Genomic DNA, 72,089 nt, shown 5'->3' with positions numbered 1-72,089 from the left:
TTGTTTGGCAAGAGACTCTTTGTTTCTTTACAGGTTGTGTGCTTCAGTTGGAGGATTGTTCCTCTTAAGTATGTTCTATTGTTTTGAGTAAGTTTATTTAATAAATTTTCTGATTAATTCAAAAAAATAATGTGTGATGCTTTAAATAATTAGGATATAATATTACTAAATAAAAAAAATTAAATTATAATTTTTTCTAGTATGAAAAATAGAGACATTCCTATCCGTAGAAAAAGGTACATGCGTCCCCTGTATTTTGTATATATTAACCAGTTTTAATTTTTTTAATTTTTTTTTTCTACACTGAGGTTTTTATTATTTTTTTTAGAAAAAATTTGTTATTATTATAACTTAGAATGTCATTTATAACAACAGAAAAGATGATAATAGAAGAAATATTTTCTAATTAAATACAATCATTATTTAACATTAAATTTATCGTAAAAAAAATATTTGTGCTTATATTATAATCTTATTAAATTTATTTTATTTTATGAGATTTTTTTACAATTTTAATTTATAATTATCAAATTATAAGATATATATTTAATTTTTGTAATTGTAGTACTATTATTTGTTTACCCTAAGACAATAAGTGGGTACGTTCTTGTCATGCCATCTCGCGTGTTGCGAACGGTGTGGCCCATGCACTAGCAAAGTCTACTAGCAAAGTCTGTTACTAGTTCGGTTAGAGTTCAGTTGTGGACAGATACTTGTCCTAAATTTATTAGTGCTCCTATAACAGCTAATTTTCTTTAATTGAATACATGTTTTTCTTCAAAAATAAATAAATAAATAAATAAATAAATAAATAAGTGGGTACGTATGTCCCTGGTCATAATTATCACATTCACAAATTTTTATTTTATTTTATTAAAATAAGAGAAAAGAAAAGAAAAAAGTTAATTAGGAAAGAAATATAATAAAGTGCACTGCAAACTTGGACTTAAATTAATTACAAGAAAAACAATATTTCCTTTATTAATTTTTTCATGAAAATATGATCTTCAGGAAACTACAGTTATGGGTTCCACGTCCAAAAAGAACAACTTTCTTTCTTTGTGACCACCAATGACCAATCGAATAATATCTTAATTTAATAATTAATTAAAAGTTTATTTCTTTAATTCTCTTTTTCTCTTTTTTTAGCTTTCTAATAATCATAATAATAAAATAATAATTAATGACAAATATTCATATAAGAAGAATCGATTGAAAGTTAATTAATCGTGAAATTAACAAATTGTTTTACAATAATAATAATAATACATTGCACAAATAATTTTACTAGCTTTACACAATTAAACTATTATTACTAGTAAAAAAATAATGATATGAATTGGCTAGCTTTGCATGTTGATTAATTAATCTTCTCTCTCTCTAAAACAAGAAAATTTTCTTCTAGATTATAGCTTGATGAGGATGATGATGATGTGGCAACGTACGGTTGAGATCAATCCTTGATCGAGGCTAAATGAAATTATAGCCGTCCGATGAAGAAGTAGTAGTATACAATATTATATATTTTTTTTGTTTGTTAAAAGAGATTAATTAGAAACCAATAATAATTAATGCAATGCAATTTGTTTTTTGAAATGAGGATATAGTACTACTACTACTACTTACTATTCTATATATAATTTGTGGCCAAGAAATTAGACCCCAAATTAATCTCTCTCTAATTTTTTTTTCTTAATATGAAAGAGTAATTAATTATATATATTTATTTATATATCTATATACATGATGAAGTAATATTATTGGCTTAATAAAATGGTCTTCTCATAAAAACTTGGAAGGTCAGCAAATACACAAACATGATCCACAACACCAGGCTTTGATTATCCATTTTAGCTGCCTGTTTCAATAAAAATAATATTCCATATATAGTGGAAAAAAATCCAAATAAGGAAAAATCAAACAAAAAAAAAAACAATTAATCAGATCACTGTCTATATAAAATTCTTCAATAATTAAAAAAAAAAAAATTAAATATTTTATTGATCTTGTAGTACATTTTATTCACTTTAGTCTATTTACACTTTTTTTTGTTGTTGTTGTTACATTTTTTTCTTATAAAAATTAAATTAATTAATTAATTTTTTACCTTATGTGAAGAAGCAGAAGAGGTGAGAGAAATAGAAGCTGAAGAAGGTGTTGATGACGTGGCAGTAGTTGTAGTACTAGCCAATGTAGACAAACCAACGTTATAAGCCATTGTCATATCGGGTTGAAACAACCCATAATTTCTCTCCGATGTGGGACCAGGTTTCATGTCTTCATTAAACAAAGCAAATAAGTAAACCTCAAGTCTCATATTTGGTCTCAATGGAGTCCCTTCATTACCCAATTGTCTTCTCAAAAGGTTTCTATTAAACGTAGCTGCGTTCTCAACCGTTGCCCCGAGTTCATTCGGGTCACCTTTCGAGGGCCAACCCGTTTCCGAAACCCGAACTTCGATGTTACTAAACCCCATTCTCGCCATAGCAAATATGATCGCGTCTACTTGAGCGTACAACATGTTGTCGTAACGTAACTTAGTGTACGGGTCGATCATACCCGTATTTGGATTGAATAGAACGTAGTCTAACGAGACTCGGGTCGGGTCTCCTTTGTAAGCGAAGTATGGGTAGGCATTGATCCAAAACGGTGCGTTTGTTGATTGAAGGAACTTGAGGAGTTGTAAAATTACGGTGTTGACCTCGGTTTTGAATGTTCCTGCTGAAGGTGGGTAGGAATTTTCGAGGACAGCTAAGGAACTTGGTGTTGAGACTTTTATATACGTGTCGAGACCTAATTGGGCTAAAGCTGAGTGAATGCTGACCATAGCTGGGACGAGGTAGGTAACGAAGGAAGATGAATCGTCGTCTGTGAATACTTCGTTCCCCACTGCAATTCCCGTGATCCGCGTCGCAGGGTAGTATGGCTTTATGTGTGTCGTTACCCATTGAAGCGCTTGTTGTGGGTCCATTAATTGAGGTAACATTTGATTCTCTATGGTCACGATTATTTCAACGTTGGAATTAGCGAATGCGGTTAGGACACCTGGACTCGTATCGTAAATTCTTGTTTTTGTTACTTTGAGAGAAGTTAATAGTTCCAACACTTTAGCCGGTGGTGGTAAATTATTAGCCACTTGACCATAATTAATCCCCAAAGACATAACACCTAATTAAACAAAAAAAAAATTAATTAACATTAATAATAATCACAATTAAGAGAAATTAAATAAAACCCAAAATGTAAAATAATAAAAATGTTACCTGAAAAGCTAAGAGATAGAGCAATAACAAGAAGAATATGAAGAACAAAGGTAGTGGCAATTTTGTAAATAAAAGTTCCCATCTTTAAGAAATTAGAGAAAGAGAGAAAATTTATGGTAGTTGTTGTGTTTATTGTGTTTGTACCAAAAAAGGGTGATTATATATATACATATATATAATATATATATATATGTATATATAAGGGGAATAAGAAATTTGAATGATGAATTCCTTTCTTTTCTTGTGTGGAAATATTCTTGGTCTCTCTGCTTATTAATTAGCTAGCTTGCCTTGGAGAAGAAGGTGTTTGTTGTAGTAGTCTTTGGCTTTGGCTCTTGTTAACCTCTTCACTGGTTTTTATATATATGTATATATATATGTATATGTATATGTGTATATATGGGGTTTTGTCAAATTGGGTTGAAGTGGATTCTTTTGTACTGGCCTTGTCTCTTTCCAACGCTAAGCCAACTCTGTTCTATATAGAGCAAAATTAAAGTGTGAAAAGACTAAAATATCCAAAGCTGCTTTCTTCACATAAAAGTAAAGGGGTAATCTCATTTGGTTGGTTTTAGTTTTATGTGATAAATTAAAGGAAAAAAAAAAAGAAAAGAAGCAATTTGGGGATCCTAAAATTGAGAAAAAGGAAAAAAAATATAGCTTTACATTTATATAATATGATTTATATATAGAAATTATAATAAGGGTAAATCTAATAACTAAATTTATAAGAGATTCTTTAGTTATAGGGAGAGCACTATTGACCTTTCAAGAATATTATTGTACACTAAAATATTGAAATTGAAGACTAAAATTCTAGGCTTGTTGACCTATATTTGTATATTTAACCCCTAAAGATTCATCTATCGAATATTATTTATTTAAAGGTGAAAATTAATGGCATTTTTTACTTTAATTAATAACTTTTATTATAATAAAATCTAAATTGGCGCCCAGTTGATATATATGATTAAAAGAATAAAATTAATTAACCATAGGTAGCTAATTAATCACACTCACAAGTTGATCTTAATTACATTTTTAATCATTTTTTTATATGCATAGTACTACTAATTAATAACTGTTATACTTTAGTTTTTTTTTTTCTTTTTCTTTTTCTCTTTTGATATAGTTATATTGATCTGTCTAGCACTATAATTCACAATTCTTATTCATTAATTATTAAATATTAATATATTCACTATAATTATTAAATATATATATATGCACATTCTTCTCTAAATATATAATTAATACTTTTCAAATATTTATATATTTATGGAGCTAATTTGTCATGTTAGACTTGAACTATGACTCCAGGCTATGAATGTATGAGACTAAAAAAAAAATTATTAGCAAAATTCATATATAAATATATATAAATGAATTGAAATCAACAAATAAAAAAAGCACCATGGTTGAAATCTGGTTTGTTTTGTTTTTAGATTCGAAACAGATCGAATATATAAATGAAATAATTATTTTAATAATTAAGGTCACACATAATTAATAATAATAATAAAAACACAATCATTTTACATGTATATGATATACTTTAAAGAATATTTATATAATTTATATATAAAATTAAAAAAAAATTATAATTATTTAGAAGGGGGTCGGTACTACACTATTTGAAAAAGGTGTACATAAAATATTGGTATATAGATTTGCACAGTATCTCAATCATTCAGTCTTTAGAATGAAGCAAATATAATTTATAATAATTAAAATTATATATATAATTAAAGTATATATATAATATAGTCTGATTAATTAGCTAGGACGGTTTGTGTGGTGACTTGAAATTAAGGTAAGTGTTTGTGCGTTATTTACTATTTTAGTTTTCATCTAATAATTAAATAAAAGCTTCTTTCTTCATGATAAGAGTAAGTGATTATATACCGTACGTAATATGTTTATCATATATATATATATATATAAATCATGATCATCATATATACATTGACCTTCCATATTTGTAAGGAATATATATTTAGAGAAGATCTCTACTTATAGAACTCTCCAAACAAAAATTGAATATACCTAACCTAGGAAGACATATATAGAATCAAACCTTCTCAAAACAACAATATATATATCTTTATATATTAAAAGTGCCTATCTAACGGCAATTGTTGGTTTAACAGAATATACTAAGAATATTCTGTTAAATTTAACGATTAGCTTTCATCTCCCGTTAACAAATAAACCCAATAATTAAACCCAAAAAATTAAACAATCTTTTAAATATTAATAATCTCTTTTTAAATTAAAAAAATCATCTTATCCACATATCTCTCTAACAAACCTATCTTGGGAGAATATTAATATATTTTTTTATTTATTTTTTAAAAAAGAAAAATCTTTATATATTAAAGTTAACCATTATCTAATGTTTTCTCTGGATAAGCATAGGAAGCAGAAATATCACTTCTATCTTTGTGTGATTGCAGATATACCACTTCTGTCATTGACCCACTTTTTAGCTTTATAAATGGAGATGTTCATATAATATTAACACTTTACAGAATATTTATAGATATAAACTTACATTACATGCTAGGTTAAAAAAAGAACTAAATAGAAATATAATCTACTACTCCAATAATAAATTTATTTACAATTTTATAATTATACTAATATTATTTTTAATACATTATTAAATAATATTTCAAATATAAATATTTAATTTTTTCAAACAAAAAATTTGTAATCTTTAAAAATAAAATACATTCAAAATCTTAAAAAGACCAAAATTTTAAATAAAACTAGTGTTAGAGATTTTATTACAATGGAAGAAAATCAAGATATTACAACTCTATTGTAATACAATACAAGGATCAACAAAGAGATTAAATAAATGTTACAACAACATATATAATATACAATATATATACACTATATATATTATATATAAGAAATGTAGAAGAAGATAAGAACACTACATGCAATATAAAATATGTGTATATAATAAGAGAATAATATATATGTATAAACACTCACTCAAAACCTTGAGTGTAGATTAGTGGGGATCACCATGACTTGAACAAGGTATTACACCTTTGTCCAAAAGCTTATTTCCCCCTATCTCTAAGCACTAAGGGAACTCTCTAGGAAATAGCTTTGGGAATTATCAAGCCTTTTAGGGTTTTCTAGCAAAGTGCTTTCTTGATAGAAAACTTGACATCTCTTACCCCAAATGAGCACCATAGACCTCCTTTATATAGTGTTTAGGATATCACCATTTGAAATTCAAAATTCATAAGTCATAACCTCCATGGTTGTTATGGACTCAATAAAGAGATGTAACTCATGCACACCATAACTCCTATAGAGATGTAACTCATGCACACCATAACTCCTATACCATTAAGAATTTCAAATAAAGATGTGTAACACCTTTTACACTCTTAAAGTTGGTGATAATGGTGGAAGTTACTCATAGTAACAACTCCTCCAAATATTACAAAAATAAAGATGTGTAACACCTTTTACACTCTTAAAGTTGGTGATAATGGTGGAAGTTACTCATAGTAACAACTCCTCCAAATATTACAAAATGATGACACATAATATATAATGTCATATGTTACATATTAGTTTGTTACATGTATTTAATCTACACATTATATTATTGATAAATAATATAACAATCCCCCACTAGATTAAATGTTATCTCTTTAGTAACAAATTTGTAACTTTTGTAACATTTATTTAATCAATCAAAAATATTATATCAAAATATAACATTCCCCCACTTTGATTGACTAAATACACACTTATAAGAAGTCTTGCTTAGGTGCATTAGATAAAATGTCTTTCGACTTGAATTTTATCTTAGTGTAATTACCACAAAGTTTGATGAAATTTTGGTTGCCGTAGCATTGAACCATTATTCCTTTAATACAAACCGGTGATAACACACACACCCTTGCTAATGCTCACTTGAGACCGCATGTCTCGCTCTTGCACCGTTAATGGCCATGTGCAAAATTCCAATTCATGGACTCTCTAGAGAATACTCCCAATTCTCATAAGAGGCGGCACCACCTCTAGTCCATATAGGTGGAGTTTTAATGTCTCACCACTCGTTAGACACTTCTTAAGCTTAAGTGAGTTTTCTTAAGCTTAAGCTCCATTAAAAAACCTTTTGGTTTTAACCCTCAATTTTACAACATGTACTCATCCATAGATGGGACAATTGAGTACCACATTCACTCTATTGACTTGTTATTACCTATTGAACTTAAGACTAGATTTTTACTAGTGTTAAGATAGGTTACCATCAATGAGCAAAACGCTAAGGGAGTTTAGGTCCCATCCCTCGAAAATTCATGCTTTAATCTTGTACGGAGATTAAGCGATTTGTTATAGGGATTTTTTCATATATAACTATATTTAGGTCAGAATTTACTTTTTTATTACCATATGACCAAATAAACAAAATTAAGAAAACTAAAGTTTTTTTTTTTTTTTTCAAATATACGACACAGAGACTTCTTCTTCTCCAAAAGAACTTCTCCTTCTTGCAGAGCAAAATAGTGAGTTTCTCTCCATCGTCAACAACGCTTATTAAGGGGTGGAGATCTGAAATCATCAACCACAGATGATGTAGAAACTATTTTGCGATCTCCATGAACGCCGGCGAAGAACTTTGGGCTGATCTCCATTAACGCCGGCAAGAAGTTTTGCTTAGATGTTCAACCATGGCAACGAGATCACTGTAGAGAGATATCCATGAAGCCAATGAGAAAGAATCAACAATCTAGGAGGAGATCTAGTGGAATCAACGAATATCATGCGATTGAGAGGTCTTCTTGAATTTTTATACCCACACGTTTTGGGTTTTCTTTCAAAAAGAAGATCTAATTTTTATGTAGTTTTTGAAAAAAAAAATTGATGTTGTTTAGTGTATTTTTTTCAATTATTTTGTTAATTATTTGTTGTTGTTTGGTTGATTTACATATATTTTCAGTATTTTTATAATTTTCGAAAATCTGGAAGGAAACTACTACATTGAATTTCTGGAAAATATAATAAGAACAATGAGTATGTGTTAAAATTTTAATACAAAAATATGTTGCTTTCACGTTGTTTTTAAGTTTTATTTACGTTGTTTTTTTACCATTCTAAAAATAAAAGTAAAATGTACAAGCGACAGAATAACAACACAAATATAACAATGAATGTGGCAGGAAGATATTGCAAATATATGAAGAAAATTTACAAATACTCGTGCAATAACAACACCACTAGTTGATTTTGAGTTGTTTTGTGTGTTTGCTATAATTATTTGTTCATCAATTGATATTATTCTGGTTGAAAACAACAAAAATAAAAACTACACAATATCTGCAAAAGAATAATTAAATTATTTTCATGTTATTGTGAAGTTTCTTTGTTTTTGCAACATCTTATTTCAACTTGAAAATATTATATAATATCAAGTTGTTTTCATGTTGTTGTAAAGTTTGTTATGAATTGTTCATACACTACACTAGTTGTTTAACAATTAAAAGAATATGGTTTTACATGTTAAAACAAAAACTTATCTTTATCTCTTACATCCAAACATGAAAAATAATAAGAGAACATTATGTTGATTTTGAATCAAGCATGTGTATTGATAGAAAGAGATTGTAAATATGAAAAAAAAATTACTTATATTTAGTTGTAACATTGTTTGTTGTTTTACGGTTGTTTTAAAGTTGTAAACACGTTGTTTAATTTCATTATTTTTTGAACATGTTACTTTCACGTTGTTTGTACTCTTTTAATTTCAGTTGTTAAAATTTGTAGATTTCTTATATTATCAGTTGTTTTTATGGTTTTTTATATCGTTATTAAATAGTTGTTAATAGTTAAAAACAATTACTATCAACTATTGTCTTTTTTTTTTTAAAAAAAATATAATTATACAAATACTTGATGTATAAATTAAAAATATAATAATTGTTGTTTCTTAATGTAGTAAAAGATATAAACAATTAAAAAGAAATTATAATATTCAATATCTCGTACAAGATATATATAAAGTTAACTAGAGAAAATTTAAAAAAAATATATAAAAGTAAAGTTTCTTAAAAAAAAAAATGTCGCTCTTCAGCATATACAACCAAAACGAAACACACTTCCTTCTCAATCGTTAATTCATGCACAGTAACTCCAACCTTCTTGAAAGACTTTGGAACATTTTCTTGTACACTTTTGATGTATGCCACTAACTTCATTCTGATCAATTTTGAAGTTTATCATCACTAAAAATCAAGTCTTGTAGCAAGTAAAACAGCATCAAAACAACATTAAACAAACTATAAAACAACTTGCTACTATAAAATATATATATTTTTTTCAAATGAATGAACTATAGCCAGAGAACATTTCAAACAATACAAATAAAAAAAAAACAAATTATAAACCTTGACAATATTTTTCTTTGGAAGCTTCAACTTATCAACAACATCAGATGTCTTATATCACCCACCTGAAAATATAATGATGACAAAATTAATAAAGCAATGAACTAATAAAAAACGATTAATAGCTATACAAAAATGTAAATATATCATGTACTGAACAATATAAAAATAACAATGTAACAACTAAAAAATAATAAAAAAATGTAAAACTTAATAAATATGCAACTAAAATAACTCTAAATTAAAATTCAAATACAACTGATAAATGTAAGACCTAACCCAATGATCTAATTTTTTTTTAAAAAAAAAAAATTAAGAACCCTAGAATAAGAACCGTATAATAACTACATTAAAACTAAAAAACAACTAATTAGAAACTGAAAAAGTGATAGACATAAACTATTTAAGGTTGAAAAATTCTTCTAACTTAATACATAAAAAAAATAAATAAAACATAACAAAACATGTCTTTGAACCCAAAAAAAGATAACCAAAACTAATACATTAATCTTTTAATTTGCAATCTCGTCATCATTATCTCGCTTTTTGCTCTGAAAGCCTCTTCAATGGATAACTTGGTGAAATAACAACAACAAAATAAATTAAAAGATGAAACAACTATAAAACAACTTATACACAACGTTAAATCACCTTAGTTATTTAAAGTCTTTAGATAAATCTCTGATTCATAAAATTATAAAACTTAGAAAAATAACTTTGCCAGCTTGTGAGATAAATGGACAACAATAAGCATTAAATTTTGAAGTTGAGATCATTTGAAAAAAAAATTTAAAATCAAATCCAAAGAAAATTATTGAATAATAAAACTCTAAATTTGAGTTTTATACCTAACATTTAGATTTGAGCTTCGCCAATAAAAATAAATTAACTGAAAATGCAGCAACAACAACAACAATTAACAGCAATAACAATAGCAGCAATATAAATAAAAAGATGAAAGCAACTATAAAACAACTTATAAACAACAATAAATCAACATATTTATTTAAGATCTGAAGATAAAATTACTAATTCATTAAATTCAGTTCTACAAAATAAAAACAATAATAATATCATGAAGAAACTTAACTTAAAGATGAAAAAAAATAGCACAATTGAAGATGCCCTATTTCTTTAGGCTAATAAAAAATATTAACTATGTTAGGCATTTTGTCAAACACATGGAAGGTATGACCTTATATACATATAAATAAAAAACTCAACTTACAGAAGAAGAAAAAATTTCACAAAATTTGTGGGCAAATGGGTAGAATCAACAATAAAGAATCACACTACAACAATATTCTTATAAAACTTTTAAATTAAAATTTTTATATTGATGTAATTTGAAAAGAAAAAAGAAGAAGAAGAAGGAGAAGAAGAAGAAAAGAATAACTTACAAATCAGAGCTTGAAACTATATCAATAGTAGCAAAAAGAAGTTTGAAAGAGATGGAGATGATTTGACCAAGAGATGAAGAAACTCAGAGAGTGTTTCTTTCTCCTTAGACTGCGCCATAGGAAGGTTAAGAAGAAGTTTTGCATGGCAAGAAGGGATGTAGATGGGAGGAATGGAGACGGGAGGAATGGAGACAAGAGGGGCTGAAAGTGAGATGGAAGGATAGAGATGGCTACCACTCTAAATAAATATATGTGAATAGAGGAAGAAGAAAGAAAAATAACACTTTTCGTATAATTGTAATTAGTAAACTTTATAATAGTATTAGAGAAAATTTTAAAATGTAAAAATGTAAAAAAAAGAGAAAGCAAATATAAATGTTAAATATTGGTAAAAAAAGTCACTTAGTGTAAAAATTCCTTTGTTATAACCTCTCACTATTGATTCCATGTGAATCATGCATGCCAAAAAATATAGTGTTCACTTTGTGACCACTTTTCTCCTTAAGTACTTAAGCTTTGAAAATTCAATCATAAAAGATTAATTTTCACTCAACTCAAATTCTCAATAATTTTGATACCAAGCATATCAAAAATACACTAATTTAGACACCAAATATGTCTAAATTCTCACATTTTAATTTTAGACACCAAGTATGTCTAAACTTTCTCATATTGGATTGGAGTATGCACCCCCACATTTTCACATTTCATTATCAAGACAATATCTTGATTTTAAAATATAGAAGACTACTTTGTCTCTATAATTTTTTTTTTTTTAAATTTTTTTTTCCTTCTTGAAATTATTTTTACCAAAACTTTGACACTAAATATGTCAATATTTTCACTTATGCACATAGCCAAACTTGATTTAGAATTTGAATTCAAAATCAAATAAATTAATCAATAATGTCTCAACACATTTTGATTAAATTTGTGGCTCACCCCCACATTTCTAGCATAAAGTGTATATAAAATATTACTTTTGTGTATTTCCTCTTGAAATGACTTTTTAAGGTCACCTTAAAAAATATCATTTGATATTTTTAGTTTTCTCAATAAATCTAAAATGTCAAACTCACATTACTACTCATAAAATAATGTGATTATTTTTACCATAATTTTAAAGCTATCTCCTCATTGAGATTAGCCCAAAATTATACCAAAGTTAACAAAATTCTCATCAATTTTGTTCACAACTTTGATTATTTAAGATTCCAAATTGCTTCACTATTTTTTTTTTTTTTTTTTTTTTTTTTTTTTTGAATCCACATTGATTCATTTACTTTTGAGTCCAAAATTGCTCTTCTAATTTATGGCTCATTTCACAAGTTTGGATCCCCTTTTAATCTATTGTTCTTGCTATGACAAGACAATTCTCATAAGTGTAACTCTCATATAGTTCACTTTTCTTATCTCATAATATGAGATGATTATCTCTTATAATCCAATAAAAGATGTAACTTCTCAAAAACCATCTTTTATTATCTCATAAAGTGAGATGTTCACCACCAAATTGAAAAAGAATTTAAAATATTCTTTATTCACAAAATAGATGATAATAATTCTCACAATAATAATAAACATTATTTTATTACTATCAACATTATTATCATTCTATGTAATTCATATATTAAGATAATATATATGTTACTAATCAACATCTCATATGTAACATACACATAATATCAATATTAAATTCACAATACATATGTTACACATCTTATATATATATAACATATATACTATAATATACATATATATCATATATACATAATATATATTAATTACACAACTATAGATGTTACATACCTCACACATATATAACATATATATACACATTAATATACATGATATATATTATATACTCACAATATATATTATACATGCATGTCTCATATAAATACATAGAAATAATTATTTCTACATATTTAATCTCACTAATATATATTATATCACATGCTCTACATATATATAATATATATTACTCATATATATACATGTTATATATTATATATCTCACATATATACATATAATAACATATAAAATTCAAATATCATATTATATACTACTATATATATTAATATGATACAAACACATAATCACATATATGTCACATATATATAACTCATATATATATATATATATATTATATATTACTATCATATAAAATAGTAAATCACATAATATTCACCATCATGCTCACCCATGAATGGCTTTCACATAAAATCTCTTATCCTTGTATTCTCACAATCTTGATTTATCACCTCTTCCATTGAAAAGGGATAAGCTTTTGATTGTTAGAGATTTTATTACAATGGAAGAAAATCAAGATATTACAACTCTATTGTAATACAATACAAGGATCAACAAAGAGATTAAATAAATGTTACAACAACATATATAATATACAATATATATACACTATATATATTATATATAAGAAATGTAGAAGAAGATAAGAACACTACATGCAATATAAAATATGTGTATATAATAAGAGAATAATATATATGTATAAACACTCACTCAAAACCTTGAGTGTAGATTAGTGGGGATCACCATGACTTGAACAAGGTATTACACCTTTGTCCAAAAGCTTATTTCCCCCTATCTCTAAGCACTAAGGGAACTCTCTAGGAAATAGCTTTGGGAATTATCAAGCCTTTTAGGGTTTTCTAGCAAAGTGCTTTCTTGATAGAAAACTTGACATCTCTTACCCCAAATGAGCACCATAGACCTCCTTTATATAGTGTTTAGGATATCACCATTTGAAATTCAAAATTCATAAGTCATAACCTCCATGGTTGTTATGGACTCAATAAAGAGATGTAACTCATGCACACCATAACTCCTATAGAGATGTAACTCATGCACACCATAACTCCTATACCATTAAGAATTTCAAATAAAGATGTGTAACACCTTTTACACTCTTAAAGTTGGTGATAATGGTGGAAGTTACTCATAGTAACAACTCCTCCAAATATTACAAAAATAAAGATGTGTAACACCTTTTACACTCTTAAAGTTGGTGATAATGGTGGAAGTTACTCATAGTAACAACTCCTCCAAATATTACAAAATGATGACACATAATATATAATGTCATATGTTACATATTAGTTTGTTACATGTATTTAATCTACACATTATATTATTGATAAATAATATAACAATGTTGAATGTTATATTTTGATATAATATTTTTGATTGATTAAATAAATGTTACAAAAGTTACAAATTTGTTACTAAAGAGATAACATTTAATCTAGTGGGGGATTGTTATATTATTTATCAATAATATAATGTGTAGATTAAATACATGTAACAAACTAATATGTAACATATGACATTATATATTATGTGTCATCATTTTGTAATATTTGGAGGAGTTGTTACTATGAGTAACTTCCACCATTATCACCAACTTTAAGAGTGTAAAAGGTGTTACACATCTTTATTTTTGTAATATTTGGAGGAGTTGTTACTATGAGTAACTTCCACCATTATCACCAACTTTAAGAGTGTAAAAGGTGTTACACATCTTTATTTGAAATTCTTAATGGTATAGGAGTTATGGTGTGCATGAGTTACATCTCTATAGGAGTTATGGTGTGCATGAGTTACATCTCTTTATTGAGTCCATAACAACCATGGAGGTTATGACTTATGAATTTTGAATTTCAAATGGTGATATCCTAAACACTATATAAAGGAGGTCTATGGTGCTCATTTGGGGTAAGAGATGTCAAGTTTTCTATCAAGAAAGCACTTTGCTAGAAAACCCTAAAAGGCTTGATAATTCCCAAAGCTATTTCCTAGAGAGTTCCCTTAGTGCTTAGAGATAGGGGGAAATAAGCTTTTGGACAAAGGTGTAATACCTTGTTCAAGTCATGGTGATCCCCACTAATCTACACTCAAGGTTTTGAGTGAGTGTTTATACATATATATTATTCTCTTATTATATACACATATTTTATATTGCATGTAGTGTTCTTATCTTCTTCTACATTTCTTATATATAATATATATAGTGTATATATATTGTATATTATATATGTTGTTGTAACATTTATTTAATCTCTTTGTTGATCCTTGTATTGTATTACAATAGAGTTGTAATATCTTGATTTTCTTCCATTGTAATAAAATCTCTAACAACTAGCAATACGTGGCTCGACACGTACATTCACCTAGTATATATATATAAATAAAAATTATACGGTAATTATTTCATATAATATTTTTTTTTTAATTTATAAACAGTTTTGGTTGTATTTGGTAGTTGTTTCTATAGTTTTTATGTAGCTTATAGATTTTGATTGTAATTTAAGTTGTTCCTATCGGTTTCTATGTTGCTATATATGAATTTCTGTAAAATATATATAAAAAGTTTGTTTTGAAGTGTAAAAATGAAAACACCCCATATACTATTTTTAATTTTTTTTTTTTAAATTTGCTGTTTGGGTTGCTCCAGTAATTTTTATGTGAGTTGTTATATGAATTTTGATTGCGATTTAAGTTGCTATGTGAGTTTCTAATTAGATTTTCGTAAAAATGTAAAAAACAAAATTATTTTAAAGTATAAAAATATATAAAAAAAACCATTATATTTATATAAAAAAAATTACGATTAATATATAATTAATAAGTTATTTAACGCTAAGCTACTAAGAGTAGTTTAGTAGTGAGGGAGAGATAGAAAAAAGGAGAGGTTATGAGTTCGAACCCAAGACCTTTAAGATATAAGTAATTAGTTGATTGTAAAATACTATTACGCTACACTCAAAAATAACTTATTTAACGCTTTCTTTCAAATATTGAAAACATGAGCTACGTATATATAATTATGATTAATTATATTGCATTCACTACAAGAAAGATCACTTTTACCAGCACAGTTCGCTACTGTGCTGGTAAAAGTTACTTTTACCAGCGCATCTCGCAAACTGCACTGGTAAAGAGGTCAAAGTTTTACCTGCGTATATTTGCAGTGGCTAAAATCTAACTTTTACCAGCATATTTACGCGCTGGGAAAAGTCATTATTGCCATTGCTTTTTATTTTATGCTGGCAAAAGTTCTAATACCAACATTGATTTGTCAACTCCTTTTGCCAACACATCACAAAGTAAATTCTATTTTATCAGCGCAATACCAACTTTTGCCAACACAAAAATGTGCTGACAAAAGTGATATTTGATTATTTATATATGATAATGTAATTAATAAAATTAGTTAAAATTGTGACAATATGATAATGTGAGAAGTCGATTTCTATTCTGACTTTTAGAAACACCTATAGGATCGTTGTCTTTACTTTATCCAATAATAAAAATAAATAAATAAATAAAACAGTAAAAATTAAGAGCAAAAGGCAAATGATGATGAAAAAGAAAATCAAAATATGTAATAATTAATTAACAAAAAAGAAGCTAATATTGGTGGAAATAGCTAATCGCAATTGGTTTAGTACGTATTATACTTCAAATTGTCTAGTGCTTCCACCTTAATAAATTAATGTCAAAAAGAGAAAAAAATAAAAACGTTGATATAATATTAAAATTAGAATATATAAAAAGTAGCTAAATTAAGGCTTTTATTTAATTAATTATTAGTTTTGATAAAAAAAAAATATAAGATAAGAGCGACAATCTCAACTACAAAAGAATGATACGTAGTAATGACATGTATATGGTGTAAATATATTTATATTATTTATATTTATGTTATTATATTAAAGTGTGGTTATATAAGTGTTTTTTTTAAAAAAAAATATTACAATTTAAATTTAAATTTATTATACATATTTTTTGTCTTTTATTTTATTTTATATTAAATGTGGTTATATTTAATATTACAATTAAATTTAAACTTATTACACTAATTTAAAAAATTATTTTTCTATTATTATTTTTTTTACCAAAAAAAAAAAAATAGAAAAATTGTATAATATTAAAATTATTATAGTTAAATCTAAATTATAATTAACAATAAATTTTAAATATGTTATCATGTTTTTTTTATAAATAGTACTAGAATTACATATTCTTTATTAAAAATAATATAATTTATAGAATAACATCCAAAATAAAATAAATTATATAATTAAAATAAAAATAATAAAAATGTAAGTTAATATAATATTAACTTATAAATTACGTCATAATTTTTTTTTTCTAAATTAATTAGATAATAATTATAAATTAAGAAAAAGAAAGTAGGGCATGCAATTAAGGATAAAGTTAGTCAGTGTTTGGTACGTAAGTGGATAAGAAAATTGAAACCAATACGTGGGAATGATAAGACTTGCTATGAAAAAGGTCTAATTCTCTATATAAAGATATTCAATATTTTCATCCCTTTTTCTTTTCTTTCTTTTTAATTTTTTTTTTATATTTTAATAATAAGGGTCACACACACACACACACTCGAAAAACACAAATATATATAGCCACCAATTTTTACATAAATATATATATATATGTAGAGAAATTAAGAACATTCATGTTTATTTCCATGGGGACCCACAAATTCATTTTTATGTGTATTGTTTTGTTACAGTCAAATAAAGTTTCTAGCTAATTATATATTACATCACATGCATAATAATAATAATATAATATATATATTATATATATATATTTATATATTTGTAATTGTAATGAATAATGTTTGGCCACATGGTAAGAAAATAAGAGCTAGGGTTGCAGTTATAATTCATCTCTTATTCATGACCATCTTAAACCATATGAATATATATAGATGTATTAGGTAATATTGTTAATTCATATATATATATATATACTTTTTTTTTTTATTTTTTGAGAAATTTCACTGTTATTAAAACTGCATATCGTTTACAACAACAGAGAAAATAGGATTTGGGATTTCACCCATCCAACTGACATCTTCATCCAACTCAAGAGCATACTGAGCTAAACCATGAGCAGCTTGGTTAGCACTTCTCTTAACATGAGAAATAGTTACTCCTGAGAAAAAGGATAAAAGACAATTAACATCCATAATTAAATCATTAAAACTAGAGAGGTTCGGAGATGGGGAATTTAGAGCTGATGAAACACGTAATGCATCTGTCTCAACATGTGTAATATGTAATTGCAATTGCATAGCCCAATTGAGACAATGAAATAATGCTTTGGCCTCCATCTCATCCGACCTAAAACAACCTTGGACTGGCTTGGAAATAGCAGCAATAACACTGCCATGGTGGTCTCTAATAATAGCACCTACTCCCAATATTTTTTTCTCTTGGTTAACAGCGACATCAACATTTACTTTCAGACCTGAAATGCCAGGAGGTGACCAAGAGGTATCAGTATTAGAACGCTGTAGTGGAGCTGATGCAGAAGTATGGCCTGGTGCAGAAGCACTGCTGCTGGTGTGGGCATTGCAGTTGTTAAACTGCTGCTGGTTTTTAGTTCGAGCCCGTTGATATTGATGCAGATGTGTACTAGCAAAGGATGCAATATCATGACTAGATTTGGACACACCACCATGAATAACCTTATTCCTTTCATGCCATATAGCCCACATTGTACATATAATTAATTCAAGATCTTGCTTAGAATGTAGAGAGGATAGATGTATCAAATAATCACCATTATACATATTATGAGTATGTGTGTGATCAATGGTGAATTTAGTGTCTCTCCACACCTTTCTTGCTGTAGTACAGTTAAACAAGGCATGACCAACCGATTCCCATGCATTATTACACAATGAGCAAGTTGCAGAATCTATTACCTTTCTTCGGACTAAACCAGTAGCTACAGGAAGTGCATTTTGCATCACTCTCCAAGCAAATATTTTTACCTTAGATGGTAGTTCCAAATTCCAAAACGTTTTCCACCAGATGCTATGAGAAGAGGAGGCATGTGTTTGCTGGTTTTCTGCCAAGTTCTCAGCAAGATGAAATCCCGAATTGACAGTATAACAACCTGTAGTAGTATGGTGCCAAATCAACCGATCATTGGTTGGAAAAAAACTAAGAGGAATGGTAACAATTTTGTCAACATCTATGGATTGAAAATATTGATTAAGAAGAGGTATGTTCCATTCTCTTTGGTCTGTTATAAAGTGTGACACTGTCATTGTATCTGCCCCATTAAAGCTAACCGGTTTAAAATCTGTGAAACCTGGAATCCATCTGTCAAAACCAGCAGAAACAGTAACTCCATTACCAATCTTGTATCGCAAACCTTCAATAAGTAATTCCCTTCCCCAATGTATGCCTTGCCAAGTGAGTGAGGGTGAATGACCAAGTCGTGATATATATATATACTTAGTTATATATTGATGTGTATTTTCAGTTGTATATATATTTTTTTGAAAAAAAATAATTTTTTTTGGGGTAACTACAATAGATAAGGGAGTTATGTATCATAAATATTTATCTATGTTATATTGTTCTTTTTTAAAAAAATATTGATATATATAGAAAAATATATATTTAAATATGTGCAATCATTTTTTTTAAAAAAATAATATAAATATTCTTTTTAAATATGTACGTCAAGAAAACAATAATAAAAATATATTTTAACTATATCAAGTGAAATTTTAAAAAAAATAACAATAGAAATTATATTTTTTTAGATATGTCTAGTAAATTTAAATAAATTCGAATTATAATGTTTAAAAAAATTACAATTTTTAATTTATAATCACATTTAATATAAGATAATAGGAAAAAATTGGTAATGTTATTGTAATTTTATTTGCTTAATTTATTTACGGTTCCAATTATATAATTAAAGAAATGTTAAAAGATATTATTTTTATGTGTCGATATCGTTATTGGTCTAAGTATTTAATTTCATATAATTTATAATATAATAACTTATAAGAAATATCGCTAGTTAATATCATAATGTGCATGTCTATAAATGTTAAGCAATAACAATGGTGATCAATTATATATATGGTTATGAAAATTGAATAGAAATTAATTTATAAAGTTTCTTAGGAGCTCAGTAATCTATATTTTTGAACTGTATATATATATATATTAAAAAAATTATTATAATTAAGTACGTGTAATATGGATTAAATGCATGAACCCTAAAAAGTTATAATATTAATTAGAGAAGTCACAATCTATGAATTATATATGGATATATAGCCGGCAAAGAATAATTCTCAAATATTTTTGTTTTTTGTTTTGTTGACAATGAATAAGAAAAGTTCTCTATGTACGTGTAAATCTAATAATATTATTTAGAGACACCTATATATATAGCTACTTCGTAGAAATATAATGAGTTCAAACAAAAGTGTTTTCTAGTCATAAAAGGATTTGGGATTGTAATTAATTAACTTTCTCTATAATTGTTTGACTAATACTAATATGCATACATGGATGGATTATATATTATATCCATAATATTATTAGTGCAAAAGTGAGTGATCCATATAATTTGTGTATCATATAAATTTTCCACTATCGCCGCTAGCTCCTTAAAATAAATAAATATCTATATCATAATTAATTAGAAAACATAAAAAACGTGTAATACTTAATATTTACTATTAGTACTACACGTATGCTCCACGTATTACATATAAACCACACTTTTTCTTGGTAAGCATATGTATACATTTTTAAATTAGCTAGCTATATGTATATAGATTACTAAAACCAACAACTATTCTATATTATCAATTCTTTCTTTTCACCAAAAACATTAATTTAATTTAGTTTAATTAATGGGTCACAAAACATATATATATATATATATATATATATATATATATGATGATCATCACTGATCATGATGAATACTACTAGGTTAACCCTGAAATATAGTGGACATAAGAAAAATAATTTTTTTTGAAACCCTTATTTGAAAAAGTTGTTGTATTTTTTTAAAAAATAAGTAAATATATATAATTTTAAAAGGGAAATTTTTATATTTGGCCCTAAACTATTAGTTTAGGTGGGTCTTAAATACAGGCTTAATAACTAGTTTATGCCTATTGTCGGGTCTAATTAGTAGTTATTATTAAATAAAGCTAAAGATTATCAGTCTTCTGCATCATAAATAAGTATGTGTGTTATATTATTATTGGCCCTAAACCCTAAACCCTAAACCCTAAACCCTAAACCCTAAACCCTAAGCCCTAAACTATTAGTTTAGATGGGTCTTAAATACAGGCTTAATAACTAGTTTATGCCTATTGTCGGGTCTAATTAGTAGTTATTATTAAATAAAGCTAAAGATTATCAGTCTTCTGCATCATAAATAAGTATGTGTGTTATATTATTATTGGTACGACTAAATATTAGTAAGATATTAAGTTCTACATTTGTGGTATTTAGGCATTCCGATTTGTTTAGGGTGCATGTCTTTCAACTATTGAATGTGATGGATTGATTGAAAATTAAATGACTCAAAGGATTAGAATTTGGAGCACAAAGAATTTATCTTACATGCTGGAATAACAACAATTAATAATCAATTGGGTACTGCAGACAATTCATTCATATTGAGCTTAAATTATGATTTTACCCAAAAAAAAGTGTTAAAAAAGGTGGATGTAATTTGCAAGAACTTTCTTTGGAAAGGAATTGCAAGTAAATTGTGCTGGCTATGTAGCTTAGAAAGACATGTGTAAATCAAAGAGGGAAGGTGGTAATGGTATAGGCTTTTCAGAATATGTTTGGGCTAGGCTACAAAACAAGATAACCTATGGGTGAAATGGGTGCATGCGGTTTATTTAGGTAATAAAGATTGGTGGACTTATAAAGCTCAAAGCAACATGCTGGTATAGGAGGTAGGTGGTTCGAGTTAAAGATCAATTTAAGAGCATACTTATGATTCACCAAGTATGGAATATAGATTATCAATAGTAAAACATAGATTTATTGTTTGGTTTGCAGTTATGGACAGGTTATACAATTGAAATATTTACATTTCCTATCTGTCTTGGTGATGATTGCTTACTATGTGGGAATAATAGAGAGACAAGGGATCATTTGTTGTTTAAATGTCATTTGAGTGAACAATGTTTGGAGGAAATTAAGAGTTGGTTAGGATGGAGGACTTCGGCCCACTCACTCCCTTCTATTCTGAAATGGAAATTATATTTGGAAATGTCGAAATGAAGCATATTTGAATCTTAAAGACTAAAGAGTTTCAATCATTGTTAGGAACATTGAGAAGGACATTAGAGGAATATTTAACTAAGAAAGCAACAAGTATAGATATAGATTGGTTTGAAACATGTAGAATTTCCATAATAATTACTGCTTAAATACCTAAGGCTCAACAATGGGCCTAATTGAAATAACTAGGTCGGATCCATAAATCATGAGCCCTTTCGGACTAAGAATGAGCAACTTGTCCAGGTGAGATCTCATCTAGTATGGTTAGAATCCATAAGACATGAAATCGTGTAGCCAGAAGAAGTCTTTACCGTGTATTCAGAAGTCCAGTACAATTTACTATTTACTATCAGATCGCATAAGATCAATGATTTCCTTCCAATAAGATTATATCTTTTTAAATAATGAAATATGATAACTGGCAATCAAGTAATTAATGTGTCATTAATTCTATGTAGATTTCTATGTGGATTTTGGTTACAATTTAAGTTGCTCTGTTAGTTGCTATGTGAGTTTTTATGTGAAATTCTGTAAAAATATAAAAAAAATATATATATTTTGAAGTGTAAAATTGAAAAAAAAAAAAAAAAGCTCCTTATTTTATCCCAAAAAAATTATATTTTCCATTAATTATATAAAAGTTATATTTTTCATTAATCCTCAGCCACCATTAATTGATAGGCCTAATAGTAATACTTAGAGAAATTATGCAATGCGAGCAACGTACTCTTGCTTGCTCCAAATCAAATTATTTGAACCCACTGAAAGCATTATTATTAAGTATCTTAAAGTATCCAACACTATCGATGTAATATATTGTAGGTGGTATAGCATCAATAACATTATACCAATCTTTAGTGATGCTTGATACCTTAAGGTGTGCCTTATCGTTTCTCCTTATAGGGACGAGTATTGAGATTCGACACCAGTAGTGCCCAGTGTTAGAAAATTAATAATAAATTCAAGATCAATTTTGTATATAACATAGAACACAATAATAATATATAATAATTAGGTATGCGTATCTAATTAATCCATAGCAATTATCACAATTTGATAGTGCAATACTATCAACTAATTAAGTCTTCCTCCTTAGATCTCTAAATCAAAAACAGTTTATTTATTTGATTATCAAAAGTATACAATTGTGATGAGATAATATTATAGAGTTAGGGAGGGGACTAATAATTAGCTACATAATCCTAGTTGGACTAGGTCTGCTCATCAAAGGTTTCAGTTAGCTTCACCAAGACTTTACACACACAGATGCTAAGCCCATTAACTATTGATCACCAATAATATGGGCTAACACAGCAAAGAACTATCCGATCAATCCAAATTTTAATAAAACTAATAAAAGTTAATGTAAGCTCAAATAAAAAGTCTAACATTCTTCTACTTGGGCTACATTAATTTTAATACATATATATTATATATCAAAATAGTTTTATTTAAAAACGACTCATGGATTGAACACCAGGAAAATATTTGTGGCCACTTTAAAAATGATAGTTCTCTGATAGCATCTCAACATACCAGTCTAATTTAACCTTTGATAATGAACTACGGCAGTTATATTGTTTTTATCTCAACAATTCATAATCACAAATACCAAAGTATTAAATCGACATGGTCAATAAATCTAATAGTGTGGTAAGAAATTATGTTCAACATGTGATCAATTTAAAATAACATAATATCCTTATCAGTCCTCAATTTCACTGACACTGTGATGCTTAATAAATGAACCAATGAAATTAATCATACACTACTTAAAATAAGTTAGTGTCACTAAATATGCTTAATAATAAGCCAACAAAATATCATTGTCATTAAGCAATTAAACTTGAAAGACAATAATCACAGTATATGAACTACATACTTTCAATTCAATCATTCTCGAGATTATAACAAAGCATAATTGAAAGCAAAAATATCCAATAAAAATTAATACTTAGAGAAAATGCAGTGCGAGCAACGTATTGTTGCTTGCTCCAAATCAAATTATTTGAACCCACTGAAAGTATTATTATTAAGCATTATCCAACACTATCGATGTAATATATTGTAGGTGGTATAGCATCAATAACAGTATACCAATCTTTTGTGATGCTTGATAACTTAAGGTGTGCCTTATCGTTTCTCCTTATAAGGACGAGTATTGCGTCAGCACCAGTAGTGTCCAGTATTTTCTATACGTAGTACCCTAAGATTGGTTATCGATATTGCCTAAAAGTTATTTTTTTTTTATTTATATAGGATCCAATATTTAATTATACCAATAACAGTGTGACACCAAGAAAAGTGTTAAGAACCAATAATACCTTTTAACAATTCTCATGAGAAAGCCATACACAATTACTTCAATTAACGGTTGGGGTAACACTTACCGAAATTGCTCTTTTAAGTTTGTTTTTTGGTCCTTGAATTGCTCTTTTTAAGGGTTTTTGTTTATAGTGCTACATACACACACAGAAACAGAATCACTCCTCGATGTTCCAAAAAAGTAGATAGATACCACCATGGCAGAAGAGATTCTTAACAGTTTTTCTTTTTTTATTTCTGGCTCCAAATTAAAGAGAAGATTCTCAAACAGTTTGTTGACATTAATTTTTATCTATATATAATGAATAAATAACTTCCCTAAAAGTTTAAGAAGGCTTATTTATTTACTTGGTTGTTCCTAGGCAAACATTATTTGTATTTTTAATATATATTTACACCAAAAAGCTAGCAATGTCTAAATCTGGTAATCTGACATATATATTAAATCCAGGGCAGTTACTTATGAGACATAAAAAAACCCTATTACAAAACAAAAAGAAATAGCATTATTATTGATCTAGCTCAGATTCAGATACCAAAATTCCTTCTTAGTTAAGTTTTTGTATAAATAAATTAATAAACTCACACAAAAATCCAAAAGGATCTTGAGAAAAGTAGATCGAATCAACCATGCATGTGGAATATATTTATATAATTGTGTGTACATATATATTTGAGAGGTGAGTGAGAGAGAGAGAGTTTGGAATTGTAAACACAATAATAGAAATTAATAAGTGTTGATCAATAGGTCAACAGCAATGGGGTTGCTTCTACTTATATGTGGGACCTTAGGCATATAATTTTAGGGCCAATAGTGCCTAATTAAGAGCATCTCCAATTTGAAGTGGTCTTAATTTCTTATATGTGTATTTTCATCAATATTTTCAAAATTAGCAATAGCCATGTCATATTATTTAATTTTTTTTTTAAAAAAAGTTACTCTATCACCAACTAATTTTTTGAGAATATATATTATAAAATTTAATTAAAAAGTGGTATGTGAGATCATAGTGAGCAGCTTTTGAGATTATCCACCATTAGAGTAATTTTTGTAAGAAAATATATTAAATCTTATTTGGATGAGAGGAAAATAAAAAAATATATATTTATTCTATCTCTTCTGGAATAGTGGGAACTTGCTCCTTAGATAGACGCACTCCATGTCTAGAAAGAAAATGAGCTCCTTTGGAGTTTTTAATAGAGAAGAGCTCTAGCAATTTTTCAACGTAAATTGCTTACGAGAAAACAGGTGATCTGTTTTTCAGTCTCTAACAATTTAGATACCGATAACATAGCTAACTTCACCCAAATCATTTAGTTCAAATTGAGTGCTTAGTCATTCCTTTATATCTGATGTCTTCTTGATATTGTTTCAAATGATCAATATGTCATCCACATCAGTTATGAAATTTATTTTTTTGAAAAGGAAACTGAGAAATTCCATTAAAAGGCATCAAACCAAAAGATCGAGATACAGAAGATAGGCAATTTCAATAGCTAAATCAGCGAGCAAGCTCGGCCACCACACCCGAACCTCATCTAAATCTAATGCTCGTTTTGCTAAAGAATGAGCAACATAGTTTTTTGACCAATTACAATGCAACAAGGATGTGCTACTGAAAGAATTCCTAACATGATTAATATCATTGAGAACAATACCAAACTCGTTGAGATTAGGGACCTTGCTATTGACAGCAAGAACTACCCGCTGACAATCAGAGAAGGCAGTAATCACCGTATACCCCATCTGCATGCAGCAAGAAAGCCCATAGAGCAGAGCTTTGGCTTTGGCAACGTGAGGTTCCAATTAACAATCCCGCGCAAGGAGCCGCACTCGAGAATAAGACATGTCCCATACGATTGGAAACCAAAGCCCCATCCCTATTTTTTCGATTCTCAACACACACCTTAGCATCCACAAAAAGATTGAACTCACCAAGAACCAAATCAGTCTCAGTTGAGGCCAGTCGATTACTTGCATTGCCAGAGACCGGACCCATAGAAGCTGGCTCAACATTATAATTAGCATCTCGATATTTCCATAAATAATCCATGGCCCAGGCACTAACCATGTTATCATATTGGAGTTTGTGATCATACAGAAAGGTATTTCTCCTATTCCAAATACGCCTGCCAAGGGTTATAAACTGCTCAAGTTCCTGTCTTTTCAAGATATCCATACACCCCAGTAACAACTCATAATAGCAAGAAGCGTCCTTCAAGGAGTCAAGGCCACTCAACAACCAATCCGAACGAATAGACTTAAGAGAAGGACAGAGTCACAAAGCATGAATAGTAGTCTTGTTATTCTAAGAGTAAATTGGGCATATTATCAAAACCTTCATACCATGGCGAGATAAGTTGGCATAAGCTGGGATAAAATTCAGACATGCCTTCCACACAAATTTTTTTATCTTAGGCGGGAGATTCAGTTCCTAAAGAATTTTTCACCACCGAGAAGAACCAGAGGAGCCCGAAGCTTGGCCCCACCCCAACCTGGACATAGTGCTCCAATATCCACTATTTACAGAGAAAGAACCATTATCAGAGAAATGCCAAATAAGCCTATCCTGATATCAAACAAGGAGCACGGGATAGACAAAATGGCAGTAGCCTCCCCTACGTCAAAAAACTCCTCCACAAGATCAGAATTCCATCTTCCAGAATTAATTTTGAGGTCACTAACCCTCTGTAAGTGCGGCCCACCCGAGAAGGAGTACGTTTGCCACACATGATCCTTAGGGATCCACACGTCTTCACGAATTCTAATTGACTCAACGAAGCCAACACGCCAACGACAGCCATCCTTCCAGAGATCACGACCCCATAAGATACTTTTCCAAAGAAAAGAAGAGCGCTGTAAAGCCCGCTTAGCTAATTTGGAAATTATCAGTTAATTGGGATTAATTATGAAATTATTTATAGCTATTTAAATAATTTATTACTGTTATTTATGGAATTCAGAAATGCATGATTATGCCATCAGTAGTTTTATTTTGCATTTCCGGTGTCCGGTATTTTGGAACTCGGCGTTTGGCTCAGTAGAAATCACAACTTAGTATGTTAGTAATTTGGGGACGGGTTTTAGACATTGGGAATGTCGGGAATGGCCGGGAATTTAGAATGTCCCAAAAATACCCCTTTAGTGATTTTTATGTGATTTTAGAATGGAGGGGCAAAATGGTCTTTTTGCCCCAATGACTGTTTGTCTTTTAGTGACTTGTTTATTTGAAAAATAAATGTTATTTGTTTATTTTATTGGCTGAAGTAAATGAGATAAGTGGCTTTAGTTTATTTTCCAATTTTTACAAATTATGCTAAGTGTAGAAAAGAAAGAAAATTTCAAAAGAAACTCTCTCAAGCCTCTCTCTTTTCGGCCATCTTTGAGCAGCAAGGAGGAGGAATTTTTCTTGGTGATTCAAGTCTTTCTTGTGTAGATTTTGTGATCCTTAGTTGCTTGTAAGTGGTTCTCAACCTTTCTTTGTGTTCTTGATGTTTTTAATGTGAAAATGGTAGGTTGCATGTTAGATTGTATGGCTGTTTGTTGCTGGGCTTAATTGTTGTTTGCAGTAGCTTAATTAGGTTTTAAATGGATGGATTATATAGGTTTTAATGCATGCTAGTGGTGTTGTTTAAAGCTTTGAATTTCCTATGCAAAATATGTGATTTTTGAGAGAAAATGTTATATTTTGTTGCTGTGTTGTTGAGGATGTTTGCTTGAGTTTCCAGAGGTTATTTTGAGCTTGATTATGTAGAATTAAGTTGGTTTGATTGCATGTTTAGGTGTTTTTGCTCAAGTTTGAGTTTAGAACTCAAGCTTGAGCTCCAATGGCATTTTTCATGTTTGAGGTTTCTGGGTGGTTTTGATGCCTTGGATTTGTTCTAGGGATAGTTTAGAACAGGTCTGGAAAGTTTGGGACCAATTGGGGTTGAATTAGTCGAGTTATGAGAATTTTAGTTGGCTGCCTGCGAGGAACCGAATTCCGGTTGTGCATCCGAATTCGGATGAGGGTTCGATAATTCCAGAACCGGAATTCCGGTTGGGCAACTGGTCTGCCGGTTGGGGAATTTTTCCGAACCCTAGTTTTCCTCGTTTTTATGTTTTTAGGGGTATTGCCATGCTTTTTATCGATAGGGAAACTTTTAGTTCCTAGTTTTAGTCCCCGAAGTGATTTAGCGTGTCACTTATAGCGTTGTGATTTTTATGGTTTAGGAGCCAGTAATCCGCCGCTCGGCTTCGGTTTCGGTCGGGTTGACGGCACACACTGAATTCGGAATCCGGGTAAGATTAGTATAACGGTATGCATATGTAGATTACATGTTTAGCGAGCATGTAGGAAGCCCGTTAGATTACATTAGTTGTATGTTGGCTTCGAACCATCCAACCCCGTCACGTCGGTACAGTGGAGTATGACCAAGAATGGCGGAGTATGACCAGGTTTGACCGATCAGTGACACTTGGTTGGTGGTTCCGTGCTATTGACGTATCCCGTCGGTACAGCCGGAGTATGACCAGCGGCCGGAGTATGACCGGTTCGACCGATCGGGAGGATATAGTAACACGTCGGTACAGCCGGAGTATGACCAAGCGGCGGAGTATGACCGGTTCGACCGATCAGGTTGTTACGTGTCAATAGTACCGTCCCTATGAACGTTCGTAACTCGGTACCATGTTGGACATGGCGGTAGTGGCTCGGTACCATGTTGGACATGGCGATGGCGGGACTCGGTATCGTGTTGGACACGGCGGTTAGTATTATGTATGAGTATTATTATGCTTTTCTTGCGAGTCTTGTCGACTCACGGTTTACGTTTATGTGTAGGTAAAGGCAAGGCTATAGGCGATGGACCGTGAGCGAGCTTATGAGATTGTACATGTCGGGGCGGTTAGGCCTGGAGCGTACGATCCTCGGGACAGCAAGGCTGAGTTTTTTGTAACTGGTCGTTAGACGACTTTATTTTGATGTAAAAGTTAAACAGTTAAAACTTTTGTAAATGATTTTATAAATCGGGATCCCGAGACTTTTATAATATGGTTTATAAGTTTAATCAAAAAGCAAAATTTTAATTAATCACGTTTTTCCATAAACCTCGTTGATTAGCAACGAGCTGCACAGTACGTTTAAAAATCACGTAATACGCCTAAGATAGTTAGGGTGTTACAATTTGGTATCGTAGCCGCTGGGTTGTCTTCCGAAGATCGTCACGACATGTACAATCATCATCAGCAGTTAGCTCGGTTCACGGTTCAGTAAGCCTTTATTGCTTTAGTAGTTTATTTTATTCAGTTATGAAAAAAGAAAAGCCTGTTAGGAAGCATGTTAGTAGCCTGATAGTAGAATAGGCGCATGTGTCGTTTTTAATTTCCAAATTAAGCGGCATTAGTAAGCTCTCGATGATCGTGACCTGAAGTGCCAACTCGGGATTTCGAGGCGGTTCAGACTAGATGGACGCCAGACGAAATATTAGGAGTCAGGGCATCTCAGTCGGGTCAGATCAAGGTCGAGGAGCTCAGTTCCCCTCAAGTGTTTTGGGCCGAGGTAGAGGTCCCGGGGGGCGGTGGTTCGCGGTTGGAGTGATGTTAACTCGCCGCGGGCGCCCAAGTCAATCGGGAAGCCCGAACTTGGGAAGTTCGGTTTGCGGAAATGCAAGCCCGGATAGAAGAGCAAGACCTCGAGATTCGCAGGTTGAGACGGCGGGGTGCTCTTGCGGTTCCGAGTGCCGTAGTTCCGGTGGCACCGCCCCTGCGCCGCCTGTGCCGAGATAGTGGTGGCGGCCCATAGATTGGAACCATTGTATGAGCGGTTCCGGAAGCAAGCACCTCCGGTATTCCTGGGAGGTCCGGACGTGATGAAAGCCGAACAGTGGCTGACGGTGATCACGAAGATTCTGAATTTTATGGGTGTCACCGGGAACGACAGAGTGGTGAGTGCCACTTTTCAGTTTTAAGAAGACGCTTTGGTTTGGTGGGACATGGTGTCTCAGATCCATGACGTCGTCACTATGACCTGGGTAAGGTTTTAGGAACTCTTCAGCGTTAAATGATATAACAAGGCGGTCAGAAGCGCCAAGAGGAAAGAGTTCGCCCACCTGACCCAGCGAGTGAATATGAGCATGACGGAATATATTACTCAGTTCAGCTGGTTGGCGAGGTTAGCCTCGGGATTTGCGCCAACCGATTTCAGTAAGAAAGAAAATATCTCGATGGACTTAATGTGAAGATCAAGTATGACCTTATGATCACTACCGGCGATAAGACCATCTAAGCTGAGATGGCGAAGAAAGCATGGTGAGCTGAGGGCGCAACTAGAGGTATGTGGAATCAGTTAGGACTTCGGAATGTGGCGGGGCTCCTACCCCTTCTGCGTCAGGTTTCAGCAGGGGAGGTAGTGGTTCGGCCATGGACTGGAGGAAGAAATCATCCACTGCATCCGGTGGCTCGAGGCAGAACAAGAGGTTCCGAGGGAACCAGAATCAAGACGATCGTCAGGGTAGTGTTAAGACCCGTTATTCCTACTGGAGTGTCTTATTAGTAAGAGGCATTCTCCGGGTGAGTGCTTGGGTCAAGGTTGTTTTGTGTGGCTGCTAGAATCTCTAGTAAATTGGATAGACCGGGTGATAGATATGAATCAGGGTTTGGAACCCTATTACCTGGCGGAGAATTGGTTATCTCCGATAGGTGGGTTAGGTCTATGCCGATCAGGATAGATGGTAGAGAGTTAAGCGCTGATCTGATAGAGATGAGCTTAGTCGAATTTGATATTATTTTAGGAATGGATTTCCTATCTAAATATTCGGCGAGCATTGACTGTAAGAGGAAGATGGTGGTCTTCCAACCGGAAAGTGAAGAATCGTTTGTATTTTTGGGTTCAGTTCAGGGATCTCGGATCCCGGTGATCTCGGCTATGTCAGCGAGAGAATTGTTGCACGGCGGGTGCTTAGGGTTTCTGGCCGTGGTGGTGGACACCACTCGGCCAGACACCGTTCGGCCAGAGGACATCAGAGTGGTTCGGGAATTTTTGGACGTTTTTCCCGAAGAACTTCTAGGGTTACCACCTCAGCGGGAGATTGACTTCGTGATTGACTTGGCACCAGGGGTGGATCCGGTTTCCAAAGCCCCGTATAGGATGGCTCCAGCTGAACTTAAGGAATTAAAGATTCAGCTCCAAGGGTTGCTTGACATAGGGTTCATTCGGCCCAGTGTGTCACCCTGGGGAGCCCCGGTTTTGTTCGTCAAGAAGAAGGATGGATCTATGAGGATGTGCATCGACTACAGAGAGTTGAACAAGCTGACGGTGAAGGATAAATATCCATTACCTAGGATCGATGACTTGTTCGATCAGCTTCAGGGGAAGACGGTCTTTTCTAAGATTGATCTCCGTTCGGGTTATCATCAGTTGAGAATCCGAGAGGAGGACATTCCGAAGACGGCTTTCCGCACTAGGTATGGACACTACGAGTTTCTGGTTATGTCATTCAGACTAACCAATGCTCCTGCAGCATTCATGGACCTGATGAATAGAGTATTCAAGGATTTCCTCGATATCTGTGTGATTGTGTTTATCGACGACATCCTCGTGTACTCTCAGTCAGAAGAGGAGCATGAGTTACATCTTCAGATGGTACTGCAACGACTTCGAGAACATAAGCTCTACGCCAAGTTCAAGAAATGTGAGTTCTGGTTGTCTCGGTGTGTCCTTCCTAGGGCACATTGTGAGTAAAGATGGGATCAAGGTGGATCCCGGGAAGATTGAATCCGTCAGGGATTGGCCGAGACCGAAGACAGTGACAGAGATCAGAAGCTTCTTGGGATTAGCTGGGTACTACCGTAGGTTCGTGGAGGGGTTCTCCAAAATCTCTATGCCCCTAACCGAGCTTACAAAGAAGAATCAGCGATTTATCTGGTCAGATAAATGTGAAGCTAGCTTTCAGGAGCTGAAGCAGAGATTGATTACTGCTCCGGTACTAGCTTTGCCTTCGGACAAAGAGAAGTTCGTAGTCTACTGTGACGCATCCAAACAGGGTTTGGGGTGTGTATTGATGCAAGCCGATCGGGTTATCGCTTATGCCTCCCGTCAGTTAAAGGATTATGAACAGCGATACCCGACTCATGATTTAGAATTGGCCGCAGTGGTCTTTGCACTGAAGATTTGGAGGCATTACCTTTATGGGGAGAAGTGTGAGATCTATACCGACCATAAAAGTCTCAAGTATTTCTTTACTCAGAAAGATTTGAACATGAGACAAAGGCGTTGGTTGGAATTAGTGAAGAATTACGATTGTGAGATCCTCTATCATCCCGGAAAAGCCAATGTAGTGGCCGATGCCCTGAGCAGAAAGGGTCCCGGGCAAGTAGCTAGCATAGTTCAGATCTCACCTCAGCTAGCAGAGGATATGGTTAGATCCAGCATTGAGTTTGTGGTAGGTCAGCTTCACAACTTAACGCTGCAATCTGATCTGTTGGAAAGAATAAAGGTCGCTCAGATGACAGATCCGGAGTTAGTGAAGATCCGAGATGAGGTATTGGCGGGTCAAGCCAAAGACTTTTCGATGTCAGATAATGGGATGCTTTTGTATAAAGCCAGGGTTTGTGTTCCGAACAGTGTGGAATTGAGAAACGAGATCTTTGAGGAGGCTCATTCTACCCCGTATTCTCTGCATCCCGGCACCACCAAGATGTACCAAGAATTGAAACTGTACTTCTGGTGGAGCGGTATGAAGAAGAATTTGGTAGAATTCGTATCGAGATGCCTCACTTGTCAGCAGATCAAGGCTGAACATCAGAGACCAGCAGGGTTGTTGCAGCCTCTAACCCTACCAGAGTGGAAATGGGAAGATATTACGATGGATTTTGTGGTCGGGTTACCTAGGACCACGGGTTTATTTGATTCCATCTGGGTAGTAGTGGATCGATTTACGAAATCTGCTCATTTTCTGCCGGTCAGAACAACATTTACAGTGGATCAGTTGGCAGAGTTATATGTCAGGGAGATAGTGAGACTTCACGGGGTACCGAAGTCTATAGTTTCGGACAGGGATCCGAAATTCACCTCCAAATTTTGGCAAAGTTTGCAACGGACAATGGGTACGAAGCTAAAATTCAGTACAGCATTCCATCCTCAGACAGATGGTCAGTCCGAAAGGACGATTCAGATATTGGAGGATATGTTGAGAGCCTGTGTTATGGACTATGAGAGCTCAATATCCAGAGTTATTCAGGTTAGATTTCGGGGACGAAATCCTTTTAAGGGGGGGATAGTTGTAAAGCCCGCTTAGCTAATTTGGAAATTATCAGTTAATTGGGATTAATTATGAAATTATTTATAGCTATTTAAATAATTTATTACTGTTATTTATGGAATTCAGAAATGCATGATTATGCCATCAGTAGTTTTATTTTGCATTTCCGGTGTCCGGTATTTTGGAACTCGGCGTTTGGCTCAGTAGAAATCACAACTTAGTATGTTAGTAATTTGGGGACGGGTTTTAGACATTGGGAATGTCGGGAATGGCCGGGAATTTAGAATGTCCCAAAAATACCCCTTTAGTGATTTTTATGTGATTTTAGAATGGAGGGGCAAAATGGTCTTTTTGCCCCAATGACTGTTTGTCTTTTAGTGACTTGTTTATTTGAAAAATAAATGTTATTTGTTTATTTTATTGGCTGAAGTAAATGAGATAAGTGGCTTTAGTTTATTTTCCAATTTTTACAAATTATGCTAAGTGTAGAAAAGAAAGAAAATTTCAAAAGAAACTCTCTCAAGCCTCTCTCTTTTCGGCCATCTTTGAGCAGCAAGGAGGAGGAATTTTTCTTAGTGATTCAAGTCTTTCTTGTGTAGATTTTGTGATCCTTAGTTGCTTGTAAGTGGTTCTCAACCTTTCTTTGTGTTCTTGATGTTTTTAATGTGAAAATGGTAGGTTGCATGTTAGATTGTATGGCTGTTTGTTGCTGGGCTTAATTGTTGTTTGCAGTAGCTTAATTAGGTTTTAAATGGATGGATTATATAGGTTTTAATGCATGCTAGTGGTGTTGTTTAAAGCTTTGAATTTCCTATGCAAAATATGTGATTTTTGAGAGAAAATGTTATATTTTGTTGCTGTATTGTTGAGGATGTTTGCTTGAGTTTCCAGAGGTTATTTTGAGCTTGATTATGTAGAATTAAGTTGGTTTGATTGCATGTTTAGGTGTTTTTGCTCAAGTTTGAGTTTAGAACTCAAGCTTGAGCTCCAATGGCATTTTTCATGTTTGAGGTTTCTGGGTGGTTTTGATGCCTTGGATTTGTTCTAGGGATAGTTTAGAACAGGTCTGGAAAGTTTGGGACCAATTGGGGTTGAATTAGTCGAGTTATGAGAATTTTAGTTGGCTGCCTGCGAGGAACCGGAATTCCGGATGAGGGTTCAGTAATTCCCAGAACCGGAATTCCGGTTGGGCAACCGGTCTGCCGGTTGGGGAATTTTTCCGAACCCTAGTTTTCCTCGTTTTTATGTTTTTAGGGGTATTGCCATGCTTTTTATCGATAGGGAAACTTTTAGTTCCTAGTTTTAGTCCCCGGGAAGTGATTTAGCGTGTCACTTATAGCGTTGTGATTTTTATGGTTTAGGAGCCGATGTCCGCCGCTCGGCTTCGATTTCGGATCGGGTTGGCCACACACTCGAATTCGGAATCCAGGTAAGATTAGTATAACAGTATGCATATGTAGATTACATGTTTAGCGAGCATGTAGGAAGCCTGTTAGATTACATTAGTTGTATGTTGGCTTCGAACCATCCAACCCTGTCACGTCGGTACGAGTGGAGTATGACCAAGACGGCGGAGTATGACCGGTTTGACCGATCAGTCGACACTTGGTTGGTGGTTCCGTGCTATTGACGTATCCCGTCGGTACGAGTGGAGTATGACCGGCGGCGGAGTATGACCGGTTCGACCGATCGGGAGGATATAGTAACACGTCGGTACGGACAGCCGGAGTATGACCAAGCGGCGGAGTATGACCGGTTCGACCGATCGGGTTGTTACGTGTCAATAGTACCGTCCCTATGAACGTTCGTAACTCGGTACCATGTTGGACATGGCAGTAGTGGCTCAGTACCATGTTGGACATGGCAGTAGCGGGACTCAGTATCGTGTTGGACACGGCAGTTAGTATTATGTATGAGTATTATTATGCTTTTCTTACTGAGTCTGTCGACTCACAGTTTACGTTTATGTGTAGGTAAAGGCAAGGCTATAGCTGATGGACCGTGAGCGAGCTTATGAGATTGTACATGTCGGGGCGGTTAGGCCTGGAGCGTACGATCCTCGGGACAGCAAGGCTGAGTTTTTTGTAACTGGTCGTTAGACGACTTTATTTTGATGTAAAAGTTAAACAGTTAAAACTTTTGTAAATGATTTTATAAATCGGGATCCCGAGACTTTTATAATATGGTTTATAAGTTTAATCAAAAAGCAAAATTTTAATTAATCACGTTTTTCCATAAACCTCGTTGATTAGCAACGAGCTGCACAGTACGTTTAAAAATCACGTAATACGCCTAAGATAGTTAGGGTGTTACAAGCGCTTTGTCACTTCAACAGTTAACAGGGAGCCATTACCGAAGTAAAACCTTTTCATTACCCTAGCAGCCAGGGAGTCAGGCGAGTTATATAACTGAGCAGCCTGTTTAGCCAGAAGCGACTGATTAAACAGAAACATGTCCCGAAAGCACATACCACCATCATTTTTATGCCAACAGAGACGAGGCCATGTACACCAATGCATCTTTTTCTTATCATCGTCCCCACCACACCAGAAAGTGGCACACATACGGTGAATCTCATTAATAATACCAATCGATAAACGAAATAAGCTCATAGCATAAGTAGGAATGGCCTGGATAACCGATTTTAGCAACACTTCACGCCCACCAGGGGAGAAGAGCTTTGACTTCCAGCCAAAAAGTTTATTCCAAATCCTATATTTAATTGGCTGAAACAGACCACTTTTACTTTTACCCGCAAAACAAGGAAACCCAAGAAATTTATCATGACAAGGAACAAGCGGGATGGGCCAAATACTCACGAAAATCAAGAGGAATACTAGATGAGAAGCATACCACTGATTTACGCAAGTTCACAAGTTGTCCCGAAGCATTCTCGTACTGATGTAGACTTTCTCTTAAGCGAACACAACTAGCCACTGAGGCTTCCAGAAAGAAGAAGCTGTCATCTGCAAACAAAAGATGTGAAATCACATCAGTTATGAAAATTAATAGGCAACAATATCTACTCAAATTTTGAACTAATTAAAGAACTCAATCTCTTGCACAATTTTAATATTATCTACTCCTCGCTTGAAGCTCCTCCTTGTGCTCACTACATTTAGTTGAACATTAGTAAGATGAAGTTTCTAGGTGAAGTATGATAGCATACATCATTCTTAATTGATGATATACTTACTTGATATGCAGCTCAACCTCTGTGCATTTATTCAATATGTATCAATTTGCCTTACGCTTGAAGAGCATTAGTAAGGTGTCAACTCTCTTCTGACCTAATGGTGGTTTGACATGCGTGAACACAAAAAATTGTTGATCTGACATGTTTGGAATGACGTCGACGTTGTTTCATTCAGGATGGTGGAATCTAGTTTCCACTTTTCAAAAGTATATATAACAAAACGTTAATGCACTGTTAATCACATAAGATTCAACAATAGATCTTCTCGACGGGTATGATTCCTGACATATTATTTATACTCATACATTAATTAATTGTTCGATGAGATACATTTACATGTAATGTACCGGTCTACTTATATGACTTATGTAGGAAAATGCATAACTACATGGTCATGGACTATTATGCCAAAATAAAGCTGGTGGATATTAATAAGTGTCATCTAGTACTACACTTTCCATATATAATTTGAGAAACCTCTAAAATTTGCATCTTACTATTAGTAGTTGTGTTGAATATTTGGAAACATTTTATTTGTTGTTTCTAATTTATAATTAGTTACTTCAGGATTTTAGTTGTATTAAGATAGTAAGATTGATAACTTTATTAGTTTGTAATCTAATTAAGTAATTTGTAATATTTAATTTTATGTGATCATTGTATATGCTAAAGCTAAAATCGCATTCTATAAATTAAAATCTAATTATTTAAAAAAACGAATATTAGCAATCTAGTTGGATTAGATCAAATTATTACAAAAAGATTAATGAATTATAAAATTAGATTGGATGATCACTTCTACTTAATATGATAATAAATTTGAGAGAAGATTAGAATTTTAACTAATTGTACCTATATTATAATAAGTTTGTAACTTTGTTTTATTTTTTTCTTTTCCTTTCTTATATGTAAATTATAAGTGTATGTGTATGGGGGGTTATTGTGGAGTTGGCAAAAAATACACTCTAAGTATGGAATGAATTTAATTAAGATAAATGACAATGTTTATTGTAACTATAGCAGAAATTAAAAAAAAAAATCAAAAATTTTAATAATTTGTTACACACATAATTTTTTTATTATTATTGTAACTAAGAATTAGGCATTATAAATTTATTTAAATTTCTTAAAATTTGTAGAAAATAATACCCACTTTGGCTTCTATCAATAATTAAAAAAAAAAAAACTATATTAGTTCTTTCAATGCAATTTTACTAGGGAGGGACCTCATATTATGAGGCCATGATTGGTTTTGTAAAAAGATGATTTTTTTTCGCTTTTGGCAAGCAGATTGGATGATAATATATATATAGTTATAAATATGTAATAATTAAATGCATGGTTGTTATTAATTTATATGCAACCACATATAGATTCTCATCGATATTTTACAAAGATTTTAATCAAAACAATATGTATATATGGAAAGATTGGCATAAAAATTCCATGGTCTAGCTTGCTTCTTTCTGTTAAAGTAACAATAAAAATGATTGGTTTCAGACGCTCTAATCTCCATCATATATAAATATATATATATATATATATATGTATATATACATGTCTGAAAAAGAGAAACTCTGTTAATAAGTCTCTTAAGAATGATGTTTAATAGAGGATATGGCAAACATGGCATGCTTTCAATTTAATCTATATGATCTTCCACTCTATTCTATATATCTCCAATTTGATCTCATTCACATGCATATATATCTTCTCATTCATCTCTCTCTCTCAATATATATATATATATATATAGCTTTAAGGGGTCCTAATATATACTTTTTTTTCATTTATTTATTTATACAATGACGAATTAATAATGTTTCAATTATCTAGCATTGAAAATTGAGGTCGGTAGTATTAATACATATATAGGAAAAAAAAAATTGGTAGGGGCATATATATATAATATATATATATATATATATTTAAAAAAAAGCATGTTAAAAATGTGATTTAAAGTGAGGTACATGCTATATAAATGTAGGAGATTCTATTTTAAAATTAATTGGTAGGCATCATATATATGTATTAAATTTTTATACATTATCAGTATTTTTTGGTAAGTTAGTCACTTTTATTACTCCATCAAACTGTACAGCTTTGAAACTTATACCAATTGGTCATTTATATACAATTAAATGTCCCAATCAAGTTTTCAATCCACAATCTATCACTTATCACTATACTTTTTTGTCCCAAACTCATATTTCTAATTCATTAAAAAAACTTGTTACTGTTGAGACACATTTTGATTCCATATAGTTCTATTTTTTAGCTTTCCATATCATGTACACAAAGTATTAGAATCTTTATTGATTAAATCTAAAGCTTGCCCAGTTCCACACCTGTTTAGAACATTGCAAACTAAAATCACATTGAAAAAATAGGTGATTGTGAGTCTCTTGTTCTTTCCCACATATATAGTAGTTTGTAGGCTCTATTATCCCCATTTTGTGAAATTTATCTCTAGTTTTGAGCCTATTTCAAGCTGCAATTCATGTGATGTATCTATGCTTTGAAACACTTTATCGCATCCAGATCTTACTCGGATACCATGTCTTCCCTTTTGAAGTCTCAAAAAGTCTTTTACAAAATTCTTTTATTGAATAAGACACAGTCTCCGTCTGCTTTTTAAAATAAACACCTTTGAGTGTATCCCGCACCGGCAACACCTTCTTCCAACACCACCCATTGGCATGGTGAGGTTGATAATCCCACCAATTTTCCTTCTTCATATAAATTTTATGAACTCACTTAATCCAAAGATTATCTTTTTCGTGGGCTATGTGACCTCTGTCCATAAAAAAGCTCTACATATAGAGTCAATATAGCTTTTAACACTTTCTTCGGAAGTATCATTACTTGAGCCCAATAGATGTTAATAGCTACAAGAACAAAATTCACTAAAATCGCTAGATCTTCCCGCATATGATAAGTGTTTTGAACTCCAAGTTCTAATTCAACTATTATTTTCTCAATAATAAAGTCATATTTAATACTAGAAATTCTTTTTGAACAAATAAGAACACTCGAATAGTGAAAGGGGAGCTTATTACTTTGTTGAAACCCGAAAGCATCGAGGATTTGTTGGATCGTAATTTTAGTATAAGTATGTAAGAAAATTATAAATCAAAAACAAATGCTTAATTATATTAAAATAATTTATAATTTTATAAAAATTGTCCTCAAAATAATTTATTATACATGTGTATAAATACTTAAAAACAATCTAACTATTTTCAAATTTTTAGGCACATGGATGAGTATAAATACATTTTTTATGTGATCGTTTATATATAGTATAGTTATTTAATTAGAAATTTTCCCAAATTTTTCAGAAATTTCAAATATTTAAGGTGCCAAAAATACGAAGCAAGTTGTGTTGAAGCATATATGTTTTATACATGACAAATTGGTTTAAAACTTATATTAAACTATGTAAAATTCTAATTTTATAAAAACTTACTTTCATAGTTAAAAATGTAAGTTAAATGTAAATTATTATCCACATGTTATTTTTTTATTAGTATATTTAATTTAATTTTTTTAAAAAAATAAATAAAATGATTAATAACATAAACCAATTAAGAATTGTCACGTGACAATTTACTCTTAACAACCTACAAAAGTTCTAGAATGATAATTTAGTTATTATTATCGCTAAAATTAAACTTAAATATTTATAATTTGCAACCGAAAATTAAACTTAAGTATTTATACCGCAAATTACTCTTTTTTTTTTCTATCGATCTAATAAGTACAATCTCATATATGAGAGACGCATGGACCCATACTTAAGAGACTAAGGATGGCTTGCCGAAGGGATAAAGCCCAATAAAAATAAGGGTTATCCTTGTATGATATGGACATGTGAGAAGATCAGTGACTGAGATATAATCTAGTCACGTACTATATGTCGCGTAAGATATAAATAAAAAAAAAAGCATAAAAATAGAGAGAAATGAGCATTATAGTGTGACATCAAAAATATGTGTAGAGAAAGTCTTTCTCTCCCACACCTTATACTTGAACCCACAAATTTGATGTTGTGAGTACATTTATTATTTGCAATTTTTGATGTTGTTTATTTTCCTCCCACAATAATAATAAAGTTAACTTTAAATATATACAAATATAAATATATAAATGGGATTAGAGATGAGAATTATGCAAGTTGCAAATGAGAGGGTTTTCTTTTTACTATTAACATCTACCTTATTGTAATAAGAAAAAAACAACATCACATGTGACCTCATTACTAGCAAATTAGATAAAAAGAGAGGACCCAAAAGTTTTGCATATAATATATATGATGGATAATATATCTCAAAAAAGTCCCTTTGATTTAAAGTATATATTACTACTACTTCTTGTCATCATCAACCCATTTGGATATGCTAAGATATTAAATCACTACCAATCACATATTTTCTTTCCACCTTTTAAATACTTATATAAATATATCTCTTACATGCAATATATCAACTAGTATATTTTAATAAACTACAATTAATTAATCCTATTATTTTTATTCTTTATATGACCGCATGGATAAAACATATATCCACTTGTTTTGTTTTATTATTTTTTTTTTTTATGAATTAGCGGTATATTTATTATCATTAAAATATTTACATTACATCTTAATAGCATTTTCACAAAAAAAAAAAAAAAAAATTAAATTTCACTTCCTCTATACATAAAATATTCGCTATTTACAAAAAAAAGAATACCATTTTGTATCGCTATGTTTAACTTTCTTTAGGCCAAACACAAGAAATTCTAGTTTTAACATCCGATTTTATTCTAATTCCTTCGATACACAATGAAACATCAAACTAAATTTCTTCATATCGCTCGCCAAATATGATATACCAAAGATACTAACGCAGTTAAGAAATTGAGAGCTAGCTTTCCACCCGAGCCAAAACTTCAATACCTAGCTAGACAATGTTGGCTAAACGAACAAGTAGATTAGAATGTTTTAATTTTAAATATAAATATATTTTAAGTCTTAATTAATAATATACTAGTTGATATATTGTATATACATAATGAACTTGGTAGGCAAAATTCATTGATGTATCATGTTCATTGACTTTCACACACATTACGTGATGGGCAACATATCTATTAAAGAGAATATATATATATATATATATATATATATTTATATATATATATATATATATGCATGTCAAAAAAAAAAGTAGTTGTCTGAAATTAAAGTCGAAAAAAGTGAATAAGAGATGAAGGTTTTCATTAGTGGCACCGGCGGCTAAATAGAGAAAAACAAAAATATATAAATAGGCCTTTGCTTTTATATATTATACTAGGTGATTGTTACGTGTCAAGCCACGTAGTGTTAGTTTTATTTAATATTTTAGTTTTTTATTTTAATTAATAATTAAAATAGTATAATTATTTGAACGATTTGTTTTATAAAAATAAAATATGTGTCAGTATATTTAGTAAGTAAAACATAGTTGTGTTATAATAATGTATGTTATTAATAGTAAAATGTACATTAATCTTCTAATTGAAAAAAGTTCTATTATCTCATTTCATATTTAATAATAGCTACACAACTATATATTTATAGACTTTCACATTCTTTGCAAATTACTAATAAGCACCAATAATATTTTCATATTCTAATATTTTTCAACCTTCTCCTCTTGGTGGTAAAATTAAAAATAAAACTAAAAATAAGCTCAAACATATAAGGTAAATACTAATTACAGCCCATTTCATCTTTTTTTTTTTTAATTATTTTTTTAAGCCCAAGCCCAAAAATCTCTAAGCCAACACAATCAATCTTTTTTTATATTATCTTTTCTAGATATTTTATCTATATTTTTCTTTTTTAAAAAATAAATAAAAAAATTATTAATATTCTCCCAAGATAGGCTTGTTAGAGAGATATGTGGCTAAGATGATTTTTTTAATTTAAAAAGAGATTATTAATATTTAAAAGATTGTTTATTTAAAAGATTATTTAATTTTTTTGGGTTTAATTATTGGGTTTATTTTTTAACGGGAGATCAAACCTAATCGTTAAATTTAACAGAATATTCTTTTATTTTTAAGTATATTCTGTTAAACCAAGAATGTTAAACCAATAAATGCCGTTAGATAGACACTTTTAATATATAAAGATATAAGAGTATTTCATGTTTTCAATAGAAATTATAAATTATATTATAATTGTATGAAAATTTTATTGACCACAAATAGTGCTGTACGTAATTAATATACATTATTATAATTGATTGTATATTAATAATTAATTAATGAAGAACAAAGATAGTTAAAGGTTAATAATTAAAAGACCGCACTCCATAAAAATTAGCTGGTCAATATTTATTATTGAATTATAATGCAAAATCTTTTCCTCTTTTTGTTTTTCACCTTAATGGATTTTTTGATTGTGTATGTGTATGCATGCATGCATGTGAACATATGGAAACAAAATTTCCAAAAAAAAATTCATAAAGAACTACTTACTACATGCTTTTTTGCAAAGACACACATATATATATATATATATATATGTATATATTTGTCGTGAAGAAATGAGAAAAAAGGGAGTTACATATAGCCAAAGAAAGTGAAAGTAATATATAGGCCTAGTTTGACAATAATGCACGTGTATGATTGCCCCAACCCACAATCACAATCACACACATATATATATAAAAATGCTAAAAAAGTATGATGATTGAAAAAAAAATTATATCCGTAATTAAATATCATATTCTATATATAATTTAATGTAATAATTTTTATCAAATATTATTAACTATTCACAAGATACTACTTTACAACAGTGCATCACTTACCCTGATATCTTACTGCTACTTTTAGTGATAACTTTTTAGTCACAACATAATTTTTTTGTGACCAAATATAACTTTGAGTCACAACAAAATGTTACTTGTGACTAAAACATAGTATTTAGTTACAAGTTATCACTAATTTAGTTTTAATCACAACAAGTATTGTGACAAAAAATACATTTAGTCACAATAAATTGTAATTTTTGTGACTAATACTTTTAGTCACGGACATTTTAGTCACAACATAGGAATCATAATTTATAATTAGTTATAATTTTTTCACTTTTAGTCATAAATTTTGTTGTGATTAATAGTAAAAAATTTTGTAGTGCCTAATAACAATTCTATGTAATTTATATATTAATATATATTATCCATTTGTAGGTGAAGTGCTTTAGTGTTTCTCTTCTAAAGGGTTCTAGATATATATCCTCAATTGGCTTAATTTGCAAAATGTAAGAATCATAATTGGCCCATACAAAAAGCAATCCATGTTGGAATGCAATTAGGTGATGATATAATATATATTTGACTAATTATATAATATAATTTTGAAATATTATTCCTATGTGTGTGTGGGGCCAAAAAACTAGCTAGCATTTGCTATATCTAACTCCTCTTGCTTTATTTGCACCAAAGCTTATCATGATAAGAGATAAGCCATATTAGAGAAAAGCAATATACATAATTTTATCTTCAATGTTCAAATTGCATTGAATCTACTAATAACAAGCCTTGACTTACCACCTTGTACTTTTTTTTGGGTGTTGTAGTCATGTCGATTGTGTCAAAGTTATTTATGAAGCTATCTCATGATAATTAAAAAAAAAAAAAAAAAAAAAAGAAAAGATTATCTCTTGCCATAATTTGAAGAGGGAAATGCTATTAATGAAAACATCATTTGCTTAGCTAAGTGTTATAGCTGTCTCACAATCATTATTCCATAAAGTTTGTGAGTAACATAAACATATAATATGTGTGTATAGTTATCAATTCCAATTATAAAGACACATGTTTGATGTTTCACACTTTTAATTTTTTATTGAATCAATAAGAGAATCTGTTTAATTTTATGTCCCAAGTCTAACAAATGATCAATCATGAGCCACACTAATTGTTTAAAATACTTCAATAAAAAAAAAAAGTCAATTTAATAATTACTAATTTTACATGATTGTAGCATATGTAGTTGGAAACCATATCTCTTGTAAGAGTTAGAATTTGGCAAAAGAAAAAATGAGTAAGTTATGCAATTTTATGTTCTTTGAAGAAATTTAATTGTGATAATTTATTAAGATTATAAGGTATGAGACTACACAATTGAAGGTATAAATTATAATGCAATACAAAATTATTTTACATATTTACTATTACTAATCAATTTTTTAAAAAGGCATAAATTAGTAATTATAATTTGTACAATTCTTTAGTTTTCTTACTATTTGATAGCTAAACTTAACTACTAAATATATATGTAGTCTTAACTCTTTAGTTGTAATATAAGAAAAATGTAATGCAAGATGGAAAGATAGAACTTTAAGAGTTGAGAAATTAAAATTGTTGTACTTTGAGAGTTAATTATAACAAAAAGAGATAGAGAAAGAACAAGGGATTAGAGAATTTGTTTCAAAGGGAGAATTGATTCTTATTGTAATATTTGATTGTGCTAAAAGTGATTAGTAGTGCTTTGTACATTACAAAATATTTTATTAAATATTAAGACTCGCATAATTTAATTTAATAATTATTATAAAATATCGTTAATCATTCGTAAGACGTTACTAATTGTACTAAGAAAAAAATTTATAGATATGCATTATAGCAATGATTTATTATTATATTGATACAGAAGAGACTAAATTGCTAAGTGAAATTCAAAGAGGATGTGATGATTGAGTTAAGCATGGAGCATTTTTATTTTTATTTTTGAAAATAGCAATCATAAATAAAAGATAAACTTAAAGCACTTGGTCAATTTTATGTCTATTTTTTTGGGTTAATTTCTTCAAAAAAAATTCTTCTTTTTTTGTTCTAATTTGTTTTGTACATAAAACAGGGTTTGTGCATAACATAGTACAATAATATCAATTCATTTTCTAACTTCATTAGATGAATCAACAGTGTTGCCTATAGTACATTGGAAGTGTCATATTGGTACCCTTGTTATGAAAATAATGGACCTACGTACCTACCCACACAACATGAAGTCAATGATTATTTTACTCATTCAATAACAGACAAGAAATTCCACACACAAATGTGTTTGGAATGATTATGGTGTTCAGTGGTTCTTCCTTGGAAATTAGCCTGATGAATACATAAGCAGAAGTAACATTTAACACAATCCAGATTTTCTCTTCTCCATCAAATGCGTTTGGAATGATTATGGTGTTTAGTGGTTCTTCCTTAGAGATTGGCCTGAACAATACATAAGCATATCTCTATTTGAAACTTACCAAGCTACTCGAGATGTTTGCAGACGCAACAACACAGTCCCTTCTTTTCTCACTTCATTTCCTCAGTACAACAACATCCAACAAATCACATTTTCAATATAAACTGCTCTAAAGGTGTTTCTAGCACTACAAGAAATATCACTTTTACCAACACAGTTCGTTATTACGTTGGTAAAAATAATTTTTACCAGCACATTTCGCAAACTGCACTGGCGAAGAGGTTAAAGTTTTACCAGCCTACATTTGCAGTAGCTAAAATCTAATTTTTACCAGCACATTTACGCACTGGGAAAAGTCATTTTTGCCAGCGCTTTTCATTTTATGCTAGCAAAAGTTCTAATACCAACATTAATTTGCCAACCCCTTTTTGCTAACACATCACAACTAAATTTTATTTTACTAGCACAATACCAACTTTTGCCAGCACATTTCAAATGACATTTCTTGTAATGTAGACTACTAAAATATCAATACACACAACCTTCTTTGAAAAAGAAGAATCAATCCAAATAGTAATACTGTTATGATTTTTTTATTTTCAATTTCATGATGTTACTAATATTATTTTTAATATATTTTCTTAATAAGTTGTGTTTAATTTTTATTCTTTGAAATTTTATACAATATTTTATATAAATTTTCTTTTTTAAATTACTTTAATGTTTACTTTTCCTCTTACCATTATGTATTAAACAGTGTTTATTTTTAACTTATAATATAACATTTATAAATTAAAATATACATAATTTAAAATAAAACTAAGCATATATATTTTGCTCATAACATTTATATAAACTAAAACTTAAAAGCTTAAAAAAAAATATATTTATAAACCTAGCAATAACAAAAACTACATATGAGATCTATTAGACCAAGATGAGTTCAAGACAAAAAAGAGGCATAGTGATAGCCATGGCTACCAATTAATTAACTAATAATCATATAGCACCAAAAGGAACTCCACCCATGTTGTAAGGAACTGGTGCTGGTAGTATGCCTTCAAGAGCAGGGCTCGTTTGGAATGCCGTATTAAGTCGTATTGTACTGTATTATATTTTTATGGACACCTAAATATATAATATTTTAGTATATATTAAAGTTTAACATAGTATTATATAAAAATATGATATATAATCTAATTCAATACAATACAATACGACCTAATACGGTGTTCCAAACAAACCATCAATAGAAAGATCGGCCAGGCATGTTACGACCAGGTGGGAAACGGTGGAAACCACGCCCCCTAGGAAGCATCTGCGGCTGCACAAATGAAGGGTGTGGTTGGACAATGGGCATATAAAAGTTTGGCCTCACCCCAGGAAGTAACTGTTGTTGGTACCCAAACCCGAGTTGGGGAGGAATCATAGGCATACAGGGGTTAACTGGTGGCACCATTGTTGGTGGACGCATTTGAGAGAATTGTGCCTGCAACCTTGCTCTTCTATCCTCTTTGCGTTGTGCAAGTGCTACATACAGTGGTTTGCTAACGACCATTTTACAGTTCATCTCCACAAGAGCTCGGGATGCTTCCTCAACAGTCGATAAAGCAACAAATCCAAATCCCATGCTAACACCATTAGGTTTACGCATGACCTTGCATGAAGTAATTGTACCAAACTCAAAGAACAATTCTTTCAATTTTTCATCAGTAACACTATCATCTAGATTTTTAACATATAGATTCATTCCTTTGTTTTTGTCAACATTCTGCTCAGCACCCAATTTTCTTTTCTCTTTGCGAATAAAGGGTCCAACAAAAACTTGTTTGTCATTAAGTAGCATGCCATTGAGCTTCTCAATTGCACTTTGAGCAGCCTCTTTACTATCAAATTGAACAAAACCATATCCTTTAGATTGACCCGAAACATCATCAGTTGCAATTTTGCAAGATAAAATGTTACCAAATATTGAAAATGTTTCGTGTAAAGCTTTGCTGTCAATTCCTTTATCCAAGTTTTTAACAAATATATTTGCAATTCCACTCTTTCGAATATTCGGGTCCCGATAAGAATACATTATCCTAATTGACTTACCATTAACAGTAGAAAAATTCATCAAATTCAATGCCCGAGAAGCTTCTTGAGGATTACTGAAATTCACATAACCATAACCAAGGGACAGATGTGAGATCAGATCCCTGCAGACCCGGACTGAAACGACGTAACCCATTGGGCTAAATATCTCAAAAAGATCGGCTTCGTTGATGGAGGCATCAAGATCGCCGACATATAAAGATGTCATTGTCACACCATTTTGGGTAGGAACCTCAACCTGATCAACCTGAGCCATTTTGAGGATATATAGAAAGATGAGAATGATGAGTTTTGACTATACACCAAAGAAGACAGATTAAGAGAGATATGGTGGAGAATAAATTCGACTGATACTAAAATGAGAATGAGATTGAAAACGTTATTGTATACTTATATATATAGTAATAATATCCCTTTTCTTATAATCACACTAGGATTAGATGTAATCTTTTTTATGCAAAATTTTTGTAAAAGATATAACTAACTCATTAACTGTAATTAATAATAATAATAATCGTATTAGGATATATAAGATATAATTTTTGTATTTTAATAATATATACTAGGGCACGTGGCAAACGAGTTAAGAAATTAATTAAAATCTAAATGTTTTTTTTTTAATTTGATAATTGCAAACTAAATATAATTGATTGGAAGTAGAAAAGACATGAAAAGAAACCGTCCAGAACGAGACTTCCGATGGGTACATATGGACGGTTGAGATCAGTTCCGCATTCGTGGCAATTGTAGATTAAAGCCAATATTGATTAGTGTGTTTGGTTACTGAGAAAATAAAAATAGTTTTTTAGTTTCGAGATCATTGTAAATCTTATATCATAATATATTTTTGCAAATGGTATATATATTTTTGTTTATATATCTTAATATATCTTATATCATTGTAGGTGTGAAAATGAACAATTTCACTTTATTGATCTAAAAAATTCAGATATTATTTATGTTTGAATATATATAAAATGCATGACATGGCATGTATTTTTTTTTTAGATAATAAAGGCTATTATATTAAAACAAGAGTTATAATACAATAGATATAAGTGGAGGGGGAAATTCCTCCAACCATGAGCAATCAGCATTCACCGAAAGAGCATACTTAGCTAGCTTATGAGCAGCAGTATTCACAGATCTATTAAAATGAGATATTTGCACTCCTGAGAAATTGGACACTAACTGTGAAATGTTTGGTAACAAATAATGAAAATTAGAGACAGCAGTTTGATGTGACTTCAATTCGTTAAAAAAAATAATTTAGAGAATAATGCAATATGAAAAAAAAAAAAATTGTTAAAAAAAAAAAAAAGTTAGTATTTTTCATTTTTTATAACATAAAATAGTACATATATATTAGAAAAAAGAATTTAAAAAAATGCATAGTCGTCCATATTATTTAGTAATAAAAAATTAATAATAAAATAGTCTAAAAATAAATAAAATAAACAAGTAAATGAGATGACGCATTTTAATTATTAATAAAAACTAAAAAGGATATAATTATAACTATATTTAAACATACCTTAAAAAGTTACATGTCACTCATTTATAAAGAGAGTGCAATATAGAGTGCCCTTAACATTCCTCTTTTAATCAATTGTCTTTATTTCACATGGGTCCCGAAGTGTGTATCATATTTGTGTGTGATTTATATGTACACGTATTATTATTTATTGCACAAAATATGTTAACTTTAGAGAAAAAAAAAATTAACAATGGAAAAAAAAAACCCATATATAAATAAAGTTAACAAGATTTCTAAGAAAAAATATCGCTGAAATAGTTACCAGAGTAGACATCGTCACCAAAAAAATCGATGGAGCATACATCATCCCTGAAATTTGTTAATGTCGCTGAATTTTTTTTCAAAAATACTGTGTACTGTGTTAAGTTTTCACTATTATTTTACGGTTATTTTTTAGTTATTCCACTGTTGTTTTTAGTTATTCTGTTTTGTGTTCCACTTTTGTTTTTATAAAAACACAGTATTTTCGAAAAAAAATTCCGTGTGACGGTATTTTTATAAAAATTAACCAAAATTTTAGTAATTTTTGTAAGTTTTTCTTTTATTTTTAAATCCTTACCGATAGAGTATTTTTTGAAATCCCCACAATAGAAGAGTCCAAAATGTATATTACATTAAAAAAAATAAATAAATATATATTGTTAAGAGTTCCTGAAGTGTTCATGCTTGACCTTAATTTCATTTTAATATTTAGGTTTACAATGGTTTTTTTTCTTCTTATTATTACCTTTAGTTAGTTATTTATTTATTTTTATATTAATTATTATTTGTACTTTAGTTAATTTTTTAACCATGTTATTTATTTTTTTAAGGGCCCCACGTATTTTTTAAATTGAAATTAATTTGTTAAAAGACATTATTTAAATTTAAAACTTTTGAAACACGTAATAATTTTTAAAAAGATTATATAATCCTAATATTTTTAGAACTTAAAATAGATATTTATTGTTTATATAGAACATTTTCATTTTCATTTTCTATACCTAATCATATAATAGTGATCACAACACCTCATCTTTACAAAATTTTGCAAATGGTATTTTATTTCCTTATTCCTTCTTTAATTAATTATTATTATTATTATTATTATTATTATTATTATTATTATTATTTCCATTAATTTCGTTAGTTTGTTTTTTGATTTTATATTACTTGTTATTAGTTTTATCCATGTGCGCTTAGTTGTAAGTTATTATTTATTTTTTTAAAATATCTAATAATATCCTAATCCTAATAGTATAACTTTAAAGTTTATAAATATGTAAGTAATCAATTTCATTTTCACACTCAAAAAATTAATTACTCTCTCTTACTCTTAATCTCTTCTCTTTTTCGGCATATACTAACAATTCATCATCTTAGTCCATTACAAGATTTGCAAATGGTATATATATATTTTTCCAAATTAATTATTATTTCTGTTTTCTTTTTTGAAAAATTATTTCTGTTTATTAATATCCTAATTTAATTTGGATTTTAGATGGATAAAGACATGATACATAGCTTAACTTCCATATTTAATGGAATTGAGGAGAGTGATGACAATGATATCATGGGACTTCCAACTCCCTCAATGGACGAAGAATATTTAACACAATATAATCAATGTGTGTTAGATCAACATTTCAAGATATATTATGAAGATGAAAATGAAAATATAATCAAAGTTGGTGGTAGATTGAGTGACAAAAATTTCGAACAAGAACTCTACACTCCTAAGCTTTCTGATTATTTGCCTAAGCAAAATAAAATCGAAGAGGTATATACATTTACACTTATAAAATAAACACATAAAAGTTATAATTTATTGCATTGATGTTCTTACTTTATAATTATAATATGCATGAAACAGCAATATGTTGATATTGAAGCGAAATTAGAGTCTACAAAACGAAAAATCCACAACAATTACCAAAAAATGGAGCAAAAGAAACATACAACGATAAAACTTTCTGAAGAAAAAGATTTTTCTAAAAAAATCAAGGCACTAGAAAACAACAAGGCCGATGATCACTTGTGTGACAAAAAGTCCCAAACAGTAGAATCAAACACCCAAAAGATTCTTGACCATCTCCCTAAGAACAAACTCGAAAAGGTATATTATATTTATACATTAGACAAACACATAAATTATAATTTGGTGCATTTAAATCTCTTTTTTTTTTTATATTGATGTTCTTACTTTATAATTATAATATGAATGAAGCAGCAAAGTGTTGACTTTGAAGCAAAACTTGAGTCTACAAAACGAAAACTCCACAACAGTTACCAAAAAATAGAGCAAAAGAAGCATAAATCGATAAAACTTTCTGAGGTAAATGATTTTTCCAAAAAAATCAAGGTACCAGAAAGTAACAAGGCTCGTGAGCACTTGTGTGACAAAAGGTCCCAAGCAATAGAACCAAACACCCAAAAGTTTCTTGATCATCTCCCTAAGAACAAACCCGAAAAGGTATATTATATTTACACTAATTAGACAAACACATAAATTATAATTTACTGGATTCATATTTTTTTTACATTAATGTTCTTACTCTATAATTATAATATGCACGGAACAGCAACAAAGTATTAATCTTGAAGCGAAACTAGAGTCTACAAAACAAAAACTCCACGACAGTTATCAAAAAATTGAAAAAAAGAAACACCAATCGATCTTACTTTCTGAGGTGAAAGATTACTCCAAAAAGATTGAGGTACCAAAGATTATCAGAAGTTCCTTGCAAGTAAAACAAAAGACTCTCAAACTTCCTAATTACGTGCCTAAGCAAGATAAATCCGAAAAGGTACATATATTTATATTTATTAGCCAAAGAATTGAAAGTTATAAGTTATTCCATTAATGTTCTCACTATATGATTATAATTTGCATGAAACAGCAAAGTGTTGAGGATGAGACAAAACTAGAGTCCACAAAAAGGAAACAAATGGAGCAAAAGAAGCATGTAATATGCATGAAACAACAAAATATTGACCTTGAAACAAAATTAGAGTCTACAAAACAGAAACTCCACAACAGTTACCAAAAAATAGAGCAAAAGAAGCATAAGATAATTCAACTTCTTGAGGTAAAAGATTTGCCCAGGACAACAGAGGTACAAATTTTATTCAACTTGTACAATTTCATTACTAATGCTTTCTTACTTGATAAAATCAATACATTAATACTTATTATTATTTTTTTGATTCAGACTAAGAGGCGATGCTCGTGGCATAGACGTTAAATGAACAAAGTGATAATTTTGCAAATGATTGGTGGTTTGAGTGGGTGCCAACCTAGTTGGTATGTACTCAAATCATCCAACAAAATCAAAGGATGGTACAATTTCATATATATAATTATTTCACAAATGAAGACTCTATAATTCTTACTTCATGTATGTATCCAATTTCAAAATATGTTTATATCATAGACAGAAGAACAATTATTCTTATAATGCAATACAAAATTATTTGACATATTTACTATTACTAATCAATTTACCTTTAAATTTTCAAGGCCTAAATTATTTAGAAACTAAGATATTCTTGGAAATGTGGATGTGGATCATAAGTATTATTATGTTTTTATATTTGTGCTTCAAATTAATGGATAGAGTCATAAAATATGTATTGACAAAGAATATAAAAGTATCAAAGCTAACCTTAATTAGCCAATGATAATGACTAAATCCCATAACAAGAAGCTTTTGACATTAATTGCTAAACAAAAGTAAAAAAACAAACACCAAAACAAATTTGATAATTTTGGTATTGTATGTAGCCAAGTTGATGACACCAACAAATAGTTAGCACCTAAAACAAAAACTACTATCTTTTATCTTTCTTAAGAGTCAGAAATCTTCTATCCTAACACCATTACTGGCAACTAGATAAGCATCCTTGGACCTAGATTTCTTGACTCCTGCGGTTGAACCATACCTTATCGGATTTGGAACTTTCAACTGCCACACAAGTGACCTTAACCCAAACTAGCACCTTTGTTTTCATTCCCTCAATTCCTGTTAGCTTTCCCCTTAGCAGTATCGCTTTCACTCGGTTTGCATACCTTATTACAGATGAATCCTTGAAGCTAACTTCGCACGGTGATGGCAAATACACGATCAGCCTTGCCTTTGTTTCATCAAATTCGTAACAGGTTATGTTCTGAGGAAAGAGTCCCGGTGGTAAGTTGTACTCTCGGAGGAGATCTGGCAAGGTTTTTGGTGGTGACCCTACAACAATATCATCAATGTGAATTATAGGGTATGATCTAGACACCATTACCATTTTCAAGATTTCATTTCAGAGAGATTAATTAACATAAAAAAAACCTTTGAGTTTGTTGAAAATCCACTTTGCTTTCTCCTCAACTGTACTTGACAAAGTCTGCAGGTGGACGGTTGAGATCAGTTCCGCATTCGTGGCAATTGTAGATTAAAGCCAATATTGATTAGTGTGTTTGGTTACTGAGAAAATAAAAATAGTTTCTTTAGTTTTGAATAAGAAGAAAAGCTAAGTGAAGACTCTTATATCATTGTAAATCTTATATCATAATATATTTTTGCAAATGGTATATATATTTTTGTTTATATATCTTGTAAAGTCCTTTTTTTGGCAAGTTAGGTGACAAAATAATTTTTCCTTTTTATGGTAAGATTGCTATGCATTCATTTTCGAAATCTTACTTCTTTTATTCGGATATTAGTTTCCATTTTCCTTGTTTGGAAAGTTGCACTTTCAGCTGAACTTTCCTTTGTTGAAAACTTCTCAAAAGAGAAGGAATTCTCTTTTGGAAAGTTGTCTTTTTTAGGGAAACTTTGATTATTGCCTTTTCCTTATTAATTTCGATTGTATCTTGATACAATCAGAATATCTAATTTGTTTTTGGCAGGAATCAAGCTTCGAAAGAAGATCGGACCCGATTTGAGTAAGTTTCCCGTTTCGCGCGTATCCGCTTCGTCGGCATCCGAATCCGATGTAGCATCGTGTTTGTTTTTGGAAAGTTTTTGTACCGTTTGCTAATTCGAAATTGTGGTTGCCTCTTTTGTTTCTATGATCTATAAATAGAGCCTAGAGAGCAACCATTCGAATTACCTCTTCCATTATTCATTTTTTGCATTTATCTTTTGTGAGAAGAGAGTGTTTCTTTGTTTTGTGAGAGCCTAGTTGTTCATCTAGGTTCTAGTTGTTCTATTTCTGTTCTTACTCTATCCTAGAGGTTGTGAAGAACTACTTGACTGAACAAGAGATTGGTCTTCGGGAGAAGACTTGATAAAGCCTTACTTCGGGAGGAAGTAAGCACTTGGTCTTCGGGAGAAGACTTGTTGAAGCCTTACTTCGGGAGGAAGTAAGCACTCACACTTCAAAGACGAAGGGAGTTCGGGCTTGAAGGTGTTTCAAGAAGTCAGATTCATAAAGTGGATTACAAAGGATTGCGGCAATACTTTAGAGGGAGTCTAAACTTGTTTAAGTCAATTGTCTTTGTAATTTTGATACTTTATTAATTGATTTCATTCTCTGGGCGTGGCCCCGTGGACTAGGAGTGTTCGTGAGAACACTGATACCACGTATAAATCTCTTGTGTCAAGTTATTTATTTTTCTGCAAATATTTTATATTCACTGTTCGGTTTTCTTTGTAGCGAATTACTTTCTCGCAAACGCTTACAGTTTTTATATTTTCTTATATACAACTGACATTTGCAAAAACACCGTTTTTCAGTTGGTATCAGAGCGGGACACTAAACTCTTAGTGTGGTCCTATAACGTTTTTGTTAGAATGTCATTTTTTGCAGAAGGAAGTTCTATTTCTAGACCACCATTGCTTAATGACTCTAACTATCCTTACTGGAAAGTTAGAATGAGAGCCTTCATCAAATCTCAAGATGAGAAGGCGTGGAGAATGGTTCTATCAGGTTGGTCTCCTCCAGTTGAGACAGATTCTTCAGGTAATACTATTATAAAATCTGAACTGGAATGGTCTATTGAAGATGATAAACTATCTGCCTACAATAGCAAAGCCTTGCATGCTATCTTTAATGGTGTAGGTGAGGGTTACATTAAACTTATATCATCTTGTGTTTCTGCTAAGGAAGCTTGGGAGATTCTTCAAACTCGGTTTGAAGGAACTTCGATGTGAAAAGATCTAGATTTATCATGCTTCAAACTAAATTTGATGAGCTTAGAATGTCCGATAATGAAACTTTAACCGAATTCTATGAAAAATTATCTCGACATTGCTAATGAATATTTTGCTCTTGGAGAAAAGCTTCGATGACTCGTTCTTGTGAGAAAAATTGTTAGAGTTCTTCCGTAAAGGTTTGATACGAAACTTTTGGCAATGGAGGAAGCTAAAGATTTTAGCACTATGAAAGTGGAAGAATTGATGGGTTCCTTACGTACTTTTGAATTAAATCAACAGATCAAACAAAAGGACAAACCCAAATCCATTGCTGATAAAGGTAAAAGTATTGCTTTGAAAGTTGCTGATAATGAAAATTCTGATAGTGAATGTGATGATGAGATTGCTTTATTAACTAAGAATTTTCAGAAATATATGAAAAAGATGGGAAATAAAAAGAATATTTCGAAAGGTTCAAAAGGTAATACTTTCATTAAACCATCCGTCTCTAACAAAAAGGGAATTCGGTGCGGGGAATGTGAAGGTTTTGGGCATATTCAATCCGAGTGTGCAAACACTTTGAAAAAGAATAAGAAAAGTTTCAATGTCACTTGGAGTGATGATGAAACCGAAAGTGATGAAGATATTACTGAAAATGTTGCCCTAACCTCTGTTATGACTAATGTGTTGTGTGATTCACAGGTGAAAGATATATTGGTATGTCTGAATAATACCACCAAACAAGAGGAATCAGATTCAGATGAGTCTGAAATCTGTGAAGAATCTCTTGCTGAATCATACAAAGTCATGTATGAAAAATGGATTCAGGTTGCTTCTGAAAATAGAGAGTGGAATAAATTGAATAAAAAATTGTCTCATCGATTGAAATGTGTGAGTTGAAAATAAAAGAATATGAGACAAGTGTTTGTGATAAAGATGAAAAAATCTCTCTATTGAAGAAGGAACTTGAAAACTTTAAGAAAAATGTTCAAATGCTTAATCCTGGATCTTCTATTTTTGAAAAAGCTCGAATGCAGTCGGAGAGGTTTTGCGTGCCTTGGTTCTAATGGAATGGAAAGTTCTGGAGTCACGAAGTTTGTAAAATCAAGTGTTCCAACGAATCACCATGAGGCTACAAACTCGCCGTATCGGTTTCACTGTGGCGAAGAACGGCTTCGATGCCGCAAAATCTCCAGGATTTTCGAAAAGGGTAAGATCTCGTGTAAAAAGATTTGTTCCCATTTGTCATTTTTGTGGTAGAAAAGGACATATCGTACCTAAATGTTTCACATTGAATAACTCGTTTAAAACAAATTATTTTGATAATTTGAAAAAATCTCACAAGAAACATAAAGGTTTGAAACAAATATGGGTGAAACAGAAGTGTCTAGCTGGTTTTTCTGATAAAACTGCTGCATCTCAAATGTGGTACTTTGACAGTGGTTGCTCTAGACATATGCCAGGTGACAAGGATTTCTTGACTAACATACGGCCTATGCAATGTGGAGAAGTCACTTTTGGTAATGGCTTATCAGAAAAGTTGTTGGTATGGGAACTCTAAATTTTGAAGGGTTACCTAGACCGAAAAATGTGATGTTAGTTGAAGGACCGAGGGCTAATTTACTTAGCATCACCAAATCTCGTGATCAAGGGTTTACTTGTTTCTTTTGATAGTGATCATTGTTATGTTATGAATGATGACAATGAATGTATCTTGCAAGGATTTCGATCCAATGATAATCGTTACACTCTAACCCCTGTGTTTACTTGTCACTCGCCTATCAACAACACCACGTATCCGTGGCATGCCAAGCTTGGGCATATCAATTTTAAAAACCTGAAAAAATTGTCAAATGCGAGTATTGTTCGAGGTCTTCCCAAGCTTGGTAAGGAAAGTGAAGGTAAGTGTGAACCGTGTCAACTTGGAAAGCAATTAAAAATCACTCACAAGCTCAGAAACCGATATCAATACCTCAAAGGTATTGGAATTGCTTCACATGGATCTTATGGGTCCAATCCAAGTTGAAAGTTTGAATGGTAAACGATATATCTTTGTCTGTGTTGATGATTTCTCTCGTTTTACTTGGGTAGATTTCTTAAGAGAAAAATCGACACTTTTGATGCCTTTAAAACTCTTTGTCCGAGATTAAGAGTTGAGAAAGGTTGTAATATTGGGAAAATTGTTCGAATTCGAAGTGATCATGGTAAGGAATTTGAAAATTCGTGTATGATGATTTTTGCAAGTCTACAGTATAACTCATGAATTTTCGGCTCCCAAAACTCCTCAACAAAATGGAGTTGTTGAGAGGAAGAATCGAACTTTGCAGAAATGGCAAGAGTGATGTTAAATAGCAAGAAGTTGACTAAGCGATTATGGGCTGAAGCTATTAACACGGCTTGCTACATAATAAACGAGTGTTTATTCGTCCTGGTACCTCAAAAACATCTTATGAAATCTGGAAAGGTAAGCGCCCCAATGTAAGTCATTTTCATGTTTTTGGATGTGTGTGTTATGTCTATAGAGATCGTGAGCATATTGGTAAATTTGATGCTAAAAGTGATGTTGGTGTGTTTATTGGATATTCCTTAAACAAGGTAGAGCTTATCGTGTTTATAACATGAGAACTCAAACCTGTTTTGGAATCGGCTAATGTGGTTGTTGATGATTTTAGAGATTTTTCGAAATTTTCCACGAAGCCAAGATAGATAGTCTCATGGATACTCCTCCAAAAGTTGTAACGGCGGATCCCGATGCGGCGGAACCCATTGCCGATGCCGCAAATGACGAATCTGTCTTCGCAACTCGGAGAACCGTAACCGCCTATCTTGACTCATCCAAACATCATCACCGACTCTATTCGAAAGAACCAAGCACCGCAGTCAAATTGAATCATCCAAAAGATCTCATCCTTGGAAATCCCGAAGAAAGCATGGTAACACGCAAGGTATATTAATTTAATCGGCTTTCTTTGCTTTGTTTCTCAATATGAACCGAAAAATGTGAAGGAAGCCATGACCTTTGAGGAATGGCTCAATGCAATGCAAGAGGAACTCAACCAATTTGTTCGCAACAAGGTATGGATTTTGGTCCGAAGACCAAAAGGTATAAATGTTATTGGAACAAAGTGGTTGTTTAAAAATAAAAGTGATGAGTTCGGTACAATTGTAAGAAACAAGGCTCGTTTGGTGGCACAAGGGTACACTCAGGTAGATGGTATTGATTTTGATGAAACTTTTGCTCCTGTTGCAAGATTAGAATCAATACGTTTACTTTTATGTATTGCTTGTATTCTCAATATTAAATTGTTTCAAATGGATGTGAAATCGCCTTCCTTAATGGTATTTTGAATGAGGAAGTTTATGTTGAGCAACCAAAAGGATTCGAAGATCCTCAATTTCCGTACCATGTATACAAACTTGAAAAAGCTTTGTATGGTCTGAAACAAGCTCCTCGAGCTTGGTATGAAAGGTTGACTCAATTTTTACTTTCTCATGGCTATCACAGAGGTAGTGTGGATAAAACTCTTTTCATCAAACATATAAAATCTGATTTTATCATTGCTCAAATTTATGTTGATGATATAGTTTTTGGGTCTACATCTAACCATGAAGTGCAGGTATTTGTTGATCAAATGAAAAGTGAATTTGAAATGAGCATGGTTGGTGAGCTTAATTTCTTTCTTGGTCTTCAAGTGAGACAAATGGAAGGAGGTACATTTGTATCTCAAAGCAAGTATGCTAAGAACCTTGTCAAGAAATTTGGCCTTGAATCGGCTAAGCAGGTAAGTACTCCTATGAGCACCACACTGAAATTAACAAAAGATGAGAATGGAGTAAAGGTAGACACTACACTCTATCGTAGCATGATTGGAAGTCTTTTGTATTTAACTGCTAGTCGCCCTGATATATGTTACAGTGTGGGAGTGTGTGCTAGATATCAAAGTAATCCTATGGAATCTCATGTATCAGCTGTAAAAAGGATTATTAGATATGTTAATAGCACTCGATTATGGAATTTGGTACTCGAAAGATACCAATTCAAATCTTGCTTGTTTTAGTGATGCAGATTGGGCAGGAAATGCTGATGATCGAAAGAGCACAAGTGGAGGGTGTTTCTTCCTTGGGAATAATCTAGTATCTTGGCATAGCAAGAAACAGAATTCCATCTCCTTATCCACTGCCGAAGCTGAGTACATAGTCTTGGCAGCTTGTTGCACTCAACTATTGTGGTTGAAACAAATGTTGATTAATTATGGGTTTGATTTGGGTGTTTTGACTATTTTTTGTGACAATACTAGTGCCATAAATATTTCCAAAAATCCTGTTCAACACTCAAGAACAAAGCACATTGATATAAGACACCACTTTATTAGGGAACTTGTTGAAAATAAATCATTGCAATTAGAATATGTTGATACTGAAAAACAATTAGCTGACATTTTCACAAAGGCCCTAGATGCAAGTCGCTTTGACTCCCTCAGAAAGTCTTTGGGAGTTTGCATTGTTTAATTTTATCTGTTCATCATTCGTGTACAATAGTGTTGTGTGATTCTTCTCTAGCTCTAATTCTTCTATCATTGTTTTTGACAAATCATGTTTATGCTTTTGGAATATAATTAGTTAGGATCTCTGTCTGATCATACTTTGTGATGTTGTGTTAAAAGATTCATGTTACTCTTTATTTGTGTCTGGGATTAAATAATGTTCTTATACAGAGTTGAGCAATTTTTGTTTCATGCTTGTCAGGCCCCTTGCTGGAATAGAGCTACCCATACTGAAGTGTGAAAGCCATCTGATGAGTAAGCTGGAACATTGTAATTAGCAACTATGATGAGGATGCACTACCATAGAAAAGGGCTACCTTCAGTATGGTGTGAAAGCATCCAGTTGCGGGATCAATTTGAAAAAGGCGAAAATGAAAAATCATGCCAAGGACAATGATCCTATTTTCACTGCACACACTTATGTCTGACAAGTGTGTTCAACTCTGTAAGTCTCCTCTATTAAAATTAAAGTAATAATCCTGGTTCACAATTCTCAGTAACATGCATATCTTTTTCCTCAACATCAATTAAGTATGATCATCTCATGAGATTCTAATTAGTTATTTTCCTTGAAAGCATAACATGTAATCTACTTTGTCAATTGTCAATGATATTTGATTTCTCTGCTTGATTCGAATCACATATACTCACTGTACAAATTATTTGTTTTGTTTCGATTTTATTTTAAAATAAAAAAAAAAAAAAAAAAAAAGAAAAAGAGGGAGGCGTGTGACTTGCTTCATGGGTCAAGGAAAATCTTGTGCATAAATGGTAAGTATCAACATTCATTCTTTCTTTGATTTATTATGATATTTTTCCAAGTAAAGATTAATCTTTATATGGTAATGTGTCTTTATTCTTGAAAGATTGCTTTATTTTTGGAAAAATTTGTTGGCATTTCTAGTTTCCTTTTATTTTTTAAAAAAAAAAAAAGGAAAGGGGAAAGGAGTTGAGAAGTGGGCGGTTTCCTCTTTTGGTTCATGGGCTGGCGGTTTCATTTTGAATTTTCAAAATTGGTTTCCTTTTTCTTGTTTTGATTCCAAGGTTATATAAACCAAATTTTGTCACTTATTTCACCACCTACCCGAATCCCCTTTCTTGTTTCTCTGTCAAACACTATTCATCTTCTCTTTCAGTTTCAAAATGGTGAGAACCAAGAATCTAGGGCACTCAAAAAAATTAGAAGAAACCGTCCCAACTCCTTCTAGTGCTCCCCCTGCTGCCTCAGTTCCTCCTCCTGCTGTTGCAAAGCCTGGAGATTCATCGCTTCCCCAGCGTGAATCTCAAGCCGTGAAGCCAAAACGTCCACCCAAGCAAGTTGCTCGCAAATCTGTAAGGCCCTATCGCACCTGGACTTCGTCGTCTGAATCCTCGAAGGAATCTCCTCCTCCATTGGCTGTTCCTCCTCCCCGCCGCATCAATGGCCGGCACCACTCCAACAGCCCTTCCACTCGAACTCGAGCCCAAAGAAGCCTCTACCGAGAAAGAACTTCAAGCCTCTCAATCTCGAGAGAAGTCTGCTCCTCCAGCCAAGAAGAAACTCAAGACTAATCCTCCCTCGGCTTCCTCAAGTTCCAGTTCAGAAGAAGAGGATCCAATGGAAGTCTCTTCAGACAAATCAGTTTCTCTGCATACTGAGAAGGACAGTGAGGACACAGAACTCGAGCCAGAGCCTCCTCGTTCAAAAGCGCTTCGCAAAGAAAGGCCTCGCCGTCGCCAAAGGCAAGCAGCCCATGGAAGATCCTCCATCTGGTAATATCCCTTCCTCTATCTCTGGCTGTCCAACTTTTTACTATCGAGACAATGAGCGTGACTGGAATCTTTATGCAACCCGTAAGTTTGAAAGTGAGAGGAATTATGATTTGCATGCCCATCGTGTGTATGGTATTGTAAAGTTCATTCAATTTCATCAATGGGAACACACTCTTACTGGTTTTATTGGATTCATTGCTAACATTATTAAAGAGTTTTATGCTAATCTTACTGATGATTTCCTTGATGAGAACTCTAGACTGTATAGAAGAGTGTATGTTAGGGGTCATTGGTTCTCATTTTCTGAAAAGGACATTGCTCAGGCCCTGCAATTGCCTGAGAATGTTTCCAATGCTGTGATGTCCATGGATCGTGACTTGATGCACTCTGAACTCACTGGTGCACGTTCAGAATTGAAACCAGGGGAGAGTCTTCGAATTACTCACCTCACTTTTGCTCATGCTTCCCTTATGCGGTTTGCACTAAGCAATTGGGTTCCAAATTCGAACAAGACCGTGGTGTCTCAAGAAGTGGCTACACTCCTATACCGCATCACCTCTGGAACTTCCATTGATCTCGCCTCTCATATTCTCAACCAGATTGTCTCCTTTCGAAGAGGTAAAAAGCCAACCTTCAAACTTGTGTTTCCAAATTTAATCTATAAGGTTTTATCCTCTCAGAAGAATGTGGCCCAAGCACATGAAACACTTGAGCCTCCCATCACTGGCCCTACTTTCCAACCTTCTGAGTATTTTGATGGTGTGTTCCAAAAACGGCCAAAGGCTGGTGCCGTCGTCGCTTCGCCGGTGCAAGTTCGTGCTCGCTCGCTGCAGCTCCTGGAAGTCAAGTCTGAACTTCAGAATGTGTACACTCGTCTTGAAGCAATGGCTGATGTCCAGCATGACATGTCCAGGCAACTGTCCACCTTGATTCAACTCTACAAAAATTAAAGTGTTTTCGTTTGTTTCTTTTTTCTTACACTTTGGTCTATTTTTGTTCTTTGTTTACTTTGGCACTCCGATAAACAAAAAGGGGGAGAGATATTTATTTTTTGATTTTTTTTTGATTTGTTGCCCAACTCTGGACCCTTTTTTCAGGGGGAGTTGTGGTTTGTTAGTACATGTGAACTTAATGTTTCTTTTTATTTAAAGTTAGCATGTTTTTTGGTTTTGTTGTGATATTTGATTGTGTTACTCAGGGGGAGTAGTATCGTTTGCTCTTGCTAACTTTGCATTGCAGGTACTTTATGGAAAAAATTATTTTGTTCATCTAAAGTGCCAAAGGGGGAGATTGTAAAGTCCTTTTTTTGGCAAGTTAGGTGACAAAATAATTTTTCCTTTTTATGGTAAGATTGCTATGCATTCATTTTCGAAATCTTACTTCTTTTATTCGGATATTAGTTTCCATTTTCCTTGTTTGGAAAGTTGCACTTTCAGCTGAACTTTCCTTTGTTGAAAACTTCTCAAAAGAGAAGGAATTCTCTTTTGGAAAGTTGTCTTTTTTAGGGAAACTTTGATTATTGCCTTTTCCTTATTAATTTCGATTGTATCTTGATACAATCAGAATATCTAATCTGTTTTTGGCAGGAATCAAGCTTCGAAAGAAGATCGGACCCGATTTGAGTAAGTTTCCCGTTTCTGGGCAGATCTGCTTCGTCAGCATCTGAATCTGATGTAGCAGATCGTGTTTGTTTTTGGAAAGTTTTTGTACAGCTGCTAATTCGAAATTGTGGTTGCCTCTTTTGTTTCTATGATCTATAAATAGAGCCTAGAGAGCAACCATTCGAATTACCTCTTCCATTATTCATTTTTTGCATTTATCTTTTGTGAGAAGAGAGTGTTTCTTTGTTTTGTGAGAGCCTAGTTGTTCATCTAGGTTCTAGTTGTTCTATTTCTGTTCTTACTCTATCCTAGAGGTTGTGAAGAACTACTTGACTGAACAAGAGATTGGTCTTCGGGAGAAGACTTGATAAAGCCTTACTTCGGGAGGAAGTAAGCACTTGGTCTTCGGGAGAAGACTTGTTGAAGCCTTACTTCGGGAGGAAGTAAGCACTCACACTTCAAAGACGAAGGGAGTTCGGGCTTGAAGGTGTTTCAAGAAGTCAGATTCATAAAGTGGATTACAAAGGATTGCGGCAATACTTTAGAGGGAGTCTAAACTTGTTTAAGTCAATTGTCTTTGTAATTTTGATACTTTATTAATTGATTTCATTCTCTGGGCGTGGCCCCGTGGACTAGGAGTGTTCGTGAGAACACTGATACCACGTATAAATCTCTTGTGTCAAGTTATTTATTTTTCTGCAAATATTTTATATTCTGCCTGTTCAGTTTTGCTGTAGCAGAATTACAATCTGCTGCTGCAAACGCTTACAGTTTTTATATTTTCTTATATACAACTGACATTTGCAAAAACACCGTTTTTCATATCTTAATATATCTTATATCATTGTAGGTGTGAAAATGAACAATTTCACTTTATTGATCTAAAAAATTCAGATATTATTTATCTTTGAATATATAAAATGTATGACATGGCATGTATTTTTTTTAGATAACAAAGGCTATTATATTAAAACAAGAGTTATAATACAATAGATATAAGTGGAGGGGGAAGTTCCTCCAATCATGAGCAATGAGCATTCACCGAAAGAGCATACTTAGCTAGCCTATGAGCAGCAGTATTCGATCTATTAAAATGAGATATCTGCACTCCTGGGAAATTGGACACTAACTGTGAAATGTTTGGTAACAAATAATCAAAATTAGAGATAGCAGTTTAATGTGACTTCAATTCGTTAAAAAAAATAATTTAGAGAATAATACAATATGAAAAAAAAATGATTTAAAATTTGTTAAAAGAAAGAAACAGTTAGTATTTTTCAGTTTTTATAAGATAAAATAGTACATATATATTAGAAAAAAGAATTTAAAAAAAAATACATAGTCGTGCATATTATTTAATAAAAAAAAAATAAAAAATTAATAAAATAGTCTAAAATAAATAAAATAAACAAGTAAATGAAATAACGCATTTTAATTAGGGAAAAACATAGAAAAATACAAAAAAGAAAAAAAATTACAAAAATACTTTGGGCCGGCCTATTAAACATTTATACAGTCCACATATAAATATTTACAAAAATACCACATGCACTAAGTCTTCAGCTGTACAGAGCGAACCATGAAGGTGAAAATACCGCGATCGTTTCAAAACTGCAAAACAACCAAAATGAAACCAAAACGATAAAAATACAACTATTAATTCTGGCGAAATAAACTGGAAAAGAAGACCTGCAATGATCTAAACAGAAAATGACGAAAAAAAATCAGAAAAACTGTGAAGAAACTGAAATTACACATTTATTTTCTGTTTTATTCGATCAAAATAACTCCCCCTAATATCGAAATCTATATTCATGAAATGTAGATCTGTAACAAACAGATCTGAAGCTCCCACCAAATCTAAAACAATGTATGATGTGAAAATTTTTAAAAAAAACCTCATAAACAATACATGTACGTTATATACAGTTGCATTTTGATTGATTACTGGTTTCCAATATAAATATATTTTTTTAGAAACACAATAAGAAGAGTAAATTCGAATTAAGGTACAACCAGTTACGTATAAGTCTGTTTATTTTTTGTTTTGGTTGCCTTATAGTTGCATTATCGTTTTATTATAGTTTATATATTATGCATGAATTTAATTTGACGGGGACCAAAAAATAGTAGTTATAATGAAATAGTTGCATATTACTTTTATAATGAAATAACATATGCAAGTAGCAAAACTATAATAAAACTACTAAACAACTGTATACAAACTAAAATTCAGGAAAAACTCTTTGAACATCAACATCCATGATAAATCTCATTGTTACCCATTGATGATATAAAAATGGACAAGAAACAACTAGACAAAAAACATATTTAAAAAAAATACATACAGAAGGTGTTTACACTATTAAAAAACTATTACAAAATGAGAAATAATTAAATGAAGAAACTGAAATGAAAAACAATAAAACATCTGAAAAAACAAAAACAAAAAAAAACAAAAAAACAAAAAAGAAAACAGAAATTAAGACTAAACAAACGAAAATGAAAAACTCATAAAAAGAACAAATAAATTAAACTAAAAAATAGAAGCCCTAAAAAACTAAACAAAACTAAAAGAAATGTTAAAATGAAAAACCTAAAATAGTAAAATCGATAAACACGAAACACAATAATGTCAAATATGAAAAAAATTTCAAAAAGGGGGGAAACGAAAAAGAAACCGAAAACAAACCTGAGATCGAAGACCAGCTCCATCTTAATCATTTTTTGAGCATCATCTTGATGAATTTTTTCCTGAGCATCATCTTAATCATTACAGTTATGGGATTCGGTAATGGGAGTTGAAAAAAAATTAAAGAACAAAAAGAAGAGGGAAATCGAGTTGGGATCGTGGAGGGGGAAGTGTTTAGCTATGGAGGTTAATATTTAAAAAAAAAAAACTGAAAAGAAATGAAAAATAAAAAGAAAAAAGAAGAGAAAAAAAAAGAGAGAAATGATATATAGAAAGATTGATGTGGTACATCAATCTCACGTGTCAATCAAGAAAGCATTTATTGTGTGTGCATGTGGTACAAATGTAAAAAATTAAAAGAAAAGGGTATAAATGTTTGGGTAACCGTGTAGTGGTTTTTTGGTAATAAAATTAATATTTTGTATTTTTAATATAAAAATTTCTTTTAATTATTAATAAAAAGTAAAAAGGATATAATTGTAACTATACTTAAACATACCTTAAAAAGTTACATGTCACTCATTTATAAAGAGAGTGCAATATAGAGTGCCCTTAGCATTCCTCTTTTAATCAATTGTCTTTATTTCACATGGGTCCCTAAGTGTGTATCATATTTGTGTGTGATTTATGTGTACACATATCATTCTTTATTGCACAAAATATGTTAACTTTAGAGAAAAAAAAATTAACAATGGAAAAAAAAAAAACCATATATAAATAAAGTTAACAAGATTTCTAAGAACAAATATCGCTGAAATAGTTACCAGAGCAGACATCGTCACCAAAAAAATCGATGGAGCAGCCATCATCCCTGAAATTTGTTAATGTCGTTGACTTTTCTTCAAAAATACTGTGTCATGTGTTAAGTTTTTTCACTATTGTTTTACGGTTATTTTTTAGTTATTCCACTGTTGTTTTTAGTTATTCTGTTTTGTATTCCACTTGTTTTTATAAAAATACAATATTTTTCGAAAAGATTTTCGTGTGACAGTATTTTTGTAAAAATTAACCAAAATTTTAGTATTTTTTGTAAGTTTTTCTTTATTTTTAAATCCTTACAGATAGAGTATTTTTTTAAATCCCCACAATAGAAGTCCAAAATGTATATTACATTAAAAAAAAATAATAATAATAAAAAAAAGTAAATATATATTGTTAAGAGTTCCTGAAGTGTTCATGCTTGACCTTAATTTCATTTTAATATTTAGGTTTACAATGGTTTTTTTTTCTTCTTATTATTACCTTTAGTTAGTTATTTATTTATTTTTATATTAATTATTATTTGTACTTTAGTTAATTTTTTAACCATGTTATTTATTTTTTTAAGGGCTCCACGTATTTTTTAAATTGAAATTAATTTGTTTTTTTTTTAAAAAAAAAAAAGACATTATTTAAATTTAAAACTTTTGAAACACGTAATAATTTTTAAAAAGATTATATAATCCTAATATTTTTAGAACTTAAAATAGATATTTATTGTTTATATAGAACATTTTCATTTTCATTTTCTATACCTAATCATATAATAGTGATCACAACACCTCATCTTTACAAAATTTTGCAAATGGTATTTTATTTCCTTATTCCTTCTTTAATTAATTAATTAATTATTATTATTATTATTATTATTATTATTATTATTATTATTATTATTATTATTATTTCCGTTCATTTCGTTAGTTTGTTTTTTGATTTTATATTACTTGTTATTAGTTTTATCCATGTGCACTTAGTTGTAAGTTATTATTTATTTTTTTAATAGATAATATCTAATAATATCCTAATCCTAATAGTATAACTTTAACGTTTATATATATAAGTAATTATAACGTTTTCAATTTCATTTTCACACTCAAAAAATTAATTACTCTACTCTTAATCTCTTCTCTTTTTCGGCATATACTAACAATTCATCATCTTAGTCCATTACAAGATTTGCAAATGGTATATATATATTTTTCCAAATTAATTATTATTTCTGTTTTCTTTTTTGAAAAATTATTTCTGTTTATTAATATACTAATTTAATTTGGATTTTAGATGGATAAAGACATGATACATAGCTTAACTTCCATATTTAATGGAATTGAGGAGAGTGATGACAATGATATCATGGGACTTCCAACTCCCTCAATGGACGAAGAATATTTAACACAATATAATCAATGTGTGTTAGATCAACATTTCAAGATATATTATGAAGATGAAAATGAAAATATAATCAAAGTTGGTGGTAGATTGAGTGACAAAAATTTCGAACAAGAACTCTACACTCCTAAGCTTTCTGATTATTTGCCTAAGCAAAATAAAATCGAAGAGGTATATACATTTACACTTATAAAATAAACACATAAAAGTTATAATTTATTACATTGATGTTCTTACTTTATAATTATAATATGCATGAAACAGCGATATGTTGATGTTGAAGCGAAATTAGAGTCTACAAAACGAAAACTCCACAACAATTACCAAAAAATAGAGCAAAAGAAGCATAAATCGATAAAACTTTCTGAGGTAAATGATTTTTCCAAAAAAATCAAGGTACCAGAAAGTAACAAGGCTCGTGAGCACTTGTGTGACAAAAGGTCCCAAGCAATAGAACCAAACACCCAAAAGTTTCTTGATCATCTCCCTAAGAACAAACCCGAAAAGGTATATTATATTTACACTAATTAGACAAGCACATAAATTATAATTTATTGCATTCATATTTTTTTTTACATTAATGTTCTTACTCTATAATTATAATATGCACGGAACAGCAACAAAGTATTAATCTTGAAGCGAAACTAGAGTCTACAAAACAAAAACTCCACGACAGTTATCAAAAAATTGAAAAAAAGAAACACCAATCGATCCTACTTTCTGAGGTGAAAGATTACTCCAAAAAGATTGAGGTACCAAAGATTATCAGAAGTTCCTTGCAAGTAAAACAAAAGACTCTCAAACTTCCTGATTATGTGCCTAAGCAAGATAAATCCGAAAAGGTACATATATTTATATTTATTAGCCAAAGAATTGAAAGTTATAAGTTATTCCATTAATGTTCTTACTATATGATTATAATTTGCATGAAACAGAAAGTGTTGAGGATGAGACAAAACTAGAGTCCACAAAAAGGAAACAAATGGAGCAAATGAAGCCTATAATATGCATGAAACAACAAAATATTGACCTTGAAACTAAACTAGAGTTTACAAAACAAAAACTCCACAACAGTTACCAAAAAATAGAGCAAAAGAAGCATAAGATAATTAAACTTCTTGAGGTAAAAGATTTGCCCAGGATAACAGAGGTACAAATTTTATTCAACTTGTACAATTTCATTACTAATGCTTTCTTACTTGATAAAATCAATACATTAATACTTATTATTATTTTTTTGATTCAGACTAAGAGACGATGCTCGTGGCATAGACGTTAAATGAACAAAGTGATAATTTTGCAAATGATTGGTGGTTTGAGTGGGTGCCAACCTAGTTGGTATGTACTCAAATCATCCAACAAAATCAAAGGATGGTACAATTTCATATATATAATTATTTCACAAATGAAGACTCTATAATTCTTACTTCATGTATGTATCCAATTTCAAAATATGTTTATATCATAGACAGAAGAACAATTATTCTTATAATGCAATACAAAATTATTTGACATATTTACTATTACTAATCAATTTACCTTTAAATTTTCAAGGCCTAAATTATTTAGAAACTAAGATATTCTTGGAAATGTGGATGTGGATCATAAGTATTATTATGTTTTTATATTTGTGCTTCAAATTAATGGATAGAGTCATAAAATATGTATTGACAAAGAATATAAAAGTATCAAAGCTAACCTTAATTAGCCAATGATAATGACTAAATCCCATAACAAGAAGCTTTTGACATTAATTGCTAAACAAAAGTAAAAAAAACAAACACCAAAACAAATTTGATAATTTTGGTATTATATGTAGCCAAGTTGATGACACCAACAAATAGTTAGCACCTAAAACAAAAACTACTATCTTTTATCTTTCTTAAGAGTCAGAAATCTTCTATCCTAACACCATTACTGGCAACTAGATAAGCATCCTTGGACCTAGATTTCTTGACTCCAGCAGTGAACCATACCTTATCGGATTTGGAACTTTCAACTGCCACACAAGTGACCTTAACCCAAACTAGCACCTTTGTTTTCATTCCCTCAATTCCTGTTAGCTTTCCCCTTAGCAGTATCGCTTTCACTCGGTTTGCATACCTTATTACAGATGAATCCTTGAAGCTAACTTCGCACGGTGATGGCAAATACACGATCAGCCTTGCCTTTGTTTCATCAAATTCGTAACAGGTTATGTTCTGAGGAAAGAGTCCCGGTGGTAAGTTGTACTCTCGGAGGAGATCTGGCAAGGTTTTTGGTGGTGACCCTACAACAATATCATCAATGTGAATTATAGGGTATGATCTAGACACCATTACCATTTTCAAGATTTCATTTCAGAGAGATTAATTAACATAAAAAAAACCTTTGAGTTTGTTGAAAATCCACTTTGCTTTCTCCTCAACTGTACTTGACAAAGTCTGCAGGTGGACGGTTGAGATCAGTTCCGCATTCGTGGCAATTGTAGATTAAAGCCAATATTGATTAGTGTGTTTGGTTACTGAGAAAATAAAAATAGTTTCTTTAGTTTTGAATAAGAAGAAAAGCTAAGTGAAGACTCTTATATCATTGTAAATCTTATATCATAATATATTTTTGCAAATGGTATATATATTTTTGTTTATATATCTTAATATATCTTATATCATTGTAGGTGTGAAAATGAACAATTTCACTTTATTGATCTAAAAAATTCAGATATTATTTATGTTTGAATATATAAAATGTATGACATGGCATGTATTTTTTTTAGATAACAAAGGCTATTATATTAAAACAAGAGTTATAATACAATAGATATAAGTGGAGGGGGAAGTTCCTCCAATCATGAGCAATGAGCATTCACCGAAAGAGCATACTTAGCTAGCCTATGAGCAGCAGTATTCGATCTATTAAAATGAGATATCTGCACTCTTGGGAAATTGGACACTAACTGTGAAATGTTTGGTAACAAATAATCAAAATTAGAGATAGCAGTTTAATGTGACTTCAATTCGTTAAAAAAAATAATTTAGAGAATAATACAATATGAAAAAAAAATGATTTAAAATTTGTTAAAAGAAGGAAACAGTTAGTATTTTTCAGTTTTTATAAGATAAAATAGTACATATATATTAGAAAAAAGAATTTAAAAAAAATACATAATCGTGCATATTATTTAATAAAAAAAAAATAAAAAATTAATAAAATAGTCTAAAATAAATAAAATAAACAAGTAAATGAAATAACGCATTTTAATTAGGGAAAAAAATAGAAAAATACAAAAAAGAAAAAAAATTACAAAAATACTTTGGGCCGGCCTATTAAACATTTATACAGTCCACATATAAATATTTACAAAAATACCACATGCACTAAGTCTTCGGTATACGGAAAGCGAACCATGAAGGTGAAAATACCGCGAT

General features: G+C 31.1%; 4 protein-coding genes, 1 long non-coding RNA gene and 1 pseudogene across 5 annotated transcripts; 1 reads left to right on the top strand and 5 right to left on the bottom strand.

The window, feature by feature from the left end:
- Window positions 1-1,197: 1,197 nt before the first annotated feature.
- On the bottom strand, window positions 1,198-3,791 carry LOC115696876 (glucan endo-1,3-beta-glucosidase 14). The gene is made up of 3 exons (XM_030623764.2): window positions 3,264-3,791; window positions 2,108-3,168; window positions 1,198-1,858 (listed from the first exon to the last, which is right to left on the bottom strand). Exons 1-3 carry the CDS (start codon window positions 3,343-3,345, stop codon window positions 1,766-1,768), a joined length of 1,236 nt encoding a protein of 411 aa, XP_030479624.1. The 5' UTR covers window positions 3,346-3,791; the 3' UTR covers window positions 1,198-1,765.
- A 5,400-nt stretch (window positions 3,792-9,191) lies between these two features.
- On the bottom strand, window positions 9,192-11,450 carry LOC133029244 (uncharacterized). The gene is made up of 2 exons (XR_009683392.1): window positions 11,086-11,450; window positions 9,192-9,750 (listed from the first exon to the last, which is right to left on the bottom strand). It is a non-coding gene; the product is annotated as an uncharacterized LOC133029244 (long non-coding RNA).
- Window positions 11,451-47,456: 36,006 nt separating this feature from the next.
- On the bottom strand, window positions 47,457-49,094 carry LOC115696766 (polyadenylate-binding protein 8-like). The gene has a single exon (XM_061118738.1). It carries the CDS (start codon window positions 48,561-48,563, stop codon window positions 47,457-47,459), a length of 1,107 nt encoding a protein of 368 aa, XP_060974721.1. The 5' UTR covers window positions 48,564-49,094.
- Window positions 49,095-51,324: 2,230 nt separating this feature from the next.
- LOC115696765 (uncharacterized) lies at window positions 51,325-53,068 on the top strand. Its single transcript, XM_030623649.2, has 6 exons — window positions 51,325-51,603; window positions 51,697-51,939; window positions 52,054-52,296; window positions 52,406-52,630; window positions 52,724-52,939; window positions 53,036-53,068. The coding sequence occupies exons 1-6, from the start codon at window positions 51,325-51,327 to the stop codon at window positions 53,066-53,068; spliced, it is 1,239 nt and encodes a 412-aa protein (XP_030479509.2).
- A 396-nt stretch (window positions 53,069-53,464) lies between these two features.
- LOC115696764 (uncharacterized protein At5g01610-like) lies at window positions 53,465-54,254 on the bottom strand (annotated as a pseudogene).
- Window positions 54,255-70,413: 16,159 nt separating this feature from the next.
- Window positions 70,414-71,147, bottom strand: LOC115695514 (uncharacterized protein At5g01610-like; the record flags this gene model as incomplete). The annotated part of the gene is made up of 2 exons (XM_061118737.1): window positions 70,414-70,951; window positions 71,051-71,147. Coding segments are annotated over 2 exons (477 nt in total), but the record flags the coding sequence as incomplete, so codon positions are not given.
- Between the last annotated feature and the right edge of the window lie 942 nt (window positions 71,148-72,089).

Source organism: Cannabis sativa, chromosome 7 (genome assembly GCF_029168945.1).
Source record: "Cannabis sativa cultivar Pink pepper isolate KNU-18-1 chromosome 7, ASM2916894v1, whole genome shotgun sequence".
NCBI lineage: Eukaryota > Viridiplantae > Streptophyta > Magnoliopsida > Rosales > Cannabaceae > Cannabis > Cannabis sativa.
The sequence above is the reverse complement of the archived record's forward strand: the minus strand, read 5'-3'. Positions and strand labels throughout refer to the sequence as shown.

Bases quoted from the DNA above. Each gene is read 5' to 3' on its own strand.
- LOC115696765 (XM_030623649.2), top strand. From the start codon at position 51,325: ATGGATAAAGACATGATACATAGCTTAACTTCCATATTTAATGGAATT. The intron at 51,604-51,696 runs GTATATACATTT...TGCATGAAACAG, and splicing joins AGCAAAATAAAATCGAAGAG to CAATATGTTGATATTGAAGC. The intron at 52,297-52,405 runs GTATATTATATT...TGCACGGAACAG, and splicing joins CTAAGAACAAACCCGAAAAG to CAACAAAGTATTAATCTTGA.
- LOC115696876 (XM_030623764.2), bottom strand. From the start codon at position 3,345: ATGGGAACTTTTATTTACAAAATTGCCACTACCTTTGTTCTTCATATT. The intron at 3,169-3,263 runs GTAACATTTTTA...TTGTTTAATTAG, and splicing joins TCTATCTCTTAGCTTTTCAG to GTGTTATGTCTTTGGGGATT. The intron at 1,859-2,107 runs GTAAAAAATTAA...TTATTGAAACAG, and splicing joins CTTCTGCTTCTTCACATAAG to GCAGCTAAAATGGATAATCA.
- LOC115696766 (XM_061118738.1), bottom strand. From the start codon at position 48,563: ATGGCTCAGGTTGATCAGGTTGAGGTTCCTACCCAAAATGGTGTGACA.